Here is a 72,089-nt window from a genome sequence, read left to right as displayed (position 1 = left end):
GTTACAGCGTTCTCAATATCCAAAGCTCCCTGTGGTAAGCCATGGAACTGAATCCACAAAGGGCACTTCTCAAATTAACCTCGCTAATTACCATATCCTCTTCCCAAGGCTGAACATTAAGCAAATCACTTTTATCAACCATGGCCTTCCATTCAGAATACGCAGATAATCTGATCGATGTTTGAATTCAAATATGAACACGTGCTTATCAACATCCAGTATCTCTATATCCTCATTCTTGATCAGATTCCAGCCCTTTCTGATCATATGAATCGTTGTGATTCTATTCAAACTCTTCTCAGTCGCCAATTTCCCTACCAATGCACCTCCATTAATCTTCCTTTGCTCTTTTATGTCCATATCAATTTCACCTCCATCTCACCATCCTTCTGACACAAACCACTCGTACTTCCTTCCACTATTGCAAAAACTCACACATCCACTAAAAACTCCTTAAGCCTGCACCAGGCCCTCAAAAATTTACGTCACAACAATGCGCCATAACATAGTCATTCTTCGAAACTCCGTCGGAGTGGGTGGTGGAGCAAAATTCCCTCAGAAATACAAGATCAATGATAAACAGCCGTAATTAACTCTCACAGAGGAGAGAGAAAAAGCTCTTACGTGGGACAGGGAATTTTGTCCTTTTTAAACCAAATTTAAACTCAAACTTTTTTGAGCTGAAAATTTAAACTCAAACTAAAAAACGAAAACACAAGATGTTTTTAATAGTCAGTCAAGTAATTGAATCTAATAGTTTGAATTTAGTTGGATTTAAAGAGAAACTGTTCCACGGTCAATTATTTGTGAAATTAAGTAAAGCTTTGACAATAAAATTTTTCCATATAATAAGTTTTGAATAATTATTAAATATGAAATTAGAAAAATACGCAAAATCAACCGAATGGAGAAAGTATGCAACCTGCATATGTGTGTGTGCATGGGTGCGCCCAAAATCACCATGTGCACTTGTTCTCTCTTTTTATTCCAGAGTAAATTCTTTATCTCTTTAACTTCTATTTATATTTTTTATTTTTAAGTTCATTAATTCCAAATTAAATATTTATTGAACAATTACAGTATAAAAATTTTTATTTCTTAAAAAATTATAGAAGTCATTTTCACAGTAATTTTAATTATGATTTTCTTAATTTTTCTTATTTCAAAATTTTCACAAAGTTTTAAATAAATAAAAAAAATTTATTTCCGTATTTTATGCTTTTGGGTTGAAATGAATATTTCTTGAAATATTTTAATATATTTAATGTAAGTTTGAGAATTATTCTTAAACATACCATCGTTAATAATATTTGACAGTTTTTGTATAATATGGTAAAATTAATGTTAAAGTAAACACAAATTTGGAGCCTGTGTGTGAGCACGTGCACGCATATGCATAACAATCTATCATTTAATTAGAATTAAAATTATATTGATACTTTTTAAAAAAATCACAGCATGAGAATTAAAAATTTTCATTAAAAAATATTTAAATAAGTATAAAAATCAATTAAAATTATAATATAAAAATTAAATAAAAATTTAAATATAACTCAAACTGATGAACAATGATGCGAGATATTATTTTCAATTGTTCAACAAGTAAATCTCTTCATTTAAATTCATTTATGTTTAATTGGGCAAAAAATTCGTTTTTGTTTAAAGAAGAATTATTCTACACGTTGTGAAATTAAATAAATATTTTCAAATTAGCTCTGTTGAGTAAATTATAAACAATTTTTTTTAATTTAACTGCACCAACACAAATTCTTAGGGAGATAAATTAGTGAAAAAGCAGATTAAAATGATATTGTTATGCCTTACTTTTACTTTTTTAATCATTTTCTTGAATAGAATAAATTTAAAATGACATTTGTTTGTTGACAAAATATAATATTTAAGTATTCTGTTCCATATGATTTATACTCTGTTCATTGAAAAGCTAAATACCATATATATGAGCCGCACATGTTACGCACACGCACTAGCATGTTCTACTGCTCCCCTCCTGCACCGTAATTAGAGAATACATCCGTTTACTGTTTAATTTTCTTTTGCAAGTTTTTTTGAACTGTTTCTTTTCTATTTCGTAAATTCATTAATGTCCTATCAAATCATTATTGAATTATATGGAAGTCATGATTTCCACCAATTTTTTACGACCAGATTTTGTACATAAAAGCACAGGCTAACTCGATAAACCTAATGTGTCAAGCTGGACTCTATATCATTCGAAAGGACCACTCCTTTTAATATATTCAACATTTCAACATTCACCTATATCATTCAACATATTTTACCATGTTATCCGCAAACACTATTACCTGTTTCGGTTTCTTTTTACAGATCTTTTTTTTTGGGCAGGTTTTATACCCAAGGACATAGGCGGTCTTGTTAAACTTGAAATCATAGATTTGGGATCAAATTATTTGAGTGGACCTATTCCTTTCAGTATATTCACCATTTCAACATTGAAATACTTAAGGCTTGGCAATAATTCCCTCTCTAGCCTTCTCCCATCATATTTAGGGATTGGCCTTCCCAACTTGGAGAATTTACTACTAGATGATAATGAGATAATTGGACAAATTCCAAACAGCATATCAAATGCTTCTAAGCTCATTAAGTTAAATTTGTCATTGAATAAATTAAATGGATCTATACCCAATGTCATTGGAAATTTAAAAAACTTGTTCGACTTAGCTTTGGATGGGAATGATTTGACTGGGTTGATTCCAGACAGAGTTAGCAACTTACATAAACTTCAACGTTTAAGTCTCAGCAACAACAGATTGCAGGGTTCCATCATAAATGAACTTTGCCAACTCAAAAGTCTAAGTGAGTTGTATCTTGCCAACAACATGTTTTCGGGAGCATTACCAGGATGTCTCGGGAATACTTCTTTGCGGAAGTTGAATTTTAGCTCCAACAAATTGATGTTTCATATACCTTTTTCTTTCTGGAGTCTCAAAGATATCTTAATTTTAGACATATCGTCCAATGCATTGAGTGGATCAATATCGCCAGAGTTATCAAACTTTAGAGCAATTATATTGTTGAACTTGTCAAGAAACCAGATTTCAGGAAGCATCCCTACAACTATGGGTGGCTTGCAAACCTTGATAACTCTATCTTTGGCTAACAACAAATTACAAGGGTCTATTCCTCAATCATTTAGTAGCATGATAAGCATAGAGTCCATGGACCTTTCCCATAATTATTTATCTGGTGTGATTCCAAAGTCCTTAGAGTCATTACTCAATCTTAAATACATTAATCTTTCTTACAATTTGTTGGATGGAGAAATTCCAAATGGTGGTCCTTTTCAAAATTTTACCGCTCAATCTTTTATGATGAATAAAAATCTTTGTGGGAAATCCCAACTACAAGTCCAACCATGTAGGAGAGGAAACAAACACAAATCAAACAAAGTGATGCTGGTGATAAAATGCTCAGTGCCTATCATGGTTGTCATTTTGGTCGTTACAAGCATTATCTTTCTAAAGCATAACAGAGACGATTCTAACTATGCAACCAAAAGGGATTTAACAAATTTGGATGCACCAACTAGGATATCCTATTATGAGCTTTTACAGGGAACAAATAGATTTGATGAAAGTAATCTTCTTGGCTCTGGAAGTTTTGGATCAGTATATAAAGCAATTCTTCCAAATGAAAAGATAGTTGCTGTCAAAGTATTTAACATAGACATGGAAGAAGCATTGAGAAGTTTTGATATTGAATGTGCAGCTATGTGCAATTTACGCCACCGTAATCTCATTAAGATCATTAGTTGTTGCTCGAATGATGATTTCAAGTCTCTAATAATGGAATTCATGTCAACTGGAAGCCTTGATAGATGGTTGTACTCTCATAACTACTGTTTAGATATCCTACAAAGGTTGAATATAATGGTTGATGTGGCAACTGCATTAGAGTATCTTCATCATGGTATTTCTACTCCAATTGTTCATTGTGACATAAAACCAAGTAATGTTTTGTTGGATGAAGATATGGTGGCTCATCTTAGTGATTTTGGCATGGCTAAACTATTAGGTGAAGGACAGTTGGAAACTCGTACAAAAACATTAGCTACAGTTGGCTATATGGCACCAGGTAATAATTTAATAATAATATCTTAGTTCAATTATGTCTGTTTTTTATTATTCTATGTGAAATTTTATATTATACAATGATTGACATAAATTTTCCATTCCTATATGCAAAAATTTGTATTAGCTATACAAAAGTAAAGTTTAACAAAAAACCATATATTCTCTTTTGACATATAGAGTATGGATCAAAAGGAGTGGTTTCTTTCAAAGGAGATGTGTATAGCTATGGTATCATGCTAATGGAGATATTTACAAGGAAGAAGCCAACCGATGAAATGTTTGAGGAAGATCTTGGTTTGAAAGATTGGGTTAGCAAATCAACACCACATTCAATCATCAATATTCTAGATGTCAATTTGCTACCTAAAGGGAATTCAAATATAAACAATATATTAGCACATATATCATCAATTTTTGAGTTGGCATTAAGTTGTTGCACTGAATTACCTGAAGCACGAATTATGATGACTGATGTTGTCGTCTCATTGAAAAAGATAAGGTCATATTTATGTAAGATGTTAGAGATGCAGCACTAGTTAAATAATCTTTATATGGAAGTTTTAGTCATTGTTTCTTTGTAAGATAAATTACATAGTTTATAAGGTTTTATGTTTTCTGTAGGGGAGTGAGCAAATGTGAACATTATATTTTGAATGTTTTTGGATTTCAGGGAGTCTAGATTATTGGAATAACAACTTTTTGAAGAAGGGTTCCCTCTTCTTCCATAGAAATGGTTATTGGGCTTCTCTTTTATTTTTATTTTTCATTCATGCAAGCATTCAAAACTTGAGAAATGAAGAAAGCATTAACATCAATTAAACATGGAGATATTAAATGAAGAAAAGATGTTGAAATGAAAATACCGATGGGAATGAGTCTCAATTTGCTGCTCTAATTAGCATCACTTACACATAGATAGCTTAGGGAGCTTTTGAGGGATGTTTTACCCCTCCCCCCCAAAACAATCTTCTCTTATCCGTCAAGCTTAAGAATGGAGCAAGAGTTTGTGTGTGGAATATTAATTTGTATATCATACCTATTCTATCTAAAAATTTTATTAGTATTTATTCTAGTTAGATGTATGATAGTCATACTTGTAGCGTTTAAAGGATTAATCACGACTATGTAAGCATCTAGTGAGTCTATCTCAGTCATTTAATTTAGCTATTTTTGGCGTAAGGAACAAGTCTAATAATTTGCAGCACAATTTATTTCAACAGTTTCTTGGTAGATATATGTCACAGATAGGGCTACTCCCAAAGATTTTATTATCATCAAAATAAGGCAGTCAGGTTTATTTGGAAGGGCCCTTGAGCCCCTCCCGCATAGTACTCCATCATTCTTAATTTAGCTAAAGATTAATAATCATTCTTTTCGGTAACATCCATATTAATTATGTTATTTTGTCTTGTTAAATTCGTTTCGTATATCTAATACTAATGCATGTTCTTTTTCATTCTGACATTCTTATACCCCTCACAAAAAATTGAAACTTACAATTTTACATTTAAAAAGGTTTCGAAGCAGGTGTTTAGTACCACGAGACCCAACTCTTTGCGTTTTATTTTATGATAAGAAAATAAAAGATCACAAGCATAATTCTTTTTCTTTGACAACCACCAACAATACAACTGAAAATTGAACATGGTCAATGACCTAAAATCAACCAATCATGTACTTACAACTGAAAATTGTTCAATTTTTCCCGAAAATTGGGAAATCGTTACCGTTTATAGGGATGTGTTTTCCTTTAACCCATTAATTTTGATATGTTGATGCTTATAGAGTAAGTCGATGATTATATTATCTAAGAAATGAAAAGTAAGCCTGAGTCTAAGCAAAAATGAAATAGGTTAAAAAATCACGAATTTTAGAAAATCATCAAAAATTTTAAAAAGTATACTCACTTAAACGTTTAATTATAAATTACATAACGAGAGATAAGATAACATTGGTTGAAGATTTAACCTTTTAATAGGACGTGTTCTAATTTCAAAGTAGTATTATAAGCAGCACTTTTAATATTCCTTGTTCCTTCCTAGTTACACAACAAGAGGTAAGATATCACTGGCATGAATATGTTATAGTATGACATCTTGACATTCAAAAAATACTTTATTCCCTGTAGTTTCATCGTTTTAAATGTCAGGAATTAAATTTAAACGATTTAAAAATTTAGGGACTTAATTTTAGCTGAATCAAAATTATAAGGACTAATTTATATTGAATTAAGATTACAATGACATGGGCATGTCCATATGAATGAAACACTATTCAATTCCTTATTATGATGATAACTCAATCGAAGTACAATCCTAATTTTTGTGTGCGTGTATATCTTATTTGGTGATAGTTGTATGTTAAATTTGCCAGTTTTTTTTTTTCCTTTTATGTGATCCGTTATAAGATATTATTTGTCCCCACACACACACACACACACACACACGTATATATATTATTCCTTTTACTATGTAATTTTTCAAGTAATGGCTTTATGTTTTCTAAGAGTAACATTTATAAGATTATATTTATTTTAAATGTCTAACAGGTAGTCATACCAACCGTTGGTGAATAAATCAATAATTAAAAATATAAAAATTAACTTATAAATCTAAGAGTATGTGTTAAAGTATTAATACTGTAAGAAAGTGATTTGTAAATGTAAGAAGATTAATTCGAAAATCTGAAAGACTTACTAATCACTAGCAAATCACTAATGTTTAACATGTAAATATTAATACCTAAGTGAATATTTTTTAAAAAATTATTGGAAAAAAATAGTTATTTAATATTTTATGACTCAGCTTCTAAAGTTTATCTCATCAATCGTGACTGAGTTACTAAAATTTTGTCTCTTTTATAGTCTTGTCCTTATCGAGTTTAGGTCATTAAATATTTGCCTACATGGCAGCATTGTCAGCATATATCTAGCATTATGTGTTAAAATGAATGGAATTTTTTTTTTCCGGAGAAAAAGAGTCATTACACATTTAGGAAAAAGATAAAGAAAGAAATCTGAAAAGTGAAAAGGTAAAAAAACAAAGGAACAAACCATCTCTGGATTGGGACTGAGAAGAATTACGCTTTTAACCAATCTGTAAGCAATATTCAATGGATTAAACTCAACAAAAAAGAAATTGTTAGACCGACCAAATTTTAGAAACTAAGTCGTCACAAGTTAAACTTGAGGAATTGAATTACAATATTCAAGTTAAAAGTTAAAAAATTAAGAAATTAATTTTTCTAACGGGGTGTTTGAGTGATAACGCAAACCATGGTTTGGAAAAAAATCACCCAAATATCATCCAAACACCCTTAAAAAAACCAAAACCATGGTTTTGGGAAAAGCAAAAATTTTTTGCTTTTGGAAAAAAAAAAGAGGGAGAGTGTGAAAGCTTATAGGATATGTTTCTTGTTGTTTTTCTTTTATAAAAATATTTTTTTATAAATACATTTAATCTTATATCTTATAAATATATATACATATTAATTATTTATTAATTATATTATGTTATGTATTATTAATTACGTTAATAAAAAATATATTATTAACAATTTTATTCCTTCAAATTAAAATATATCATAAAATATATTTTTTCTGTAATTATCATATTAACTTATGCCATTGTTAGTAATTTGTACATGTAAAAAGTGTTTCTGGTAACAACTATCCAAACACTCTCACTTCTCAGAATCACTTTTTCACAAAATCTATTCTTCAAAAAATCTATTCTCCCCAGAATCTATTCTCTAGAAACTTTTCTCCAAACCATGGTTTGGTTATATCCAAACACCTCCTAAAATTGACTTTTTTATCAGGAAAAACAGAAAGCACTAAGTGCCTAAATCACGACAAAGTAAATGAACAAGAAAATCTGGTACATAAGTTAAAATTGATTTTTTTAACTGGTCAGACCGGTGATCCATTGGTTGGCTAATGATAGTCGGTCTAAGAGCATTTTTGGCATTTTACATGAGAATATAATTACAATTTGAAATGGAGCGTCAAAGCATATAAGAGTAGCATTTGATATTTTCATAAATTGATAAGACCTTTTTTTTATATAAATAAGTCTCATTTGACATCAGGAAAAATTACATATTAAAAATTAAAATAAAAGGGTAGAAAGCGATACTCTCTGCGTTTGAAGAATTTGGCTGCTTTTTCTTCGCGCACTATCTTTCCAATTAATTACAGCCGCAACTCTTAAAATTAATATGTATATCCACAAATGCATGTATAGATTAGCTTTAAAAAATGTTTTTAACTACATGAAATAAACACTCCCTCCAGTCATATGTGTAATATTTTAATTTTTGAATTGGTTTGATCCTTTTTAAAATTACCCGGTTTATGATTGTTTGAACAGTAAGTGCATTTTTACCAATTTTATCTCTTTTCTCTTTCACATTTTTCTTACTATTTCTCTTTCTCATTCATTCTCTTATAAATAAGGGTATATTTGAAAAAAAATGCATTCTTGACATATTTATTACTTTTAACTTATTTTAACAAAAGTTTTAAACCACAAGTCGGTTATTATAATTTTATGGTAAAAACAGAAGAGAGTATTTAATAATTGAATTGCGTGGTTTAAAAAATTAATTAAAAATAATAGATGTGTAAGGCGTCTGGTATACCTCATGACAGACATCGTAATTGATTGATTACAACGTTTGTTGATGTGCATACCAGACGCCGTATTTAACTAATTATAGTGTCTATTATAACTGACAAGAAATGTTGTAGTTGAGATTTCTTTTTTGGAAATTTTTTTTTAATAAAATATTAAACCCCTCATTTGATAACCACTGTCGTACACAATCAGTACAACATATGTACACCAGCCAATACAGAATTTCAGCTAGAAGGTTAGCTTTAGATGCTCCAGAAGTGCCAACACTCTTATCCCTTTATGAACCGTAATACACCAGCTCATGTGAATTTAATAGAAATCCTTTATTATTCTTACATATACCAAATCTTGTAAAATTGATCCAATGGGTCATAATTTTTTAGGAAATGGATTCATCATGGTTCACCAAGCAAAATAATATTGATATCCCAAACACAAACAAAAGCGAAAGAAAGAATCAAAGCTTTCTATGAAATCCTACGAAATCATTTTGAAAAGAGTACGGCTGATTCAAGAAAAGAGTAATTAATGTTAAATTAAACCACTGATATTAAGGAATGGACTCACTCCCAATAGCAGGGGTGAAGAGAATAGATAGAGGCACCTCCTATTTATAGGGCCAGGGTAGCTCTTATTTTAGGAAGGTGCAATCTTCCTCATTTATTATGAGATAATATTTTGACGCCACAATCAGCAATAAATGTCTGATTGATTTCTCCCTAATCAATCAAGTACATAATGCTTGATTGAATATTTCCTCATCAGTCATTAACTGCTTTTGATTTATGATTGATTCTCTTCTCTTGGATCAAGTAGTTTGGCCCATCAATGGCAGACTCGGGCCTAATGTGTAATAGGAAATTTTATTTCTTTTACTGTGAATCCCTTGCTCTAGCTCTAATGATTTAAGTATTAAGGGTTGCATGAACAATTAAAATAAGATGATTACCTTCCTCTAATACTTGCTCTAATGACTCAAGCTTGGGTTGTGGTTCATCAATCTAATTAATTTCAATCTAACACAATCTGCGAATCCAACACAATTGAAATTTATTAGAAATAGAAAAATATATATATTTATGAATAAGAATTGCAAGCAATAAAAGCAATAAACTTGCTTCAAACATTAGAGCAAGGGACCCACAATAAAAGAAATAAAATTGTCTAAGTTGTGTTGTAAATCATCTTATTTGGATTGCTGATGCAACTTTCAACATTTGATTTTTCCCCCCTATAGAACCTCAAATGGAGTTGTGAATTCTCATATACATTTTGAAAATTTCTTAATTTTGTAAATTGTCTAACTTTAGTTGTTTATTCTCTTCATAGTACATCAAATGGAGTTGTGAATTCCTGTATGCCTCTTATGAATTGTTTAATATGTGTTATGAATTGCCATGTTTCAGTTGTTTATTTATATTTGACCATTTGCATTTGTTTTGTTATATATATATATATATATTGCATCATATAATTAGATAGATTGTATGGCTTGGTGGTTATAGTGCCAAGGGGTCATAGGTTCAAACCTCATTGGCCACTTTATTTTTAACAAAAATTATCCAACCCCCAAAGCTCCAGCCACGAAGGCCAAAGCTCCAACGAGGTTTTTTTTTTTTTACCAAAAAAAAAGAAGCAAAAGCATAATTGTATTCTTACCCATAACATTTAATTTCACATTGGTCAAATAGATTGAAATGAAATTTTAGAATCTTATGGGGGCTATTAGATATTAAATTGCTTTAAAGGGGCTAACTAAAATTCTCCTAATTTTATGTGGGTTTTACAATTAGTTATACACAAAAAATTTGGAATAAGTAAATTTTTTACTATTTAAAAGATTAAAGAAATAAGAGATTTAAAGAGAATCAAATTGAATGAAATAATCACAAATATTTATGTTATGTGTATCTAGTAAAATATATATAAAAAATTAGGAAAAATTCTTTAAAAAGACATTTAAATAAGCCAAATTTTATTTAAGTCATTAAATTTACCAAGCTCCTAATCAGGTCATATGACTCAAAGAGGAGTTTTAAAATTTTATGAAATGACTCCAATGCCCTTTTTATTAGAAACTGAGAAAGAATTCTAAATTAGCATGCTTCATTTCACAGTTACCATGTTTTAATTCTTTTTGTTTTTTGATAGCAGAGAGTCCTCATAAAGGTTCTACATGCATATTTGAATTGACAGTAGTGCAATCCAAATTCAAAATAGAAGCCAGTTCACTGGGAACATTAGTAACAAAATGGAAGCCTTGCATAGCTTCAAGTCCTCTTTTAGCCAAAAAATCGGCAGCTTTGTTGCATTCCCTATTCACATAACCTAAACGCACATTCCAGTTTCTGCTTAGTAGGGTCCTAACTTCTTGGAGAACATTATAATCAGCATGACAGACCTTAGGTTCCACATTCAGAAGCTCAATGACATTTGTCGCACCCGATTCAAGAATAACATTTCGATGTCCGTCGTCCCACGCAATTTTTAGGCCATGCAAGCATGTCCACAGTTTGGCAGACAGAGCATCTCCTTCATCAAGTTTATAAATAAAGCCTCGTAGAAAGTTACCAGCAGAGTTCCTCATAGCTCCTCTACAGGCAACGGAATCTGTGATAGCCGAGAAGGCTCCATCGACATTCAATTTGATCCATCCTTCTTCAAGTGGTTGCCATCTGTTGGGAGCTTCAACACGTCGGACACCTTGTAAAGGCACCGTGCTGAGGTGCTTCTGGACCTCACTAAGATTTGTGATCAAGGCGTTGGCATTAGCGATGACAGCTTCATTGGTAATCCATTTCCCTTTGAAGATAGTGAGGTTTCGACATCTCCATAGCCACCAACAAACCATGGCAAACAGGTCTTTCTAGTCTTCTCCCTTTATTGTCTTTGTGGTAATATTCCATCTAAACCATTCATCAAGACTTAGGGAGCAGAATTTTCTCTATATGTCGAGTGGGACTAGTTTCTTCCATAAGCATTTAGTTTCATAGCAATCTCAGAAGACATGGCTTGCATCTTCAACTGAACGTTTGCAACCCTGGTAGGACTCATCATCACTCATACCCCATTGATGTCTAGTAGCATTCATGAGGAGACTTTTGTGAGTTGCAAGCCACATTAAAGTTCTACATCTCTGTGGCACTTTCAGTTTCCAAATCTTATCCCACGCGAAAACAGTTCTGCTGTCAGCTTGTAAGAGCAGATTATATGCTGATTTAACCGAGAAGTTTCTACTCCTATCATGTTTCCACTTGACATTGGCTCATCAGCGAGACGTTCTATCCCTGTCTCTACGTTTTTCCAAGTAGCTTTGATTCATGCCCAGACATTGGATCTGCTTCTGTTAGTCTCAATTTTTGGGAGGAGATCATCCCCACATCGATATTTATCTCAAATGACATGCACCCAGAAGTCATGTCGGCATTTAACAAGCTTCCATCCTATCCTCATTAAGTAAGCATGGTCTTGAAGCTTAGCATGCTGCAGACTAAGGCCCAGACCTCATCCCATGCCACTAGAGAGATCTTGTGAGCATCGCCAGTACCAACCCACAAAAAGCATCTATTTAGTTTATCCAACGTCTCACACGAGCTGGCAGGAAGAAGCGACGTTTGCATACTGTAACTGGGAATGGCAGAGGTTATGAATGATATAAGTGTTGACCGGCCAGCAAGGGAAAGGGCGTTCGTTTTCCAATTAGCTAGGCGGGTTTTTACTTTGTCAATGATGCCTTTAAAGGAGTCTTGGCTCACTCTCTTATGATGTAAAGGGACACCAAGATATTTATGCAAGTCTGTCGCTTGTAAAAGGCCTAGATGGTTGCTAATCTCTATGCTTCTGTTGTGATTCATATTACTAGAAAAGAACACATGGGTCTTGGAAAAATTTACCTTTAGACCAGAGCAACAACAAAAGGTATCTAAATAATTTTTAATCAGCTTCGCTTGATGCAAGGAGGCCTCCGCGAACGAAATGATATTGTTCGCAAAAAACAGATGGGAGATGGGAGGGCCACTCTTAGTTAGGCAAATTGGTCTCCAATCATTATTTTGCAATTGTTCTTGAATAAGATGAGCCATCTTTTCCATGCAGATAACAAAGAGATAAGGAGAGATGGGGTCCCCTTGTCTCACTCCCCTTGTGGATTTAAAAGAATCTGCTAAGCTGTCGTTCCAAAGGAGTTGAAGGTTGGTCGTACTAATATAGTAAGAGGTGAGCTCAATAAAGAGCGAAGGGATGTTCAATTCTTTCAAGCACTGGATTAAGAAGTTCCAATTGACCCTATCATAGGCTTTTTCAAGGTCTATTTTGATTGCCACAAAACCTTTCTTCCCTCTCTTATTGCGTATTGAGTGGATAACTTCCTGTGCAACTATGATATTATCAGAACTATGATGGCTGGGACCAAAACCACACTGGTTTGGAGAGATGATTTGCAGCCTGAAGTTTTTCATTATGTTGGCCACGATCTTAGTAACCACTTTGTAAATGATATTGCATAAGCTAATAGGTCTCAAATCTTTGAAGGTTTTTGGGTGATCTTTCTTTTGGTATCAACACAATCAAAGTGCCGTTGACCTCCTTGATTTTATAGGGGTTAGCAAAGATGTGTTTGACATAGCTAACAAGGGAGGATGCCATTGTATTCCACTGGTTTTGATAGAACAATGCATTAAAACCATCTGGTCCTGGTGACTTCAAGGGGCACATATTGAAAACAGCTTCTCTTATCTCGGCATCCTCAATAGCGCGACTGCAAATTCATAGGTATATCTCGTCTAAAGGGGGAAAGGTGATATTACACCTCAAGGCTTCGTGGATAGGGGCATCCTCCGAGAATAGATGTGCAAAGAATGAGGTGCACCCACTTTTAAACTGATGGCATCAATTCTGTTAGCCTTCCTACGGCCGTTTGCATGGGAGTAAAAGAGTTTTGTATTTTTATCTCCATATACACTCCAATTCAATCGTGCCTTCTATGCCCATAGTAGAGCTTCTTAGGTGATAACCTTTTCTAGTTCCCTCCAAAGTTCATTTTGAATGTCTTCGTAATGCTTCACATTCCACCCCCTTTCAATAGCTCTGTTTACGCCATCAAGACGTCTTATGAGCTTCCTTTTTCTACCTTCAATGTGCCCAAAGACCTGTTTATTCCAAAGGGAACAAGATTCGGTAAATAGGCATAGGATTCCTTTCCAGTTCCTCGTTCAATTTTTCCTGTATGAAGTCATTGAAATTATCATGAAGAACCCATGAAGCAATAAATTGAAAAGGTCATCGCGGTTTCTCATAGCCACATTCCAGTGAGAGTAACACAGGACGGTGGTCTGATTTGTAGAAAGGGAGATGAGAGACTATTGTGTTTGGGAAGTTCTAACTCCAACTTTCATTGGCAAAAAACCAGTCCAATAATGCTTCAGTTCTGCCCCTCTTCCACATGAATTTTGGTCCCACAAAACCAAGCCCCACGATGTTTGACTCCTCAAACCAGATGTAAAAGTCACAGTCGGATGAAATGCTATGGGGTGTAGTAGAGTATCTCTCGAACTCAAAGAGTGTTGCATTGAAGTCTCCATTAAGGACCCATGGTTCTCGTAAATCTCTACCCAGCCGTGAGAGCTCCTGCCATAATGTTCGTCGAGTTACCAGGTGGGGGCTGGCATAGATAATAGTCATGTACCATTGATCAAGTTTGCTATTTTTAATCTTCATATGGATATATTGTAAGTGTTTCTCTAAGACCACTAACTCTCTTACTCTCGCATTCTAGAGATACCAAATTCCACCACTGAATCCTTTAGCTTTGATGTAGGTGTAATCTTGAAAGCCAAGAGTTCCTATCCTTTTTTTAGTCTTTTGTTTGTTAGAACGTGTTTCTACTAAGGCAAGAACATCCAGGTGGTAATGTTTTCTAATTTCCTATATCAGGCTAGGAAATGACTTTGAGCCTGTACCTCTTGAGTTCCATATCATGTAATTCATGGAGAAACAACGAAGTGTGTTTGTGAAGATTTCATGTTCTCCACTAAAGCAATATCCATTCCCAAAACCTGATGTGAACCTTGGTTAGACATGGCCTGAGGAGCATCTGTAATGTTAATTACATTGCGTGTGAAGCCGTCCCCACTACCCACATGCACGTGGGCCTTACAGTAGCATGCAGGTCTATCTTTAAGAGGGTGGGTGATATCCATCCCCACAATTTCGGGTCTAGTAGCAAAGCTGTCTGCTCCTGTTGGGCTTTTTTATGATCTGCATCACTAGGCCCACTTTGAAGAGATGAGAAAGGATTGAAGTCAGTGATAGACCCATCATCCATCAGTACCCCCTCTCTGACTTTTACCTTCCTTTTTTCGGCTCTGTTCTCCTTTCCTCTTAGTTTCACCTTATCAACTATTTTCCTTTCTGATCCTACAGTGGTCCACATGTTATTATTTGAAATTTCAACTCCAAATTTGCGTTCATTCATATCTGATCCCGACACCTTCGCACTCTTATCCATTTGGGATCCTATTGGCTAATGTACCATCTTGATTAGGTCCTTCTCCTTTATTTGTGACTGATTGTTCGCATTAAAACTCGTCCCTGATTCCCTTTTTCCTGCTCTAGAACTACCATTATTTAATCCCTTCTTCTCTGCCACACTATTACTGCGATGTGATCCCCTTTTATCCACACTTGGATTACTCTTGCGAAAATCACGGCTAACCAATATTTGGGGACCCAGATGAACGTTGAGCACCGTTAGGGTATTACTCGTCGTCAAAATTTGATCAATTGTTTCATCACTTATTTTTGTAGTGTGAACAATATGGTCTTTGGAAGAATAGTCCCTCATAGATGTGGCGGCTAGTAGTGGGTAGTCAGGTCTCTTATGTCTATACCTACCACAGAGAAAGCATACCTGATGGAGACCTTCATAAACAATTTGTTAGTTCTCACTGAAAGCAGTGAACGCTGAGAGTAAGGGTTGTTGAAGATCGATCTCAACACATATACATGCAAATCCTCCTTTGTCGTAAATTGAAGTCAACCGATCTACTTTGATTGTCTTGCCCACCATATCCCCAATAATTCCCAAAGACTCCACATTGTAGAACTCCATTGGTAAATCTGGAATGCGAATCCAGGCGGCGATCTTTCTTTGATTATCTGCTTTCCATGGGTTGAACTTCGGCCTCCATCTTTGAACTAGCAAGTAATGGTCATCTATCATCCATGGGCCCTCCTGGAATGCATATTCTCTGTCTTCCCTACTCGAGAATGAGATAATATAGTAGTCATTACTTAGCAGAGTCACTTTCATCAAATCCTTTGGTTTCCACATTCTTCGAATCCTATCAATAAAGACATGCCGTGGTACTTGGAGTCCCATCAGTTTGATTATCAAGGAGTTCATCCATGGTTGGCACCAAGCTGTGTATTGTTCTGCCGTGACCTTTAAGGTGGGATACTTCGGTTTGGCAGTAGTCCCCTCTGTATCTACACCATCAATTTCATCTTTATTAGTGTTGTCTTCTTCGTTCCCTTTCTTCTTCGCAAAAAAGGACTTCCACCTGTTCACTATGTCTTCAGTTTCATCATGCCTCACCAAAAAACCTCCACATCCTAAGGATAAAAGTTTCTCCTTATATGATGAAGGGATCATCCTCTAGTTGACTATTGAATGAACCTTCTCCTTTGACACTCCTGCATTCTTCTCCTCTTCACCTCCTTTACCAAAGGCAAAGTCCATTGGGGTATCGTCTAGGTTCAAGAGTTTGTCTCGTTCCTATCTCCCAATCTGCTCACCACTACCCTAACCTCCTCTGTCGTCCCCATCACCCGTCTCTCTCTCGCCCTCATTCATCGCTTTTTTTCTCTGTTTTGTTTTAATTCTAAATTAAGAGCTTCCTGTCTCCATAACACACTTGTAGTGAGTTTTTAAAGAAAACTTTATCACAATACAATCTTGAAAATGAATAAGCTCAATTATGTAGTTAGCAAATTTCAATTTTTAATTCTAAATTAAGAGCATCACGTCTCTAAAACACACTTGCAATAAGTCTTTGAATAAAACTTGATATCAATACTACTTTAAAAATTAACATGTTCTATTTCACAATTAACATTTTTTAATTATAAATTCACAATTTGAAAATGAATAAGCTCAATTATGTAGTTAACAAATTTCAATTTTTAATTCTAAATTAAGAGCATCACGTCTCTAAAACACACTTGCAATAAGTCTTTGAATAAAACTTGATATCAATACTACTTTAAAAATTAACATGTTCTATTTCACAATTAACATTTTTTAATTATAAATTCACAATTTTTTGTCTCCATAACACTTGTAATAAGTCTTTGAATAAAATTCGGTTACAATACAACTTTAAAAATTAATACATCTCATTTCACGGTTAATACGTTTCAATTCTAAATTCACAACTTTATATCTTTATAACATTTGCAATAAGCTTTTGAATAAAATTTTTGATCACAATACAACCTCAAAAGTTAACATGTTCCATTTCTTAATTAACATGTTTCAATTTGAAGTTAACAACTTTTTGCCTCTCTAACACACTTTCAATAAGTCTTTGAATAAAATTTTGTCACAATACAACCTTGAAAATTAACATGTTCTATCTCGGGTTAAAGTATACATTTGGTCCTTTAACTTTATATAAGATTTCAATTTGGTCTGTTAACTCTAAAAAGTGTACTTTTAGTCCTTTAATCCTTAAATTGTTAGTCATGAATGATGATTTTTTGTAATGATCATGGTCATTTTGAAAATTAAACTTAACATTACAGTATTTAGTAATATTTTATCAACATTCAAAAGCTCAATATCATTATTTTTTGTTAATGGTTCCAGGGTTAGAGGACTAAAAGTTTACTTTTTAAAGTTAAGAGACCAAAATGAAACCTTATGTAAAGTTAAAGGACTAAAAGTATACTTTAGCCTTCCATTTCGTAGTTAACATGTCTTAATTCTAAATTAACAACTTTCTATTTCTATATAACACTTGTAAAGTTAAGGAAGGAAGACTTAATATAAAAACTCACTCACTGTTAGCTCCTTGATCGATTTTTGGATTTTGAATGGTAAACACCAAGTTTTTCTCATTAAGAACTCTTGCACAACGTGAGAATGATGATAGAAAATTCTCATGTCTCTAAGTTTCTAATGATGGGGTATTAGAGTCATTTCATAGAATTTTAAATTTGCCCTTTAGGTCATGTGACCTGATTAAGACTTTAACAAATTCAATGACCCAAATGAGGATATGAATTATTTTAGTGTCTTTTTAAGAGATTTTTTCAAGAAATTTAAAAAAATAGAAATAGTAAGGGAAAATTGAAGTTGAAACGGTTTAAGATTCAAAATGTTTCAATTGTGTTATTATCTTGAAGTTAGTTTTAATAGGAATATAAATAGAAGAAAACAAATGATAATCTAATAAATAATAATAACATAAATAAAAAGATCGGGTTAAATCTTTAAGATATTTCAAATTACCTTGAAGTTAGCTTAAAATCTTTTATTAAAAAAAAACTGAAAGAGTGAGTTAAACCCTACATTTTTTGCTTTTAAATTCCCTTCCTTTATTTGGAAACATCCAAAAAAAACTTTGAAAAAGTACTCTCACATATGTTGAGATAAAAAATTTTCACATATTTATTTTGTATACTGTAAATTTTTTTGAAAAATCCCAATTAAATCTCAGCTAAAATATCAAAATCCAAAATAAGACCCTCATTTTTAATAAATCTCTAATTAAGCCAAGAGGCCTTATTAGGGATTTTTTTCATGTTACTAAAAGACTAAAATGCCTTTTTAAATTAGCAAATTGGCAATTGCTCCAATTAATTTATGACTTAGCTTCTTTATTTTTAAGATGCTGATAGATAATCTATCGACTTCATACATTCTTACTCATTATGTTGTTAAAAGACTAGAATGTATTTTTTTTAATATAAATTTCTATTAAAAAATTCATATTATTTCATCCGTTCCATCATTGGAAAAATTATTTAAATTTCTAACACAAGTTCATATTAATTTTAGTATGAATTTTAGTAACGAGATTATAAGATATAACATGATGAGAACGTATATATGGCAAATATAACAAAGCATTTAAGAAAGAAATGACAAATTTGATGTTGAAATCCACTAATAATTAAGATTCTGATTTTTTAATTATAAGAAAAAAATTTCCTTCAAAAATTTATTAATTTAATGGTGTTGAAATCAGGTAAGTAAAAGGTCTCTATTCACGTTACTAGAAAAAAGTCCACGTTCCCATAAATTTCTTAGCAATATATTAGAGTTAATATAAAATACTTTATTGTGCATTTGTCAATTTTTTGATCTTAGTATTTCCAAATCTTCTCACGCGAAATTTTTTTTATAAATAAATACTATATAATGTCAAATTTTCATAATTTAATTTTGTGTTTTTAAAATAATATTATGAAAGTGCATTTTGGTCTTTTAACAACATTAAGAAATCCCTAATAAGGTTTTTTTGGCCTAATTAAGAATTTATTAAAAGTGTAAACCTTAATTTAAATTTTGATATTTCATGCAGATTTAATTAGGATTCTCTCAATTATTTTTAAAATTATGATTTAATTTTTACCTAAACATTCTTGATCATAAGGACAAATAACATACTTCATAGACACCCCTTTTCCTTCTTTTTCCATTTTTTTTCTTCGTTTTCCTTTTTCCTTTTTCCTTTTTCTATCCCTTCCTTCTCCTTACTTTTGTGTTTTACGCATGGTCCTCTCTCTCCCGCAGCGAATCTTGACCACTCACTTTTCACCTGGCCCAATAAATATTCATAGGATTCTGTTAAAGGTATATCCTTTTCTTGTCTTATTTATAAATTACTTCCTACATCTTTTAGACATATCAAAAAAAATTTTAAATTTTATTAATTCTTATTTAAAATTTGATAACTTTTTAATTTTATCCCTATTTAATATATATTATACCTAATATAAATAGAGTCAATACAATAATAAATGAAGGATAAAATTATATATTCATGTAAAATTTTTTCCCAGTATCCTATAAATAGAAGCAAAAAAATATTTTTTTCTCTACCGAATCAGAATACATGAATGTATAGATGGTTTTCTCCCTCTCTTTTCTTTCTTTTTCTTTCCTTTCGTCCTTTTCTTCATTCGTTCCCTACCTACTGTGCTTTCTACTGACAGGTTTATAAGCCACATAACTCATCGTGCCTTATTTCTATTATTAGCTTATATTATCCTTAAATCCTTAATATAAAAATTAGTTGACTAATTTAAATAAATTAAAAAAACTAGTTAAGTTAGTTATTTATAATAAATAGGTGTTGTTTTTTTTTCTAAAATATCTTTACTAATTAAGTGTATTGACTAGAATTATCATTATTACAAAGACTACTTTAGGAAAAAAATAGATAAATATGAGAGACATAGTGGATTGAGGTTTTATATTTAATACCAAAATAAAAATCAAACAAGCTCTTATATTAAATTATATATATAACTGGTGCTTCCTTCTGTTGAGATGTAAACAATGAATATAAAATGCACATAACCTTGTTTGTGGACGCATAACTGACAAGCACTTTTCTAGAATTAAATCTCCCCAACTATTATAAAATTTTAAACCTTAATTAGCCGCCTGCCGCCATCCGATGATGCTGTTTTTATTTTGCCTAACGCTTCATGTTCCTTTTAATAAAATCTCTTCTCTTAACGCGCACACACCGGCATATGTAATTTACAAATAGATTTAAAAAAAATTGAACAATCTTGCATTAGTATACCAACATTTACAAACATCTAATTATAAGAATTTAATAATACGTAGTTTGAATTGTCTAGCATATCTTTAAGCCATAAGGTAGCTTTTTGGCGGTTCGTGATCTAAAGGAAACGAGGTGATCACTCCGCTAGTGTGCAGAATCAATGTAGTAATAAATCCCAAAATATTTTGAGGTCGTACCCACAAGGAGGTTGTGTATTTACTAATCTCAATAATTAATAATTAAAGAAAAAGCAATAAAACAAATTATTTAAAGAGGATGAATTGAGAATAAAAGAGAAAAGCAAAAGATAATTAGTTATGAGAACAAACACATCACTTAAAACATTGAGATTCAGAACTCATCCTATAGGTAGCTAGTTTCTATCCTTTGAGTTGATTCTTTATTCAATTATAGAGACAACTATTCCTAAAGTGTCATAATATTTTTCCCAATTATTAATCTCTTTTTGGTTAGTGCTGAATTCATTCCCACAATATACACAAACAACTAATTAAACCATGAAGTTATAGTCTAAGTCACCACAAATATCTAGAATTATTTTTAGCATAAATATTTATGTTTATTTCTCTAGATCTAGGTTCTCTCTTCATCTCTCAATCTATCAAGATTACCCACAAATTTGATGTAATGGTGGCCAATCATAAAATCAAGATGAAAAACAAGAGAAATAGATATAATTGAAAAAACTAAAATATGTTCATAAATATAAATTTCATAAAAGAGTCAAAACAAAATAATAGAAAGTAGGTTGCCGGCGGGCTGCATCCCTGTCCCAATTGGAAATTTAGAAACTCATAAATAAAATCATAAATATCACCATTCTAAGATCTCCAACTATAATAAACAAAATAACAAGAAATTAAAGAGAAGATAAACTCCCTGTTGATCTTACTCCTGATAGCTTTGGGTTGTGATTAGACGCCTCTAGAGTGACCCCTAAGACCTCTATTTATAACTGAAGTTTTCCTGCTCTTCTAGAACTCTTAAAAGATAAACAATATACTCCATTTGTTTCTTTTTATAAGCAATAACTACTATCTTCCTCTTGTCCCTAAATATAAGCAATATTTATAAATTGTCTTAATTTTTGTACCAAATTTTCTTTTTGCCTCCATTAATTACTTATTTTAATATTCAATATATTTATTTTCTTATTTTTCAAACAATCATCTCTTTCCATTATACATTTTCTCTCTTTCATAATTCTTTTTATTATAATAATTTTCTTATTTTCTTTCTTATACTTTCTATCACCCATAAATAAATGTATTTTGGAGAAAAAACTTCTAATATTTACCTATTTATTACCTTTAACTAATTTTTTTATCTATATAATAGAGTCCTATGTTGTTTATAATAACAGACGGGGGTGTATCTTACAGCCAAGTCACCTTCAAAACACGTTGCTGTTGATTTTCTCACATTTTAGCGGAAATTAGGCTTAAATACGCTTCTCCTTCAGCAAATATTGTGATCAAGCCCCAAATCTCATCTCCAGCAGCAAGATTGCGCCACGTGCCACCACTTAGATGCGGAGAAATCACAGCTAATGACCCCAAATCCTCATCTCCACTTCGCCAGTCTCTTCCTTTCCTATTATCTTTGGAGAATTCTTTAAAATCTCTTATTTCATTTTACTTTTTCTGCAAAATAGAAAAACTATGAGGAAGTTTTGTGAAAAAATAGCTTTTTATCTTTATAATTAGATTCAGAGGGGAAATATATAAAATAAATTAAATAGATATAGAATGTCCATAAATTCAATATAATATCAACAAAAATTTATATCTTTTTAATTATAAAATCTGCACTTATCAAATTCTTCCACACTTAAACTTTTGCACTCTTGGGTAAAAATGAAACTCGAAAATGAATAGACAAATTGAATTGACCAAGAAATTGCAAAAACTCAAATAAATACAACTCAGGAACCAAGTGTAACCTAGGTCATCAATCACATATAAAGAAATTCATATTAAAATGTAAAGCTTAGCAAGAGTGAATCCAAGAGAGATAGCTACACGTGGATATAAAGTGCCCCACTCAACATAGACTCGAAGTAGTTCTAATTCTCTGCCACCAATTACTTGTACATTCAAAAATCAAGAAGTCTTTGAGGCTTGTAAGTGTGGAATAAAACTCTCAAGAATGCATAAAATGGATGGGTAGGATTAATGTAAACTAAATTGGAGCGTAGAAGTATGAGCAATATCTAATGTCGAGTGAGCTCCTTAAGTGAACTTGGTGCAAGGGCCCTTTTTTCTCTTTTCTCTTTTCTCTTTTCTTAGTCTGTTATGCAAATTCCGGTTACTATATATGGGTGATGACAGAACGGCTTCTGGTTAGTCTAATCGCCATCTGGGAGTTACACTGCCGACCCTTTCCACGCTTTCATTCTCACCGAATGCTCTGTTGGCAGTCATCAAGTCAAAAAGCTGGCTTTGACTATAATTGTGGGGAACACCCCACAATTATGTCTATAAATTATATGAACTAACCATTTATAAGGAGCTATTCAACAATCTCGAAAATTGGTCTTTTCTTGTGTGGATATAGATGTTATATATCTACTTTTGGAATGTAAGCGGGGTCGATTCCTTCGTTTATGTAACCATTTCAAATATGAAAAATGAAGAGTTAATGCTATGTTCTTCTGATGTTACGCTCTAAAATTTTATATTTAACTCAAAAGACTCATTATAAAATGAAAATGAGGTGTTCATTTAAGACCAATACAGTCTATTGAAATCCCAGTGTCCAAATTTTATTTTATGCAAGTAAAATATAAGATAAAGATTATCTTTAGACAATAAAATTGCGTTTTTAACAATCTAATATATGGATGGTTCAAAATTCAATTTTAAGGATAACACTACAAAAAAACAGATTTTAGGCGACGACTTTCAGCGGTAACAAAAAAAGTCACCGCTGAAGGTCCACTTTCAGTGGCAACACCAAAAAGTCGCCGCTGAAACTAAGACTTTCAGCGGTGACGAAAATGTCGCCGCTGAACGTGGACCTTCAGCGGTGACTTTTTTTGTCGCCGCTGAAAGTTCGCTGCTGAAACTAAGACTTTCAGCGGTGACTTTTTTTGTCGCCGCTGAAAGTGTAATATAATAATACATATTTTATTTTACAATATTAATAAACAAATTCAATCTGACTCAGCGGCAAAAAGATTGGACACGAAAGGAGGCGGTCACGAGTTCGAACCTTGAAGAAGACACATTTAAGGTAAAAATATTTGGACGATGACGTGGCGAGGAGGAGTGATGTGGCAATGACGTGGAGGTGGCTAGTGATGATGTGGCGGTCAGCGGTGATGATATGGCCGCTGATGACGATGACGTGGCGGCCGGCAACGATGACATGGTGCCGGCGGTGATGACGTGGTGTTGGTAAAGCCAATTCTTCTTAGGTATTACTTTCAGCGACGACAACAAAGTCACAGCTGAAAACACTTTCGACGACGACATTCTTGTCGCCGCTAAAAGACTTTTTCAGCGGCAACCTTTTTAGTCGCCACTGAAAGTTTTCAGCCACAGCTGTTACGGCAACGACTTTTTAAGTCGTCGCTGAAAACTTTCAGCGGCGACTTTTATACTTTCAGCGGTGACTTTTGTCGCCATTGAAAGTCAATTTTTTTGTAGTGTAAATATTCAATCTAAATCCTTAGATTTTCATTTTGCCCATACAATCGTTAAGATTCGAAAAGATAACACTTGCTTGAATTCTATATTTTTTTTTCCGTCTTCCTATGTAAAAAGTAATTCACAGAGCTTTGCATGAATTAATCTGGAATAGTCACATAAAGCTAAACACAAATATATATGACACCCTTTTCATCCATGCAATCTGGTTAGTTGGAGAGGGAGATGTCAGATATTTACAATAGTAAGCCTATCAATGTATTTGGAAAATGAAAATTAACCCCATAAATTATAGTAAAAATATGAAATATAAAAATTACAGTAATAATTGTATAATCAAATTGACCCCAAAATCTAGAAATATAAACATATAATGTATTTTACATAATTATCCTATCAATATAAGATGATAAATCAATAAAAAATGGGAAAAAATCATCAAGCATAAAATCAAGTTCCTAGAGTAAAATAAGGATATGCTTAAGTTAAGTACAAAACTAACCTCATGGGTTGGCAAGTTAGCCAGTCGCATGTATAAGTCATGGCAGGTTGGGTTGGCAAAATGCCGACCCAAACTTCCCTGATTTTTGATAGGTTGGGCTCGCATATTCAGCTGATATTACTGCCCTCATCCGTCTAACAAAGGATTATGTATTTTTAGCACTCAAGGATTGATGAAGTGTGTCATGTGAAGTTTGATAAATGAACAACGTTGTTTATAACTAGTTTATCAAATAGCATGACTGATTAAGGCTATACTTTTAAATTATACATACATGTGAGGGTGAGGGCAAAAATTTGTGAAATTTCTTTTCAAGCCCATCACAGCGGGTGCTTAGCTCATGACAGAACTATCTGGGCTCACAGCCCAATTATAAAGTTATGTTCACTCACCTCATCCTACAAATACAACTACAAACATTACCAAAAAAAAATACAACTACAAACTTCCAATGGGGTTGAGTTTAGAAAAATGGGCCAATCTCTTATAACGTAATGAGCTAAGGGTTGAAGTCCGGTTAGGAGAAGTACTCATATTAATACTTAACAGTTCCTCGAATAAAATTGTCTTAATAAGGAGGATATCTATCCTTAGTTGGGGAAAGAAAAAAACTACAAGCTTGTGATGTGCCTCAAATAGGATTGTCTCAAATAGAAAGATTCCAGTGCCTAAGAAAAAATGCTTGTGACGTGTGAACATAACTTTTTTTGGGGTATATTAGTATATGAAAAAAAATATATCGTGTCAATCTTAAAAATAATGTTGCTTTGTACCAATAATTTGAAAGATGGGAATAAAATTGGTCAAATTACTTGTGGATTTATCGAACTTTATAAAACTTTTCTGGTTTAACGGATCAATAGATTAATTAATAACAATGATAAGCCTGGTCAGAAGTGATATTAGAGGCCTGTTCCTAAAATAATAGGTTTTAGAGACGTTTTGATTGTTTTTTTTTTTAAGTGAAAGGAGAATATATTAAACAATTATGTACAGAGAATTGCAAAAGCCACCATCTAACCCGCCGGTTCAATAGCTCTAAGAAGGGCCCCAGCGTTTATGGTGTGAGTTGCGATAGTACAGAGTACAGACAGTAAAAATAATGTTCTCAGAGGTGAGAGAGTCATTAAGAAAAATGCACTTGTTTATATTATCCCAGAGTTTCCAACAGAGTGTTCCAAAAGAGGTTTTGATTGATTCAAGCACCAATTTGTCTTTTTTAATTAATATTAAAAATACAGAGAGAAGTCTTTTTTTTTTAAAATTAAACCAAGCGATTCTAACATTGGTCGTTAAATTATTAATATTATTGACTTTAATAATAAAATTTCCAGTATACTATTTATTTTTTGGAACTAAGAAATTTATTAGGGAAAATCACAATAAAATGATACTTAAATTTTGAAAACCTCAAATAGTCACCTCAATAAGAGAAATTCCATTTGAGTCACACATGACCAAATAAGCATTTTGAAATTGGCTAAAATGACTACATTGCTATTATATGATTTATACTTATTTTATGAAAATATTTTGAATATAGGTTGTTAATTGTGTTAGCAAACTTGTTACTGTCGTTACCTGAATTGTCAACCATATTAAAGAAGTTGAAAAATTCTCAATTTATTTGAAACTCATAAATCTCTCAAAGTTCAAATATCTCTCAGATCCGGTGCTGAATGGTGTTATTAGAATTGTTAATATTATTACAAGAGTTGTTAATTGTGTTACTAAAGTTGAAAAAAATCTCACTTTCATACTTTCCTTAAAAAACAGGTAATTAATTGCATTATCAAATTTGTTAGTATTATTATATGACTCGCCAATGACATTATAAAAGTTAAAAAGTTCCCAATTTATTAGATATTAAAAAAAATTTCAAAATCAAAATACCTCTGAGATCCCATGGTAAATGACACAGTGGAGTTGTTAATATCAATACAAAAGTTGTTAACCATGTTATTGAAGTTGAAAAAACAAATCTCACTTTCACAATTTCTTGCAAAAAACATGTTTTTAATTATGTTACCAAACTTATTAATATTGTTACATGACTTGTCAATCATGTTATAAAAGTTAAAAATTTTCTAATTTGTTACACACTCACTAACTCTCGAAAACAATGAGTGGTTGAGTTGTGTTAATTTAAGAAAGGGGAGGGGGTATTTATAGCTGTTGTCTAACCAAGCGATGCTCGGCTAACGCTAGTCATCAGCATCAATCAAAGGGGTTCGGTCTATTAGGCCAAAAAAGGGGGTGGGTCTAAGAGCAATTTTGTCATTTTATAGGCCAAAAAAAGGGGTGGATCCAAAGTAATAGTAGTATTACTTTGGATCCATATAATTCCTTAGCTCATTTGTCTTTTAACAGTTTGTTAGGTATTTTTAGAGAAATTCTGGCTTGAATCAATTTCTCACTTAATAATTTCTCACTGAAACTGCACAAAACAAATTCCTTCATCAGAGATAAATTGCTGAAAAAGTAGTCTAATGTTTTATACCGTACATGATTAATTGGCAATGCATAAAAGTTATATAGTTAAACTTAATGTACTCATTTGCAATATTAAAAGGTAAGAACTTTGATGGTTAGAGGAAATTTGCCTGTTTCCTTTTTAATACTTATGCATGGATTAATCAGTATAGCACAAATGTTCAAGTTTTTGAAATTAATGCGTAAGACATGTGAAGTTTCTTTTTTATTTATGTATATTATATGCAAACAATATTACAATGCCAAAATAAAGAAAAGGTAAGATCATGAGCTGATGGGACCACTTGATATATTTAAAATGTGAAAAACTTTTTTTTTTTTAATTTTAGCCTTAATCTACCACATCATTAATATACTTTGATCAATAAAATGACTTTACCATATATAATTTATCCAGGAATCATTTCAAGTGAGATTGGAAATTTGACAAACCTCCAACTCCTTGATCTTCGCTACAACAATTTGCAGGGTAAGAATTTTAATTATATAATTGTCTTAGACCATATTGTGTATTTTTGTTTTTGTTTTCATCTCTCGAATGAAAAATAATTTTAAAGTGAGATTTTGCTTTTCATTTCTTTCATCCATGTTAAAAAATCATGAGAAGCTTACTAAAAAGTTTGCAGTCATAATAGAAATCCTTGAAAAGAGAAATAAAATATAATTTTGGATCATTAAAAAAATTAGGGAAGCCCTGTAAAAATCCTAGCAAAAATGTCTTTAAAAAGAGAAATAAAATATAATTTTTGATCATTAGAATAAATGTGTTCGCTATCAATATAATGTTTGTTTATATTTGATGAAAGGATTTGTATTTGAAAAGATTTTTAATACTTCCAATTCTCTCGTCAACATATACATAACTTGTATCTTGTCCACTTTTATATTGAAACATGTGAAATTTCATCCTTAATTTTATGCTTTATCTCCAAAATGTGTAACTAAAAGCGCTTTTAATTCCTTAAAGAAAAACTAAAATTTCAGCCTTTTTTTTTTGTTGCCTATGATGGATTCATCATCAGATTTTAAAGTTAGAAACTTTTTAAATACTTCAATAACTATAATACAAAATATAAATAATTTGGATGTTCAATTTAGATTAGGTGAGATTAATTCCATAGTCTCTAATCTTCAGCAATTCTTCTTTGAAAGAAATTTAACATCTAATTGGTCATTAATATGGGAAGAGTCCCTTTAAACTACTCCCTCCGTTTCTTATTATAAGAGACAAATAACCGAAATACGTTGATAAAAAAAACAGTTAAAATTAGTTAAGAATAATTAATGTGTAAAAAGTATAATTTTTTTTCCAAAAATGCCCTCATTAATAAGGAGAGAGAGCATGAAAGAGAACAATTAAATTATTAAAAGAAAGAGAAATGGGAGGGAGAGAGAGTGTGAGTTGGAGATAATAAATATGGGTAAAATAGTAAATCAACAAAAAGGTAGAGACAACTTGTAAGTGTCTCTTATATATAGGAACATGCCATAAGTATCAAATGTCTCTTATAATAAGGAACGGAGGGAGTATAGTCCAACAAAAAATAAATTATTTTCTATTAATTTTAAGCATCTAATTACCAAAATTCCTTGTATTATTTATATGCTTGTGTACGGACGAATTTATTAGGAACATGCTTGCCATTCTCCCAAGCAATTAACAAATATTTTATATTTATTTATAGGTGGAATTCTTTGATTTCTTTGGAACATGCCTTCTTTGACATATGTGGCCTTTGGCATGAATCATTTAAAGGGTAATATGCCTGAAGAAATGTGTCATCATCTCCCTTTACTTGAGGCCTTTGATGTTTATGGTCATCAATTAGAGGGAGGTATTCCACAATCAATAAGCAATTGCACATCTTTGAAAGAATTATATTTGGATGGTAACTCATTTACAAGTATGCACTTACTTGAGTGTTTTTTTTTTTCTTTTTAATATGTTTCTCCAAAATGAGATTTTGTTTTTCTCAAAAATCCTAATCATGAACAGATGGATGCTGTGAAATTTGTAACAAAAAAAATGAAATTCTCACATATACTCTTTGACAACAAAACTCCAAACCATACAATTCTTTTTTATCAAGATTTTTTTGTGTCTCTTAATTACTTTAATTTTATTTTTTTCTCTCATCTTAATATTTAAATAATATTAAAATACAGATGAGTTTGGAGTCGGTTTTACTTATTTATTATATATACAAATTGTAACAATTCAACATTGTTTAACTGAAATTAAAATTATATTATTTTAAAAACATTACAACGTAGCAATTAAAAAATGTCCAATAAAAAAAATTATTTAGATATGTACAAAAGGTCAGTTACAAATCATACAATAAATGCAACTCATAAAATGCTTGTTCAACCAAATTTAAATGCAACATACATACTTATTATATGCCGCTACTTTTTTTTTCTTTAAAGGTTTTATCTGCTTCCAGGCAACTTTAATTTTATATTTTTTCCTCTCTATTGTAGCGTACATTTTTTCATCTGTTATGCTTCTTTTTCAATTTTTTATTTTTCAAATTCGTTCATTTCAAATTAAATACTTATTCAATAATTACAGTACAAAAACTTTTATTTTTCAAAAGAAATACTAGTCATTTCACCACGTTTTACTCTTTCGGTTGAATTCTTTTTAACATATTTAACGTAAGTTTTAGGATTATTCTTAAACATACATTTTTAACAATATTTGATAATTTCTGCATCATATATGATAATTTCTTCTTTTCTACACGCGCAAACACACGGTAACAGCTCTATCGTTTAATTAAAATTAAATTTATATTCATATTTTTCTAAAAAAATCACAGCATATGAATTAAAAATTTGAAATAAACAAAATATTTTTTAAATAGATATAAAAATCAATTACAAATTATAACAATAGAAATTGAATAAAAATTTAAATGTAACTCAAACTGATGAACAATAACATGAGATATGTTAATTGTTCAACAAATAGAAGAACTGTTCTGCACGTTGTGAAACTAAATAAAGCTTTTCAAGTTAAAGCTTTTCACACAATAATTTCCTAGAGGGATAAAATGCCGAATAAGTAATTTAATGCCATAGGCAATCAATAAACAAAGGCATAGCTTTGAAAGAATTATATTTGGGTGGTAACTCATTTACAAGTATGCATTTACTTGTGTGTTTTTTTTCTTTTTAATATTTTTTCTGAAATAAAATTTTTTTTCTTTCATTTCATTCATATAGCAGATGGAACTCATGAAAAAGAGAAATTATATCCTCTAATATATTATTTGATGAAAAAACTTCAAACCATACAGAATGGCCCCCATGTGTCATGCCAATACATTTTTTTTGAAAGATTTCATCTGTCTCTCAATTAACTTAATTTTATATTTTTTTCCTCTCCTCTTAATATTAAAATAATATTAAAATTCCTACGAGGTTAAAGTTGTTTTTTCTTATTTATTATATAAATAAATTGCAAAAACTATATATTTTTTAAATGAAATTAAAATTATATTTAATATTATTTTTCGAAAATTATAACGTAGGAATTAAAACAATGTACAATAAAAAAAACATTTCAATATGTATAAAAAATTAAAATATATAAAATTAAAAAAAGTTTAAATGCATCTGTAAAAATGACTTCTCTAACGAAATTTAAGCTCAAACTGAAGAATGAGAATACAGGATGTTTTTAATAGTTTGTCAAATAATTAAATCACATCAATTAAATTTAAATTCATTTGGGTGTAAAGAGAAAGTGTTCTATATGCTCGATTCTTTTTCTTTTTTTTTGATTGCATCTATATGCTCAATTCTATGTAAAATCAATAAAGCTTTTACAGTAAATTTTTTTTTCCATATAATAACTTTTGAGTAATTATTAAATATGAAAATAAAATAAGTAAACAACGTTAACAAGAGGGAGACATGTATGCAATGTATGATGTGGGACCTATTTTTTAATCCGTTGAGAAAAGTATACTTCGTAATTTCTCAGCTCCACTGTACCAAAAATATTTTGCTAAAAAAAATGTACCAAAAATATTAGAAAGTATGCCACACATGATTAATTGGCAATGCACAAAAAATTTATACAGTAGTCAAACTTAACAGACTCAATAGAAGGTATGCAATTTGATGTTATAAGAAATTCGGTTTTTCGCTTTCTAATATTGTAGTTTTTGGAATTAATAAGACGTGAAGTTTTTTTTTTTTTTTGGTTATAGCTTGATCAATGAAAAAGCTCCATATCGCATATAATGCGCCCACATGTTTCATTCATCCTCCATGCCGCATATAATATGCCCACATGTTTCATTCATCCATTAATTTTTTTGTCCAGGTTTTCTACCCAAAGGGATAGGCAGTCTTGATAAACTTGATAGATTAGACTTATCTTCTAATCATTTCAAAGGACCTATTCCTTTCAACATATTCAACATTTCAACACTGACACTGTTAAACCTTGGGAGCAACTTCCTCTCTGGCCTTCTCCCATCATATTTAGGAATTGGCCTCCCTAACTTGAAGAATTTAGTGCTGGAAGGAAATGAACTAACTGGACAAATTCCAAACAGCATATCAAATGCTTCTCAGCTTATTAGGTTGCGTTTACCATTGAATACATTTACCAAAGCTATACCCAATGTAATTGGAAATTTAACAAACTTGCTTGACTTAGCTTTGGATGGGAATGAATTGACTGGGTTGATTCCGTATACATTTGGCAAATTACATAGCCTTCAAGGCTTAAGTCTTAGCAACAACAAATTACAAGGGTCCATTGTAAATGACCTTTGCCAACTCAAAAGGCTAAGTGAGTTGAATCTTGCCAACGACATGTTTTCGGGAACAATTCTAGGATGCCTTGGGAATACTTCTCTGCAAAAGTTGAATTTTAGCTCTAACAAATTTGTTTCTCATATACCATCTTCTCTTTGGAGTCTCAAAGATATATTGATTTTAGATATATCCTCAAATGCATTGAGTGGTATAATTTCACCAGAGATATCAAACTTAAGAGTAATTACACTACTGGATTTGTCAAGAAACCAAATTTTAGGAAGCATCCCTACAACTATGGGTGGGTTGCAGACTTTACAAAACCTATCTTTGGCTCACAACAAATTACAAGGGCCTATACCTGAATCACTAAGCAGCATGATAAGTATTGAGTCAATAGATCTTTCCCATAATTATTTGTCTGGTGTGATTCCAAAGTCTTTAGAGTCACTACTCTATCTTAAATCTATTGATCTTTCCTATAATTTACTGGATGGAGAAATTCCAAATGGTGGTCCTTTTCAAAATTTTACTGCTCAATCTTTTATAATGAATAAAGATCTTTGTGGAAAATTCCAACTACAAGTCCAACCATGTAGGAGAGGAAACAAGCACATGTCAAATAAAGTGATACTAGTAATAAAATGCTTAGTGCCAATCGTGTTTTTCATTTTGGTTGTTACAGGCATTATCTTTCTAAAGCAAAATAGAGATGATGCTAACTATACAACCAAAAGGGATTTAACAAATTTGGATGGACCAACTAGGATATCCCATTGTGAGATTCTACAGGGTACAAATGGATTTGATGAGAGCAATCTTCTTGGCTCTGGAAGTTTTGGATCAGTGTACAAAGCAATTCTTCCAAATGAAAAGGTAGTTGCTATCAAAGTATTTAACACAGACATGGAAAAAGCATTGAGAAGTTTTGATATTGAATGTGATGCCATGTGCAATTTACGCCATCGCAATCTCATTAAGATTATTAGTTGTTGCTCAAATAATGATTTCAAGTGTCTAATAATGGAATTCATGTCAAATGGAAGTCTTGATAGATGGTTGTACTCTCATAACTACTGTTTGGATATCCTACAAAGGTTGAATATAATGGTTGATGTAGCAATTGCATTAGAGTATCTTCATCACGGTACTTCTACTCCAATTGTTTATTGTGACATAAAACCAAGCAATGTTTTGTTTAATGAAGATATGGTGGCTCATCTTAGTGATTTTGGTATAGCTAAACTATTAGGTGAAAGACAGTTGGAAACTTACACAACAACATTGGCTACAGTTGGTTACATGGCACCAGGTAATAGTCACTACAAAAAAACAGACAATAAAATGTTTTGCGAGGGAAATTAGCGACGAAATTAGCGACGGAAATAATTTCGTCACTAAAACTTCTGTCGCTAATTAATTTGCGACGGATTATGAGATTCCGTCGTTGATTTGCGATGAAAAATTCCGTCGCAAAAATATGATATTTCATCACAAATATCGGGATAGTGCATTCCAACTCTAAGACGAAGTAGCGACGGAAATTCCGTCACAAACTTTGCAACGGATTTGTGACGGAAATTCCGTCACAAAAATTGCGACGGATTTGCGACGGAATATTCCGTTGCTACTTTGCGTCAGAAATTTTATAGATTTGCGACGAAATTTTCCGTCGCAAATCTGTCATGTACGACGGATTTGCGATGGAATTTTCGTCACAAATCCGTCAGAAATTTAATTTTTTTTTGCCAACGTTTTCTTTTCGTCAAAAATTTGTTTTTGGCAGCTTTTTCTATAAATAATTTATAGGGACAGGAATAAATTTTTAAAATGTTAATCAAATCAAATTTTTTTATAAAAACCAACATGAATTAAAGATAATATGAAGTACAATAAACTGTCTAAAATTTAAAAACATAACAACTGAATAAAAAAGAAATATCAGAAGTCTATTCTATAAATATAAATAGACACAACTAATGTCTCAACAGTCATTTCCTGCACTATCTTGGTCAGATGGCCAGGATATTTTGTTCTCAAGTTCCTTGAGCCTGGACAAGATTGTATCTTTAAGATTTTGATTCTCCTGGCAAATCTCTTGATTCTCTTGGCGAATCTCCCGATTCTGTTGCATAATCTCTTGATTCTGTTGCCTAAGCTCTTGTACCCTATTTTGCAATTCGGACTCAAATTCTGGATGGAGTCCTGTGTTGTTGATAGAAGAAGAAGACACATGAGAGGAAGAGCCAATGTCTTTACCCTCAGATCCTAACCCATACAAGCGGCCCTTCTTATTTTTACCACCAGTAACCTCAAACCATATATTAATGTCTTCAAGATCATTTGATTGCACACTTTGAGAAGTTGCATCAGAATTCATGGATGCCTTCCGCCTCATATAATCATCCTATAATAAAGCAGTGTTATTTGACAAAGTTTGAATAATGCATAAAAGTATATAAACCAAATAATTATAGAATAATTAGATAGCAAAACCAATTATCGCAATTTTAAGGAAATCTATCATCTCATGCTGAGAAAAAATAATTATTTTATTTTATTAGCCATTTTACACTTAATGAAAATTAATTGATTAAATCTTAAAAATTTATTATTAAATCTTCATTTAATATTTTTACACGTGGCTATTGATTATTATCTTATCTTGTGCATGTTTTGGGGCATAAATTGAAGATTGATGATGGAGACTATAGATTTATAACTTGAACTAGTAGACTTTTGAAATTTCAGATTTGACAGTTTCAACAATTCCTCTCTGTTAAGATTTAATTTGTGCAAGTTTATATTTTTCAGATTTGGAATATGTTTACTTTGCTACTTTTCTTGAAATATTGAGAGGTCATAAGCCTTTATTCGATTGATTGGAAGTTTGAGAGGAAAATTAAAGGAGGAAATTGATTGATTTTCTCTGTTTGTTAAAATTCCAGGATTAATTGTAGCTTAAGTTTAATTTGGAGTTTAAGTGAGATGTCATTGAACTTTGATTTAAACAAGAGCATAAAACTTGAATGACAATTCGGGGATGTTAGTTTGCAATTTTCTTAAGGAATCTCAATTAAACGAGTTGAATTTTTTATGTCAATTAAGAATTATCTAATTTCTCAGGTTATTTCATAAATATTCGTTCCTTGATCTAGTTTTAAAAGTGGGATGGATTATAAGCAGCATAAACATTCACTATAGGGCAAACATTGGTGAAATAATTGCAGCAGATTATATGAGAGTCAACTTTCTATCATTCAGGTTGGTTGTTCGATCAGGACATTGGAGGAAAGAAAAAAGGAATCAAGCAGCAATAATTACCATAACAGTCCAATACTATTTTGAGTTCAATAATCATCACAACGTTCAAGCACCAACTACATTCATAATTCCTTTGACAAATGCCTTTACATACCAACGTACTAATCAAAAAACTTTATGACTTAAGCTTTTGAGCAGCCATTATGAGAAAAAATATCCAACGGAGCCAAGAACAATCCTTAAGCTCATTAATTGCTAAACATACCAAAAATCCTACATTAAGGCGATAGAACCTTGCTATGCAAATGAATGAGGATCAAGATGCAATAAAAACAAGACTGATATGCACAGAAAAGTAACCAAAAATGCAAATCCCATGAGAGAAAACATAAAAGCAACGCACTGTCCATGAACTATATAGTAGTCTAAAAATCCGAAAAAAATTGCACAGACCGGCATAAGGCAAAATGACAAGGCAAACTTTCTTCTCAATCCATGTACAAGTACAGAAGCGAAAGAGTAGGAAAAAAAAATTGATGCTGCTACTGAACATATGTGAATTCTACTAGTAAAATGTGTATTTTGTACCTGTGGGACAAATTAACGAATCCAAAGCCTGTCAGCAAAACCCAAATGAATAATTTTGCAATCTAAACCTATTCACTTCAAGAGAAAGAGAGGGATTAGGATAAGGAAGAAAAGAGAGTCTGAGAAAGAAAAGGATCGGGACGAAAAAGAGAGGAGAGGCCAAGAGCATAATCAACTAACCGAAATTGAGGGCAGATAGCGTGGATCATTGAGGTGGGTCTATGATGGGAATAGTGCCGAGAGCCACCACCGATGATGCAAGACCGAGAACCAGAGCAAACTGAGTGCAGTTGACGGTGAACAACAGAGGCAGAGGGTGCAATGCGGAGAAAGTGAGAGTGAGTTGATTTTGGGGCTAGGGCTTCAAGTTGAAAGCGCCGTGGAGAATGAGGGAAAAATGAAAAATTTTATTTCGCTCCTTTTTTTGGCAAAAAGCTTCCCTCCTTTTTTTTCAATCACCAATTTCTTCCTCTGAGTATATAATAGTTAGAAAAAAAATACATAACCAAGTATCTAAATAGTAATAATACTATATCAAATAATAATAATACCATGAGAAAAGGAAAATGTTATAAATAATATAAACATATATTAGTTATTTAATTTAAACCTAGCTTTTACGAGAACTTAACAGAAATTCAATATATTTTAATATCTAATCGGATTTTTCTAATTATTATCTTAGATATATTTTATCATCTCTAATTAATTTTCTAAATATTTTCTAATTTCAGGATGACAAATTCAAAGTATTTCTAATTATTGTCTTGGAAATTTAAGATATTGATTCTCCTTTTTATACTTTACCATCCCTTTATTTATCTTAAATATGTATAAAATATTCCTAATTATTGTCTTAGAAATTCAAGATTTATACACAAATATGCATAATTTTCACATTTAATCAGATTTTTCTAATTATTGTATACTTTGTCATCCCTAATCAATTTTTGTAGTAGTTTCTAATTTCAAGATAACTATAAAGAATTTCAAAATATTTCTAATTATTGTCTTAGAAATTTAAGATATTAATTTTCTTTTTTATACTTTACCATCCTTTTATTTATCTTAAACATACATAAAATATTTCTAATTATTGTATTAAAAATTCAAGACATATACACAAATATACGCATAATTTTTACATTTAATCAGATTTTTCTAATTATTATATACTTCGTTGTCCGTAATCAATTTTCCAACTAGTTTCTAATTTCAAGATAACTATAAAGAATTTCAAAATATTTCTATTTATTATGTCATAAATTCAAAATAATGATTCTCTTTTTATACTTTACCGTCCTTTTATATTACTTATTTTAAATATACATATTTATAATATACTATTACTCCAAGACACAAATGAGAATAGGGATATATGTATATATAGATATGTTAGTGATTATATATAATACTCTAGGTCAGTTTGAGTACTTATGTTAAACAAGCTAACCCAACCTACTGGATATATACATCAAGCATGTAGGCAAATTGGACTAGGTTGACTTAGTTATTGTGTTTATTGTTTAGTCCTAAAGTACATGGCACCATTATTGATTCAATGAAAACAAGCTAATAATTAAATATGTTGTTAAATAAGTTATCAATTAGATAAAAGTTCAACATATCTTTACATTTTCCACATATCTCTATTGTATCTAACTAACTAAAACTTACTCCATGATGATGTAGGAAGAGAAAGAGAAGCAACCCAACAAAAAAGATATTCATATCTTAACAAGACAATATAATCATATCAAATTCTTAGGAACTATATTCATATCTTTTAATTTAACTTCATAAGTTCAAAAAATATTTCACGTCAAAAACTTGCTCCAACAATGAGATTGATTAACCTTTATTTTCTTATGAAAAATATGTATCAATCATCATATTTTTATATATTACATAAATTATTCAAATATTATAAGAAAATTAAAAATTACATAAATTTTGCTAGCAAAAAAAAAATCATAAATTTTGCGTTAGCAACACAATTAGCAACGGATTTCTGACGAAATTTAGCCACAGATATTTTTTCCGTCAGAAATTCTGTCGCAAAGTTGGAATAGGCTAACCCCACCTCTTCTACAAATTACCCACGGATTTGCGATGGATTTGCGACGGAATTGCGATGGAATTGCGACGGAAATTCCGTCGCTAATTTTTCCGATGGACTTGCCACGGAATTTAGCGACGGAAACATTCCGTCCCAAATTCCTTCAGTATTCGTCATTTAGCGACAGAATTCTGACGGAATTTAGCCACGGAAATTTTTTCCGTCAGAAATTCCGTCGCAAAGTTGGAATAGGCTAACCCCACCTCTTTTGCAAATTACCCACAGATTTGCGACGGAAATTCCGTCGCTAATTTTTCTAAAGGAATTGCGACGGACTTGCCACGGAATTTAGCAACGGAAACATTCCGTCTCAAATTCCGTCAGTATTCGTCATTTAGCGATGGAATTTGCGACGGAATTATTCCATCGCTAAATTCCGTGGCAAGTCCGTCGCAATTCCGTCAGAAATTAGCGACGGAATTTCATTCCGTTGCTAATTCCGTCGCTAATCCGCTGTTTTTTTGTAGTGAGTTTAGTAATGATATTTTAGTTTAATTATGTCGTTTTTTATTCTATGTAAAATTTTTTACTATTTGATCATTGATATATGTATATATATATTCTATTCATATACGCGAAGATTTTTATTAGCTATGTGAAAAAAATATTTAATTGCAAACCTTATATTCTCTTTTGATATACAGAGTATGCATCAAAAGGAGTGGTTTCTTTCAAAGGAGATGTATATAGCTATGGTATCATGCTAATAGAGATGTTTACAAGGAAGAAACCAACTGATGAAATGTTTATTGAAGATTTTGATTTGAAAGATTGGGTTAGCAAATCAACACCACACTCAATTATCAATATTCTTGATGTCAATTTGCTACATGAAGGAAATCCAAATGTCAGCAATATATTACCACATATATCATCAATTTTTGAGTTAGCATTAAGTTGTTGCACTGAATTACCTGAAGGACGAATTATGATGACTGATGTTGTGGTCTCATTGAAAAAGACAAGGTCATATTTATGTAAAATGTTAGAGATGCACCCCTGGTTAAATAATCTTTCTATGAAAGTTTTAGTTACTGTTTCTTTTATCCTTTGGTTTATTTTGTTATGAAACATGTTGTTTCTTAAACGGCAATAATTTATATGTCTGTTATATTAATATATGAAGTCTCCATGTTTTTATGTCTTGATTTATTTTCCCTTTTCTCACATTTTATTCCTTACAATTGTATTTTTCTATTTAAATTTTATTTCATTCATTTTTTTCCATTTAAGAAAAAGAATTATAATTCGAAACGTTGAATAAATTTACGAGATAAATTATACAGTTTAAAACGATTTTCTATTTTTTGTAAGGAACGAGCAAATGTGAGCATTATATTTTGTAATTTTTTGGGTTTCAGAGAGTATAGATCATTCGAATTATAAAGTTTTTGAAGAATGGAATCCCTCTCCTTCCATGACAACGGTTACTGGGCTTATTTTTTATGTCTTATTTTTTTCTCATTCATGCAAGCATTCAAAACTTGAGAAATGAAAAAAAAAAACATTAACATCAATTCAATTAAACATGAGGAGTCTCAGTTTGCTGCTCTAACTAGCATCAGTTACTGATACAACAACGAAGAGTTTGTGGAGCATAGATAGCTAGAGCTTGGGGGGATGTTTTATTGTTTTCCTCATTAATCTTTTCTTGTCCGTCAAGCTTAAGAATAGAGCAAGAGTTTTGTATGGGGAATTTTAGCTTGTCTATTAGGGTTAAAGTGCAATTCTATCCCTGGGAGTTTTCATTTAGGAGCTGTGGATATCTAGAAATTCTTCTAGGAGCAATGCCGCGCCGGAAAAAATGTAGCAATGTTGCTCCACTCTTTAAAAGGGTTAATTTTGACCATTGAATTTGACTTACATCCCATGTGGCACTGCCACGTCAACACTCTATTTCCACGTAGCCCTTCCTTCCCCCCCCCCTCTCTCTCTCTCTCGATGAACCACCAATTACCTCTCATTCTTGATTCTTCTCACACCCATGCCACGCTTCCCTCCTCGGGCTTCCCTATCAATCTCTCTCGCCTTTTTGTTGATTCCCACCTCCCCACAGCAAACTCGGCTTCTTCTTAAATGAAATCGACATGCTGATGCCACACGAAAGGAAAGACGTGGATGATGATGAAAGAGGAGTTATCTATCAAAAGAGAAGAATTATTCTCTGAAGATAAACTTCTCGCCATGTTCAAGCTTCAACAAACTCCTCAGCCTGCTGCTGTTTACTCGCTGTTCTACCACTTTGATATGCCCAAAGAAAAGGACCATTTTCCTATTGACATCTCAGGCCTGTCAATATTTGCTGTGCCCAATATTTGTATATATAACGCACGCATTGAATGAATACTCTGCCTTCAGGCTTGGGTGTTATTTTCCAGATTCATAATTATGTTTCAAAATGAATCAAGAGTGAGCCAATCAAGTTACAGTAGGCGGGAGTCAGACGTGGAGGGGCGAGAAAGAAGGACAGGGGAGCCTAAGGAGGAAAGCAAGGTGGGGACGTGAGCAATGAATCAAGACTGAGAGGCAATCGAGCGGTGCTTCATCAGAAGAGAGAGATAGGAGGGGGGTAAAAGGAAGGGACTATGCGGAAATAGAGTACTGATGGTGTCACATATGGGAAATAATTCAAATTTAACAGCTAAAATTTATCTTTTCAAATGGTGGGCAGCATTGTTACATTTTTTACCCTTCTGAAATGACATTGCTCTTAAAAAACTTCCAAATATCCATAGCTCAGAAGAGAAAGAAACAATAGGGCGGTGGTTCATCAGAAGAGAGAAAGGGGAGAGAGGGAAAAAAGGAAGGGACTATGCGGAAATAGAGTGCTGATGTGGCAGTGCTACGTGGGACATAAGTCAAATTTAATAGTCAAAATTAAGAAAAAATTATAATATATATAAGGTCCCATATAAGAGAATTAAATAGAAAAAATGTCCCTTAAAATCATTGAATTATTCTGAAGTCCTAAAGAACCTCATTGTAAAAAAATTTATTTGTTTAATTATTAAATTACCCTTATGTTTTTTTTAAATATATATCGACAATTAAAAGAGCGGTCGTTAATAACTTATGGTGTAATGATTAACAATTATCACAGTAAGTATTAACAACAAATTTTCTTAGCTCATCATAAATGGTAATGCATAAGTTGTCAATATTTGCTGCAATAGTTGTTAATCCTTATATTTTAAATTGTTGATGACTACTCTTTCAGTTATCAATGCATACTTTAAAGAAAAGATAAGGGCAATTTGATAATAAACAAATGGATTCTCTTGTAATAAGGTCCTTTGGAATTTCAGAATAATTTGATGATTTCAAGAGACATTTTTGTATTTAATTCTCTTAGATGGGACTTGTTGCAATTTTCCCTCAAAATTATTCCTTTTAAATGATGGCACAACATTACTACATTTTTACCCTTCCAAGACGACATTGCTGCTAAAAAAAACTTTCAAATACTCACAGCTTCTGAGCAAAAATTATCAAGGTAAAATTGCACCTTAATCCTTGTATATTATACCAATTTAGTACAATACATATTGTACCTAAAAATTTTAGTATTTATTTTAGTTGATGTATAATAGCCATCCGAGTGTTTAAAGGATTCATCATTACTATATAAACATGTAATGGGTCTATCTAAAGTAATTTAATTAAGCTATTTTTAATGTAAGCAACAAGTCTAATAATTTGCAACACAATCTATTTCAACAGCCTCTTGATAGATACCACACATAGGACTACTCAGATATTATTATCATCAAAATAAGGTTGTTGGGCGTATTCGGAAGGGCCCTGGAGCGCCTCCGGTGTAGTACTCAGTCATTTCTTATTGAGCCAAGACTAAGGGCCTGTTGGGCAAATACCTGACACCATGGTTTCAGGACCTAAACCACGATTTGGGTAAAAAATTTGCCAAATAAGGGAAAAAATCAGTAAATCATGGTTTTTGGATTTAAAATAATGGTTTGAAAAAAAATGAATCTATTCTACTTCTGGCTCAAATTGAAGAGTATGCTTGTACCTATCAGAGTAGATCCTAACGGTAATATGATTTTAACATCCCTCAATTATTTTTCTATAAACATATTTAATTTTATATTTTACAAATATATATACACATATTAATTATTTATTAATTACATTATCTTATATATTATTAATTATGTTGGTAAAAATTATATTATTAACAATTTTATTCCTTCAAATTAAAATATATTATAAAATCTATTTTTTATGTAATTATCATATTAACTTATATCCTTTTTAGTAATTTGCACATATAAAAAGTATATCTGATAACAATTATTCCAATACTCTCACTTTATGAGAATTACTTTTTCACAAAATCTATTTTTTACAAAATCTATTATCCCAAAATATATTCTCTAGAAACTATTCTCCAAACTATGATTTGGTTTCATCCAAACAAATTTTTAATAAAAAAGCATTTTTAGACCCCAAACCACCAAAACTATCCAAACAGGCTAATTTTTTGAAAAACTTAAACCTTGATTTTGAGAAAAGCGAAAAAATTTCGCTTCTCAGATAACAACCAGTACCGGGATAATTATTATGATTGTCAGGAGGCTTGAAACTTCAGAATGGCCAAACGGTCAAACCTCAAGATGGATGGGGTCGCTAACATGTAGACAAATAATGAGGGAGTATGGAAGAATATTTCCAACTTTCAAAACTAGATAATCTATCAGCATTTTATGTTTATAATAATATTTTTTATTGGAAAAAATATTCATTTTTCTAAAACTGCATTTATTTTGATATTTTATAAGTATATATACACACTAGCAATTAATTAATTATACTTTTTATATATCACTTATTTTGTTGGTAAAAGAAATTACTAGAAAATTTATTATTTCAACTGAAAATGTAAATTATAATATATCTTTTATGTAATTATGAATTAACTTATGTACTTTTTGATAATTTGTATCTAAAAAAAATATTTTTGATAATAACTATCCAAACACTTTCATTTTATTAAGATCACTTTTTTCTTAGAAGCTATCTTTCCAAACAATCATGGTTTGGAGAATAACTTTTACTAAAAAAATTGATTTTGAAAATAGATTTTGAAAGAAGTTTGAATTTATCCAAACACCCCCTAATAATTATTCTTTTTGGTTCCACCCATCCTACTTCCTCTGCTTACTATTATAAAGCACTGCTAACTAATTCACACATAAAACATAAAATAATTAAAAGTATTAAGTTTTTCATAAAATTTAAATGATTTTCCATACTACCCTTATAATCATCATATTAATTTTTGGGGTAAAATATGCTAACCACTCTTCTGCTTTACCTAGATTACAGAAATATCCCCTCTATTTTGAAAACAGATATAGACCTCCTTTAAAATTAAAGTATATATTACACAAACCTTCCGTATATATTTGGGATTCCATTTCCAAGTTTGACTGCTGAGCTTTTATTTTGGCTAAAATACCCCTATTCACATTAGAATTATTCAAATATTTATATTTATTTTTATGCCAAACATTTATATTTGTTAAAAACTATTTTTTATACAACAAAAAATTATTTTAATACATCTGTTTTCAAACCTCTAATATGTTATAGGATTTATTAATTTCGATTATATTGTAAAATTTTATAATTTTAGTTTTTCATCACATCCATTCAAATCTATTTATTTAGTTTTTTTTAGATCGCTAAAGAATATTTTAAATGCAATTTTCATCATACAATATAAATGACGTAAGTTTGAGAGATTATATAAATACCGTAATTTAATATTTACAATTTTCAAACAAAATTCTCATTACAAACATTTATAAACATATTTGCTTACTTATAAATTTATTTAAAAAAATTAATCAAATCTATAAGGTCTAAATTAATTAATTTATTTAAGTTTTTGTCCAAAAAAATTTAAAAAATAAATATTTGATTAAATAAAAACGAGAAGAAAAAATTTGCAAAACTCATCCAAAAAAATTTTAGTCAAAATTAAAGATTTAGTATAATCAAGAGTAAATCAACAATATACTTTTTAATTAAAAGATTATTTTCTCAGAATATTCTTAACGGAATTAATGGTTTGAACTCAACTATGTGTTTTCAAAATAGAGGAAAGATTTATGTAATTAAGCTAATATATAGGGAAGGTTAGAGTATTTTACTCTAATTTTTATTCTTTAACTACCCTTATTAAATATGAGCATATAAATAAAAATTTAATACTCATTAAAATTGTCATATGATCTTATAAAAATATCAAAATTTTCTTCTAAAAGGGAGTGATAACGGTGTAGTTGTTTTCATTAAATTAGTTCTGCATATCTAATATTAAGGGGGAAAAAACAGAAAAATGACACCTGAATATGAAGCCCTATTTGATCACTTAAATAATAAAAATTTCTCTTTGAACACATATGACCAAAGTAGGATTTTAAAGTTTGCTAAAAAAACCAAATTACCCTTTAATTTTTTTTCAAAGAAAACCATTAGGTACCCTCACCTATCGGCTGGTCACCGAAGCTCCAATAACGGCAATGGCCACTAGAGTATAGGTGGACACCAGTCGTTGGAGCTTCAACAGCTGCAGCTATTTTTTTGGAAATTTTTTTAAGTCTAGTAATGTCATTAACAAGTTTTTTTAAGTTATTAACAAGTTTGATAACAATTTTCAAGGAAATTCAAAAAGTAACATTTTTATGACTTTAGTAATATGATTAACAAGTCATGTAATAATATTAACAATTCTTATAACGTCACAAACAACTCTCATAACAAGTCATGTAATGATATTAATAACTCTCATAACTATAATGATTGCTTAATAAACGGGAAAAATTTGTTGTATGATCTTTATAGGGAGCTAATATTAAAAACATCAATCTTGAGTAGAAAATTTTGTTAATAGCATTATTAGAGTTATTAACATCGTTACATAACTTGTTAATCATATTACTAAAATTGTAAAAATAACACTTTTAGAATTTTCTGGAAAACTTATTATTAATTGTTATACCGAACTTGTTAATAACACTAAAAAATTTATTAACCTCCTTAAAAGACTTGAAAAATTCCCTATTTATGATACCATGAATAATCTTTTTAAGTGCAAAAAGCTCTCAAATCACATGGTTATTGTTGTTATGAGAGTTGTTAATATAGTTACATGACTTGTTAATCGCGTTAGTGAAATTATAAAAATACTACTTTTTGAATTTCTTGAAAAACCTGTTATTAACTGCTATATTTAACTTATTAATAGCTTTAAAGAACTTGTTAATCACATTACTCGACTTAAAACAAATCCTCAAAAAAATGTTGCTGGCCTTCAGAACTTCGACGACCGGTTATTGGCCAGTTAGCAATCACTTAAACTTCGGCAGCCGCCACTGTTATCAGGGCTTCGATGATCGCCTGGCTAGTAAGGGTGCTTGATATTTTTCTTTTAAATAAAGGACAATTAGGTCTTTTCAGCAAATTTCAAAATCTCAATTTAATCATGTGCCCAAAAAATTTTTTTCATGATTTAGGTGATTAAATAAGGATTTCAATATTCAAGTGTCATTATAACACCTGACTTTCTATATGTTAATAGGGTGATTTTAATGTCTGTGAATTACTAAACGCTAGGTTTCTGACGTGGAAAAATGGGATAAGTTTTTTTTATCGTTTCAAAACATAAATCATTTGAAAATAAAATTCCAATCTAGGAATTGAACTTGTAAATACATTGGAATTCATTAATTAAATAACTCGAACTTTCAGATTATCTGACAAGTGATTCATAGCAGATTTTGCCTCCAACTTATATTAATAACACCTACAAGGATTTCAAATTGTGAAATTTCATAATATTATGTTAAAATATAGTAACCATCTCGGTCAACGACATTTACCTATGCCCAGCAGTGCTCTCCTCTTTATAGAGGATACAAAATAATATTTACATAAAGCAAGTACTAGTTACTTGCCCACATAACATATATAAATATTAACTTATCAAAATATTTTATTATATATATACAAAATATAGTAGGTATCCCTGCCCTTTAACTAGACCAACCTTTTCTTATACAATTTTCTTTCTCATCGAGCTATTTGCCTTTGCTCCATGTCATGAAAATGAGGGTGAGATTCTAAAGAATATCCATAGTAGTAATTTCCATCAAACCAATGTGCAGAGTATATAAAACACGCAAAACAAGCCAATGTGAAATAAAACCTTACAAACTAATACAATTAAACATTTATACACAATGACATATAGACAAGTTAAATAAATAATGCATAAATAATTGGTAGATACTGCACTATGTCTATCAACTACATGTGACCATAGCTAAATAATTCATGCAAAGAATTAAGGTTGCATGTTCTCATGCTTTAAAATAGCAATATGGTACAAACAGACATACAATAATCATATACAAGTGTAAGATAGGAAAAAACTACTACTTGGGTCTCCCTGCTCCCAAATCAAACCTGATTTCCTTCTTTTTATGCTGTGTCCTTGGTGGGTTTATGCAAATGTTCAAACCTATCACATATGTAAGGGTAGGTTACCATTTGATCCAACTACAGTCCATGAAATTGAACACCTTTCTTTAATTCCCAATTTCTTTATTCTCTAGCCTTACTTAATGATTGATCATCTCTAGTAAAAAATATTAACTTAACTATTACATTTAAGGATAATTGTTGTGTCCCATTCATTATGCCGATTTCACTTTTATGAAGTGATTGGTCGTCATGGAAAATAAAAAGTAAATATATATATTTATATATCAATGTCCACAAATCACTTTACAATACTTAACCACTCGCACTCAATACATGCATACATGTATATGTTTACAAGCCCAATTACTTGATTTTTAATCAAGTAAGTTTAATCTTAATGACCCTTGGACATTTATTCTCAAGCATTTGAATCCAAACTAATCAAACTCCAACTATTGATTAATAAGTTTTGCCATTACTAGCAAGCTTTGGCCGACAGACATATGTGTATTTAACTCTAATTATTTAGACTTAGTTCAATGAAATTTAATTTTACCTTTTGATTTAAATTAATCAATTCAACTATTACTTGACAAGCTTGCCCGATTCACACATGTATGTTCAACTTGAATTAATCATTCTTCAATTATCCTCAACATTCTGGGCAACTCGATCTTTTGGTTCTAGAATTATTCTCAGATTTGAGAATTGTGGTCAAATAATCATTCTAGTATCCTCAAGTTAGATAGCACCATAGAAAGACCTTTAGTCACTCACCATTAACCTCAGGCTTATTCTCCAGAAAAAGAGATTAAAACAATGTCTTAACAGTGCATATTCCAACAGTTTTAAATACTTGCTTAAGATTCCAAGTTTTGACGAATGAGTTCCTCATCAAGAATCAATTAATCTTCATTTAAAAGCCTCTATCTGAGTCTACGTAAATTTTCAGCAATACTACAACCAGTTGACACTTTCCTAAATATTTGATATTGCTTTGAGCTATCACATACTTAATCTGGAAATATTTTCCTGATTTATAATTATGTGTTCCCAAATTTAAATTTAGCATCCTTAATATTCCTTCCTTATGCCAATTCTACATTATTACTAGTCATACACTTCTAGATGTCCTTATACCCTCAAATTTGGACGGCTCTCGATAAGCTTCTCTTCTTCTTCTTCTTTTCTTTTCTTTTCTTTTTTTTTTTTTAAATTTCCTAGCTTCGATAATAATACACAGATTATCAGTTTAGTATCTCCAAGTATGACTTAATCATTTATCCTAGATATTCAGCATTTGAGAACACAAAACAATAGACTCCAATCAGATTTTTGGTTCCCACCAAATTCAACAATTTCTTGTCTTATTAAAATCCCAGATTTTGGCATCACTTTTCCATTTTCAGACCCAAAAAATTCTGTCCATCTTAATATAGAATAAGGCACTGAAACTGAAAACATAATCAGCCCGCACACCAACAAATATACATCCACTTGGTTCAACCGTTTTTTTTCCTCCTTGAATTCAACGGACTACCTCCCCTATGCAATAATCCTAGATTCAATAGTACACACTCATGACATGTATATATTTATATACAATACTTCATTCTTCTCTTTCTAATTCCATAAAACCCAAAGCCATTATCAAGAACAAAATGGAACACAGATCAACAACAAACTCATTATTTGAATACTTCATAAACCAAGTCATCTTCCTTTGACAGATAGATTTTAATCACCTCCGTTTCGAAGGCCCCAAACCAGAGAAAATCAAGCAAAACAAACACCCAACTAACCAAACACTTCCCCAAGTGTGTGTGTCTATATATATCAATTTAAATCCCCAGCACTGCACACCCAAACTTTCTCTTCATTTTCTCATTAAACCAGAGCCATTTCCCTAAGCCATTAACCCCTGTTTCGGACACTAAGAACCAGAGAAGAAGAGCAACATCCAACAACAAAATCAACATGCAACTCCACATTTCATCTACACAAACTTTAATCTACCCTCTTCTAGGATTATTTCACTTGTTCCATGACTTTCTCTCACTAGAGCCAAATTTATTATCATCATCAATTCCTCGTACGGCCACCAATCGAAGAAAATGAAGGTGGAAGAAGGTGCGAGGGAGTCACCTCAGTCAGAATCAAGTGTTGCATGTAAGAGATTCTCCTCCGATAAGCTTCCTCCGGTCACCCTCTTCCTCTTGGTCTCTCATGTTTTCTCTCGATTCTCTCTCTGTTTTTCAGAGTTTCAGATGGGAAAATGAAGAGGAAGAAGGCGTGATGGCAGGATATTAAGGTCTGCATGTGGTCGCTACTGCATACCGTTCATGACCCCACACTTAATGGTTCTTATTTATTACTCAGGGCTAAGGATAACTTGAAGATGTTAACTTTTATCCTCTCTTTTCTCAGCGGTGTTCTATTTTTTTTAGGTTGCCCGCCCAGTTCACCGGAGTTTTGTTCCTACTACATCTGGATCCGACTCGGGTCGTGCACTTGGCTATGGTGGGTGAGTCTTCCAACAAGAATTTCTACATACGCTGAGACTCGAACTTGAAATCTCGTTTAAGCAATACCAAGCCGCTTACCACTTGGACCAACCCTTGTTGGTAGCGGTCTTCTATTTTGATACTTCTACTTTGTATTTAGATTGATTTGCAATAATATTCCCCCTTTCATTCAGAAAAAAAATTAAGGTATGCGTGTGGAAAGTACCAATTTGCCCTTCTATGTTTTACTTGTTTTCACTTTCATCCTTTCTCAAAATTTCTGAAATCCCGGAATAAATCCAGAAATTTCTATAATTTTTCGTGTGGATTTTTCTTCTCCATTAACTTCTTTGACCTATAAAATAATTTTTATAAAAATTTTGAGTCAAAAATCAACTCCTAACTATTTTTCCTAAATTTTTCAATAAAATAGACCTTAATTTTTCTATAATTTTTCGTGTGGATTTTTCTTCTCCATTAACTCTTTGACCTATAAAATAATTTTTATAAAAATTTTGAGTCAAAAATCAACTCCTAACTATTTTTCCTAAATTTTTCAATAAAATAGACCTTAATTTTAGAAATTAATAGTTAGCTCATTTTAAAGATTTTATGTCTCAAATAACTTCTTTACCTCGTAAAATAATTATCCTAAAATGTGTAGCTTAAATATAAATCTCTAACTATTTTTTCTTAAATTTTCTAGGGAAATAGGCCATTTTTCTCCAAAAATTAACTTTAAAATTATTTCTAAGTTTTTATTTTCTTATCATAAAATAAAATGCAAATACTCCAATTTATGCACATGCATCCAATTTGTTTTGCCGATCACAACCCAACTGAAAATTGACCACGTCATTGACCTAATATCAACCAATCATATACTTACACGTTAACACAGTCTGAATGGTTCTGGAACTCTTTTTTGGGCCCTAAAATCTCGACTCCGCAACTCATAATTTTATTGTGGGGCTGGCTATAAATTTTCCGTTCCAAGCGTTTGTTGGTGTGTATTTCTGCAGCAGCATATTCCGTGATTCCTCCTCAGATTTCTTTGTCTGTCAATCTGCTCTTCCGCCGCCTCAACCGCATACTCTAACCATGCCTCGCCGCAGCTCCAGTGGTAACTGGCTGCCCTCTAATCGATTTATATTTCGTGTTCATCTTCTGGACATTCGTCTATTGGGAATCTATAGGATTAGCTCTTCGATGATATCTAGGGCTTTTTCAATTTTCCTGTTTCGTTGTCGAAGAAATTTGAGATTTTTAGGGTTCGACGTTTTTCGCTTGAAAGGTTTTGTTGTTGATGAACTCTAGACGTTTATGCTTTTGCTGAAGCGTTAGTTCCGTCTTTTCCAAAAAATGGGAAATCGTTTACTGTTTCCAGGGAGGTATTTTTCTTTAACCCATTAATTTTAATACAGTGATGCATATGCTCTCTCATTTCTGGTGATGCGTGTTGCGTAAGTCGATGATTATTTAAGCAAGATTTTTATGGGGTGTTGGCAAAAGCTTAGGTTGCCCCTTTATTGAGAATACTTTGACCCTAATCGGATTTTTATCCTGACTTTGTCTTTTGTGTTTATTATGGTTTCAACTCTGCGGTCTGTGATGTTGCAAACGGCAGTGTTTTCTTGGAACATTTCTTTTAGTGTCATTTGTGGTTATTATGGTTTCAACTCTGCTTTCTGTGATGTTGCAAGCGGCTATGTTTTCGTAGAACATTTCTTTTAAGGAAACATTTGAAATGTAAGCTAGGTCCTCTGTCATCCAAGCGTTTGCTGCTATTATATTATGATTATTTATTTATTTTGCCTTGGTTAAAAGCTTCTGAATGACTGAACTAACTAATCAATAATTTGTGTATATTGCGCTGAGAGGTCATAGTTTAGCTGTGTGATCCTTTATGATATGATTATCGTTGCAGGAAGATCTTCTCGCTCAGCACCTCGTCCAGCAGCGGCTCGTAATCCCCCACCTCAGCCAGGTAAATAAGAATATGATGCAATAAATGGTTAAAATGTCAAATTTTTTTCGGTTTCAGTTCACAAAGTTAAGCTGTGAACCATGCTTCTAATGTACGTTCCGAAAAGATTAACTGTTTTGACAACAAAGTTAAGCTGTTCTTAAATCTAAATAATGATGAAGGTCTAATGTGCCTTCTAAAGAGTTTCGTTGTGACATGGTATTAATATTACTCAGCCAGAAACTTATGTGGTTTAATTTTTGTCTAACCTTGGTTATGTCTTACTGCAGCTCACCATGCTCCTCCCCCAGCTCCCGCTCAGAGTGGCAGTGGTGGCTCTCTGCTTGGTGGCATTGGTTCAACCATTGCTCAGGGTACTTTAGTGAATATGATTATTTCATTTTAACGTATGGGATGAGACCTGTGAAAACATATTTCTTTGTGCTTAATGGATGGGAAAAATTGTTGTAGGCATGGCTTTTGGAACTGGCAGTGCAGTAGCGCACAGGGCTGTGGATGCCGTGATGGGTCCCCGAACTATTCAACATGAAACAGTTGTCTCTGAGGGTGCCGCTGCAGCCCCTGCACCAACAGCAAACAGTCTTGGTAGCGATGCCTGTGGTGTTCACACAAAGGCCTTCCAAGATGTATGCATTTCTTTCCTGTTCTGGCTATCTGAGTTATGACCCTTAAATCAAACCTTAACTTGCGCAAGTGAACAACTCTTTACAGGATGGATTTCTCTCAAATTCACCCATTCTTTTAATGTTTCGAATGCTATATGCTTTGATATGTCCATTAGTATTGAAATATCTTAAGCAACAGAAAATAATAACTATCTGATTAACATTCTACGAGACATGCGAGATCTTTGTGAAAGGTTCTTAGTCTTTAGCAGTTCCTCATGTCAGATGCGTTTCAAATGTTTGTTGCATGATTGTGCTTTCCATGCTTTGCATGAATTTCATGTGACTGCACCAGTATGGCGTCATCACGTATATCATATATCTTTCACGTTTCAGTTTGTTTTACTGAATAACTGGACTAGTGTGATTATTTCATTGGCTTCACAATCTATTTTTAAGCCAAACATGTTTGAATCTTATTGTTCCTGCTGTTGATTAATTATTTCATCTCTAATATTTGCTGACATTAGAGATGTGTGATTATTTTCTTGCAGTGCCTGAACAGCTACGGGAATGACATTAGCAAGTGCCAATTCTACATGGACATGCTAGCAGAGTGCAGGAAGAACTCTGGAGCCTCATTGAGTGCTTGAGTTATTTTCCCTCTGCTCTTACCCTTCTGCAATGAGTCATCTCCGCCATGAGTCAGCATCAGTGTCACTGTCCTAGACTGTCTCTGATGGTTAAGACTATTCCATATGTGGTTGTCGGCTTTACTTAAATAAAGCCTTTTATGGAGGAAGATGGAAAGAAGACTTTTTGCATGAACCATCAGTATTCATTCATTGCTATTATGATCTTTGGATATCGTAATTGGTCTATTTGGTCTGCTTTATATGTGGATCTGTTTGATGGTTGTCATGTTGAACTTGAGCGAAACAAGTTTCTCTGTTTAACGATATTAATCGTGGGAAACTGACATTGAAACAATTCTGATTTCCCTATCTATACAGTGCTGAAAAGGATTGACGATAGATGGAGCTGTCATGGGCTCTTTCGTTTGAATAGTGTTTTCTGAGCTCATTTTGATTGCCCCTCTAATTCTGCCAACTAAATAAGCTTCATTCGTGTAACAGGATGGTTTAGCAAATCACACTGACACCCTTGGAGCTCAATTCCTTTCTAATATTCCAGTTTAGTCCAACTAGGACAGTTTTACCTTTGAAGAGATTCAAACAGCCGCTGTTTGAGTGTAAAAAACATGTCATCCTTTTTATGAAGGGAGTGTGATGCTCACGCAGCTTCCTGAGGAAATGTTTTGATTATGTTGTCAGCTTTATGTTTGGAAAGAATACTACTAATTTTTTTTTTTTTTACGACTTTTGGATGCTTTATCTGGTCTCTATTTTCCTCCCACTTTTTCCTCCATAGACATTCAAGCTTCACTTGCACGTTGCACAGGTCTTGGGAAGTGTATCAGGCTGAGCTAGCTTACGTTCTGTTTCCTTCTGCTGCAGCCACTGTAGCCCAAGTGAGCCGCCATCTCCATTCTTAGTTGCCATACATGCAGGGTCAATATCTCCAGGGAATTTTGTGCCTTTCCCCCTAATTAGGAGCAAACATGAGAACTTGGTAATACGCTGAGAGAGCACGGAATGTTTCTAACCACCATCCTTAACAACGGCCTAAATATTGCCCTTCATATTCTGCATGTCTGCTAGTTGCCGTTCACCCACAAACACACTTGTACATCTTCTGCGAGATTTTTTTAACATTAAGAGGCAGGTCTCATCGAAGTTTATTCATCAGCATCGTCTTCATAATTTCACACTTCCTCCTGTTAGCTCTTAACAAAAACTTGGGCATTTTCTATGCATTTGCCTCTGCATTGCTGCAGCCACTAACGGCTTGACGGTCATAAGTGTGATTGGGTCCACAATCTCTTATTTATTAAGAGAGTTTTTAGGACATTAGAGTACAATTTTTTTTTTTTTGCTAGGGCATAGGTATCCTCTTATGGGAAGCAATTCTATTTGAGGCACTGTCAGGCACTAAATGTAGGCATTTCTCCCAATAGGGATTCAAATCTTGATTCGCTACTTTGTGAGGGACTAGTCTCTTCCGTTAGATCCAACCCCGTTAGTATTACAATGTCATTTTAGTTATAACATAAATGTTCCTTAATATGTTGGCGCATACCTTTGAGTAAGCTTTTAGGCCTTACCATTTCAGGGGAATCAATCTTCAAAACAAGAACTAACGGACCTGACCTGCAACAGACATCACTTGTTGCAGCATCCATAAAGTCTCTCACTAATGTCATAGCCACTGCTACCCAACTTCAGGCATCCACTTCAATTTTCTCATAAACATATCTACATCTTGCTTTCCATATCCCCCAGCCAATACTGCTTTCTATTAATAAAGAAGATATATAAAATTAAGAAAATGAGAAAAATGTTCAAGTAATTGCACACCCGAGAAAAGACAAATGCCAAAATAGATTAAAGAGATCAAATGACAACATCAAGAGAGGTTAATAACATTCAACTTGTTTGGTAGAAGTAGGATTAAAGGCCAACCTATTAATCTACATTACTTGTTTCGTTTTTACCCATGAAAAATATTCAGTAATTTTTAAAACCTAAATATAATACATACAAATCATATAACCCACTTTAAACCTATATAAATATAAATATATATATATATATATATATTACATTAGTAGGAGAACTTGAAGTTCCAAGTAAAGAACATAATTATTAAGAAGTCTTTGGACAATAAAAAAGCCAGCAATAACAAGTTCTTAGATAGTAAATAATAACTACTCACTTGTCTTGTTGGTATTTTTTTTTGGGACCTCATTGTAATTCTCCCTGCATAACTTTGCATTATTTTATCATAAGGTTTAAGTTCAATTTAACTCCAAAAGTTTTCGTGTAGGAAATATAAGTATCTGGAAGATTTTTTGGATTAATATTATTTTGAAAGTATTAAGAAAAGAGTAAAGTCACCTTAACCGTTAAAAAAGTTAAAATTGATTGGTTAAAAATTAATTTTTAATATCCAGAAGCGATATTACTCATCTTTTATTATTTTTGAAGTAATATTGATCCAAAAAATTTTTGAACACTCACAACTCCTACATAAAAAATTTTGATGGCAAAATTACACCTTAACATTTTATCATAAGCAACATTCGACAAAGATAACATGTTCATGTTCATCCATACCACATGTGGATATTATAAATCAAATTTTCACAAATATGATAACAATCATAATCATGTCATTTGAATCTATCATTCATCAATCATTTAAAAATAGTAATATTTAAATCAAATATGGAATTAGAAATGAGATTAATCCTTGATTTTTTCTTATCATCTTCATCATTTGCATTCTGCAACAAAAAATAAAATGAATACATTATTGAATATAATTATAGACATAAATCTTTTATCATGCATAATACAAAGTGAAACGTAATCACAAGAGCAAGTCTTTGAACTGTATAGATATGAGAAATCATCTTCGGATGTTATCCCTGATTTTAAAATGCTTGAATCCAACCAAATATTACTTGATTTAAAAAATATCAAGTATATGAAGTTCTTTAGGTACCAAACTTTGAATTACAAATCAAAAGGCAAGGAAAACTTGCCTTCCTCCTACATCTTATTGGAAATTAAGCAATGACAAGAATTATGCCGTGGTTGAAGCCTTTTTTCCCCAACTACATAATTATAAAAATAAAAATATTATTTTCTTTTTCTATAATATAAATATGAATTTAAATTAATATATATTATATTTTAGTAAAAAGAATTAATTTTAACAACTTTTTTATTTCAGATATTGATATATGTTTAAAATAAGAAAGTATCCACGTAATTTTAACACAGTTTAACAAAATAATATATTTTATTTTAATATGGAAGGTGTGATTCCTTGGCCTCAAGTCCTCAAGTAGCTAATTTATTTTATAATAAAAATCATAGTAAACACTAAAATCAATATGACTTTTGTTTTCTTTATATTTACATAATTTGTTACCCTTTATTTCCTTTTTCCCCTGACTAATTTCTCTTGTTGGCCTCTATAGTACTCAACCGGTCAAAGAGTTCACACAAGAATTTTTTTTTTTTTTAAAGAAGGCGTGTTTCCCAGTGCTCCTTTAATGGAGATTTAAGCATCTACCTAATTGAAAATTTTTCTTTTCCTTGTAATTATTTTTGCATATTTCTAAAATTAGTGCATTCTATCGCCATCTGAAAAAAAAAAAAATCAATAGACTAGGCATACTTTTCTCCTATAAGTGGAATTTAACTGATTAATGAGAAGGAAAATGGAGTAAACCCTTACACATAACCCTCTTCTATCCCCATTGCTTTCTTATTCCTCCACTCTCTTTTCTTCCTAAACCCAACTTCTTTCAATACAAAACCTCTCTCTCTCTCACTGCATTGTCATAATCTACCCTTGAGAAAGTTGATGCAGAGTCTTCTCCATGCCTCCTTATCCGGCTCCCTCAAAGCCAGACTCGCCGCCGCCTCAGCCGCATAAGCTTCCTGTGACCATCACAAATCAAACACCGATAATGGGTGAGAGTTATTATTAGTGCACATAACACAAGTTTCTACCTGAAATACCAGAAGATTACAGATAGAGAGAACAGGACGAAGAGGTTCATAGGTACGCACACCCACACACATATAACGATAATAAGCCCTGTTCACTGTTCACTAAGTGAGCTCGGCTACATGGACACCATTTTGGGATGTCATAAGCTACTCCATCTGTCCCGCTTAATTTTCTACCACTTCTCAAATGTTTTTTTTTTCCCTTGTTTCTTTTGTTTTTCTTTTTTGGTGATGTTTTTTCTTGTCTTTTTTAATCATCAGATTCTATATAAAATGAAATGAATGACATTTTAATAACTTACGAGCAAAAAAATAATAATACAGTTTTAAATTTTATTTTTTTCTTTGAGAAATCATTAAAAAAAATACAAAACTGCATTTTTTTTTTGCTTAAAAGATATCAAAATATCACTTTTTCCATTTTATATATAACCTAATGGTTAAAGGAAACCAAAAAAAAATTTAGAAAGTGAAGAAAAATTAAGCGATAGTTGAGAAGGAACACTGGACGCCCCAAATCCCACCATTTCATGCTATCAGCAACTAATAAATCTTTAGATATACACATACCATGATGAAATTGCGTTGGATGAGTCGATCGATGAGGTGAAGAAGAATGTCTTTGGTGTACTCAGGGTGGCCTTGAATTCCCATGATGTGATCTCCATACCTAAACATCTCAATTCCTGTTTTCTCCGACCACGCAATCACCTCCGCCTTTGCTGGCAGCTCTCTCATCTAACTTTTTAAATGGCATAAGCTAAATCATTAAGTAATTAAGCACGTAGGCTTTCTCACTGACAACTAAATATATATATCTATATAATACTCCTCTGGTCCTATTTAAAAGGCAAAAAGATAAGATATTTTTTAGTCCTATTTACAGAGTACTGAGAAAATTTTTTTATATAGATGTACAATTTTACCCTTCATTTATTATTGTGTTGGCTTTGTTTACATGAGGTATAATGTATATTAAATAGGAATAAAGTTAGAAAGTTATTAAATTTTAAATGAGAATTAATAAAGTCTAAGGTTTTTTTTAATCTTTGTGAAATGTATTAGAAATGAATTATAAATAAGACCAGAAGAAAAGTATATATATTCTGTGTGTGTTTCTCCATGGTTGATTAGCAAATAGGCATTTAAGTGGGATTATGAGGAGGTAGATAAGTGGGTCAAAAGTGACGTACGAGAATATGTGTTTAATGATTTTAGATAATTCAACCTATTAGAGTCGTCGCTTTTAGGAAAGGGACACACCTCGTCACGATGGCATTCTATTATGGAGAGCCTTGAAGGCAGCTTGAGAGAAGACAGGGCCAGTGATGAAGATGATGACAACGTCACCGTTCTGACACCGATGTCCCAACCTGTGGGAGATCGAGTCACCTTCCCTCCTAGTGCTCGGCCAAGTATCTGATCAAAACCCAACCCCAATTTTCATCAGAATCCTTTTTCAACAAAGTCATATTCGGCTCTTTAATTAAAGAAAAAGGATCTGTATGCTATCCCTCTTCTGCATCATATACATACAAATGTATACACATTCTACATCAGTCCTTGATCTAAGATCCAGTTGATTACTTTAGGAAAATTAAGAAAATTATCAAATTACTTAATTATAGCATATATTACCTGATCTCTCTAAAATACTTATGCGGATCATTAGATTATATATTAATTTATAAGTAAGGCAAATTAGTTTCCATAAAAAATATTAATAATTTAAAGTAATTTAGTAAATTTCTTAATTTTTTCAAATTAATCAATTAGATGTTATATTAAAGACTGGAGTGAATAGTCCCAAAGTACTATATAAGCCACCTGAATATGTATGCGTGTGTGAATGATCAGTGATCTATGACTATCACAATTGGCAAACATTATCTCATGGGTCAGAAAAATGCATAATTTCATCCAACTCAGCAAATTCAACTTTACTAAACACAAAAAGGAAACATGGATTATAGTGGTAAGGTTATATCATTATTGCTATTATTATGCGGTAGGGAATCTATCATAGTGACCAGAGTCCCCCTCAACTAACGGGGAAGACACCTATCCAAAGTTCGAACAATACAAAAAACTTAACTAGTAAACAATCATCCTCATTTACCAAATAAAACCTAGCGGTTCTTGTGGCCATAAAAGAGATAGCTACTGATAAATTATTAGCGGACATAAAATAAGTCCATCAAAATCTATCTATTTGTGTTTTAATTTCTTGGATTGAGTGAAGTCAATTCCCGTCCCCAGATTTGGTAAGAGGTGTTAGATTTGAAGTGTTTCTGCCATATATATTTCTCTGATGAAAGGTTTATTATATTACATGCTTTGAGAAGTCTGCAACTTCACTTGGAGTCGAAAACCATGGGCATAAACAAGCAATAAGAAAAACCAAAGCAAAGAGATAAGCACATCGGAATGAAAAGTCACATAAAAGGTGTTACACACAGTGAGAAAAAAAATGAGTTGAAATGTTTGTGACTCATAAATAATGTAACTTTGTGTTAAAGTTTATAAATTATTTTTAAATATACAATTTATAATGAAACGTACTCCATCTACTCCTAAATGAGTTTGTTTTGATCCTAAATACAAGACCTCAATTTTCTACATCTCTTAAATTTAAATTTTTTTTCCCTAAATTCTATTAATCGAATGGGCATATTAAGAGAATTTTTTTTAATTAAGGGAGTAGTACCTAATGAAAATGATTAAAATGGTACTATATAGTTGAAGAAAACCAATATATATATATTTTTCATAAATAACTAATATAAGCAATTCTCTTAATTTCTTCTTGTATTTATATTTTTTTTTTTGCCAAACTTGTATTTATATTTAAGATCGAACAAATTTTACTTATATTTATAAGCCTGACTCATTCCCCATATCATATATACAACAGATGAGACACCTAGGACAACCATTTCTATGATGAAACTAATCTATTTCATTATTGGGGATGGTCGAGACAGATCAGATCCCACCTTATGCCACTCCACGGGACATGAATAGACATGCAAGGTATAATGTTCTTTTTCGATTTGGTGTCAACCAATGTGTGGCAGTGATACAATCACAAGATATGAACTTAATAATAATTTGTATGAGCAAGGACGGCCACATGCCACGTCATGAATGAAACCAACGGCTAAGATATAACCAATTCCTCACATGCCAAGTGGTTGTCATGTTTGACAACACATCACGTGATTGCACATACCGAATACACGCAATCCTTAGTTGTCTTCACTCGCAAACAACATAAGGTCACACAAAGTCATTGCATTTTCCACACTCCTTTTATGCATTGAGCCCCTCGCTCTATACACTCTTTTTAACTAAATCACAAGAATTAAGGTGTAAAGTTACTCTATTTCCTAAAAAGAAAGAATTCCATCTTAAAATTATTAAATCCTAAATCAATTTTGATAACACTTTAATATATTTTGATAATATTAAACTTGTAAATAACACATTTTTATAAAAATTTCTTATTTAAAATTTAGTAATCCTAAACGTTTTTTTTTTGGATTCTTCCTTCTATAAACACTTGAAAATAAATTAAATTGGAGTATGATTGATAATGCATCATAAATACTAAATTATGATGTGAAATGAACCTTATATTAAGAATAGATGAGACTTGAGAGTATCAAATAGTTGAGATTTAAGATATAAAAATATTTGGTTTAAATTATTTTAAGTAATTTTATGCTACGAAAAGTAAATATCTGAAATGGATTTTTTTCCCTCGCAAGGTGTAAAATGCTGGTTGTTTTAATGACTTCCAAACACCCACTAGTTGTTTTGGACATTTTGGTTGAGATTTTATTAATAGTAATATTATTATTTACATAATGTCATTCATTTTTACTTGTGATATCAAAGTTTTGTAATTGATTCAAAGTATATTCAAACTAAAAAATAAATTTTGAAAAATATGTAACATGCTCTTCTTCAACTTTTGAACCACTTGCAAATGTAAATAAATCAATACTAACTTTTGCATTCTAAGGGGGGAAAACCAGATTATTAGATTACTTTATCTATTTTTCTTTCGATTTTTTTTTGTGCTAAAATATAGGTATCCTTCTATTAGAAGTAATCCTATTCGAGACATTATCGGACACTAAATGTGAGTACCTCTCCTAGCGGAGATTCAAATCTTAGTTCGTCACGTTATGAGACACTGATCCCTTCCGCTAAACCCAACCTCGTTGATATTTTTCTTTTGACTTCATTTCTTCATATCAGTTCAAATTTTATCATCATTAGCATAGAAAACTCCTATCTGCTTCAATGACTCCAAACACTTTCAATTCAAAACATCAAAAGAAAATCAGAAACTCCGAGTGAGAGATAAGAAAAATCTTGGTAAAGAGTGTGAAACTTGAAAGATAAGTTTTTATAATATTCGCAAATGTTAAAACAAAACTTCTGTATTTTGCCTCACTATCAACGTCCCCTCCAAAACATTCTTGTTATTGTTGGGTCCCCTGATGGGGATAGCGACCACAAACATTCCATTATGATTAAAAACTCCGTAAAAAAGTCATTTTGAGAGGGATATTCTAATTAAATTTGCTCAAATTTGATTAGATAATAATTTACCCTTACGTACACTATATTAGATGGATATTTGTATAAAAAAAGGTAATAAAAATAACTATAATTTATATAGTTTATTCATTCTCAATATCATTTTCTTTCTCAGATCTATCAGAAAAAATTGCAATCAACGCTTCAAAGTTAACTGTCCTTCGGAGTAATTTATATAACTAAATATTAATATATGTAAAAATACTTAAATTATTATTTTACTATTTTTTTAAAAAAAAATTGTTCATGAATCTAATCTTATCCATGTTGATTAAAATAAATAATAAACTTTATTTCCTCCATATACTTGTATATTTACCATAAATCCGACAGAAGGCATCGCATGTCTGAATCGCATGTGACATAAATTATTTGCTAAGAGGGAAAGGGGGGGCAAAAAAAAGAATAAAACAAAATTGACACCAGCAAAGAATCTCGAATGGATTCAGGTAGATTCTCTTTTTTTTTTTTGAAGAATTAATTATTTTAATTTTAAAAAACAATAAATATACTTTATGTCAAATATTACCATAACATGTCACAGTATACCATATCATCGAGACTCCATCAATCCAGTTTCAAATCAGAAACATATATCATCACCGTCTAATAGTAGTGAGAAAAGAGTTACCAATTTATTTTTTTTTTAAAAAAAGTCAAAGCCCTTTATCTCAACACCATTACCCAATTGGTTAATATTGTGATCTAATGGTTAATATTTCTCAATTAAAACTCAATTAAAAAACTTAATTGAGGGGATCCAAATCCTAATTGTATTGGGTTTGTTACACACTAGTTGAATGATAATGCGTGGGATTGAATGAACCTATAATTCGTTTATTAATACAAATAATGTTTTGAACTTTTAAGTTATGCACTAGCCCTTTAATCTTTGAAGTTATATGTATAAATCATGTTCGCAAATTCTAAATTATGAACCAAGAGCTTGTCCCCATTTATGTAGGAAAAACTTCACATAAAAGTATAACCCCAAGTTGTTGTGTTCATTAGGGTAAGAATAGAAGCACCATGCACAAAGAATTTAAGTTAAACTACATTATTCAGAGTTTACAAATAGTTTCTTTTGCTTGTATGCTAGGTATTATAACATGTTTACAGTTTACCGGCAAAAAAAAAAAAGTATTATAACGTGTTTAAAATTAAATTAAAATTAACAAATTATTCAATGCACTTCTGAAAAGACACGGTGATTTGTGCATTTTGTTTTATATTTCACCAAAATCATCAATATCAACGAATATAAAATATCAATTTGTTAAAAAAATGTTAATATAATTTTTTTGTTTTTCATTTTAATTTTGAATCCTCAAGTTTTAAATTAAAATGATTAAAACTTACATGATTTTTTAAAATTTTGTTAAATTATAGGGTTAATACAAATTTTAGTTTTTCAGATTTATTCTTATTTTGATTTTGGTCTCTCAAATTTCAAACCATAAGTTTTGGTCTCTTAAATTTTCTTTCATATAAAACATTAGCCCTATAATCCTAAAAAAAAAAATTGGACCATTTTGTCCCTTGAGGTATTAAAATCTATTGTTTAAAACTTGAAGGATCAGAATCAAAATAAGGGTAAATTTAAAGGATTAAAATTTGTATTAATCCTAGATTATGCTAATAAATAAACGGATCATAAAATTCAAAAACAAAAGTGAACATTCAACATATATATAAATTAACTAAACAAGCAGGAAAAAGGAATTAAAAAAGAAAAACGTGTAAAATTTAACGAAACAAAAACGTACTGGCTTCACCAAAAAATAAATTATTAAATAAATAAATAAACATACCTGGTGGCCGAAGCAAACGCCCAGAACTTTCTTCCTCAGAGAATCCAATTTCTTAAGGAATGTCAGTAGCTCTCTCACCCAGGCGTCGTTCCCATGTGCGTCATTGCAACTTCCGGTGATGACAAATCCGTCGTATAGCTCCACCTCCTCATCCGGCGGATATTCCCCACGCGCCACCCTCTACACGTCCCACCTCTCCCCCTCCTCCGCCAGCAGTCTCACAAATACTCCATAATACCCGCCGTACCTCTTCCTCACATACTCTGATTCCTCCGCGCACATCAACACCGCATATCGGCGCTCCGTCATCGGCAATCGATTCCTTTCCGATCTCTCTCTTCCACTCCGATTCGCAGATAGCAGAGCTGACAGCTCAATCGTCCTCTTCCTCCTCTTTCGTCGTCTGCTTCTGAGTGATTCTCCTCCTCTCTCTGAGATTTTAGAGAGAGAAAGTGGAGGACGAGCGAGGGATTTTGGAAGAGAGGGAATGGAGTAAAAATGGAAACGCAATGTTGCTCTGATGGAATGAACCTCTAGAATTTTAGAGCTTTTAAAGGATTTAAGTTACCAAAAGGGACGGGTCTTTTGTTTTTATTACGAAAAAGCCCTTCTGTGTTAGCTGGTCCAGTTCGCCAAAAGTCACCCTCCCATGATTTTTCCTTCTTTTTTGTTTTAAAGCTATAACCAACTCACACTTCAAATTTAATTCTAATGAATAAGTGTCTTTGCCCCTAACAATAAAAATTAGGTTAAAGTGCCATACCCTTTTCAAAATTTTTCAGGTCAAATATTTTTTTGTACTTCTAATTGATAGATATGGTATAGATAAAAAAAAAAATACATGTTCCTTCTTTATTTTCAGAGATGTGATTCATGATTTTTAATAAGAGTAAATTTGAAATTTTTATTTTTTTAACAAATTTAATGATATAATCAGGTAATCACCTCTTATTAATTATGAAAATGATGAATTACTTGCAAATATCTTATAATAAAAATCATATTAATAAAATACAAGAATATCTAGTTGACTTAATAGTTTGGTGGAAATTACTTAGCAAATCAGCATCACAATGTGGGGATATATAGTGGGGCTATGAACGTAACCGGAATTAGAGGCGGAATTAGAATCGTTTATGAACCTAGTCGGAAAAGTGATACAAGTAAATGGTAACTAATTCCATCGTGGTAAATTTAATAGTAGTATTTTGGTCAAAAAGAAAAACAGAAAACTTTCGGTTTAAGTGGGCATTAACTAGGAGGAACAAATTGTTAGCATTTCAAACTTTACGGTTTTAGTTAGCTTTTCAATCATTGTTTGTTATGTCTTGTTGCGTTTTGGTGCAATATTTTTATTAAGTCATATAAACGTACACCGACAAGATGTTCTGTAAGAATACAAGTTTGAATCTTAAGAAGTATATTTCTTAAGAGAGTTTTAATCTTTATGCTACCAACCCAATAAAAATTAGTATCAAATTCAAAATAACTTAAAGAAACTTTGAATTGTATGGGAAAAAAAAGTCATATAAACGTGTAACACAAGATACAATAGTTACACCAAATTTCTCAGATCTATATGTTAGGAAACTTAATATAATAAATATAAAAAACTTGATATAAATATTTTTCCTAATACAAATTACTTTCACATTATTTTTCAACCAACACTATAATTGGAACATGAATCTAACATGGTTAAAGTTTTGTTCCACCCTTCTTGGGAAGGCTATTCCTTAACCGCTTTAGATCTGAAAGATATTAGTCTTAAGTCTAATGTGATTTGAGATACTCTTGTTTCATCTTTAAAAAAAAAAAAGTTTTGTTGTACTCTTTCAATAGCAAAAACTTATCTCCTATAGTAATACATCTCTTTGAATTTTTTTTAATTAATTAAGCTTGAGAAATTAACTCTTTGGTAAAGCAAAAGGATAGAGATCCCATAACACATACATCATCAAGCCAATGCACTGAGCTGCATAATGTGAAGTACAATGAATCGAAAATCGAAATTTTAATAAAAATAGATAGGGATGAAGTGAACACGTATGCATGAGAAGTGTGCAAAGAGCCAATAAACTCATAATCTAATGGTATGAAATCTCCACTATAAGTGAATTAAAGTGTTATAGATTTGGACTATGTTTGGAAAGTATGAAAAGTGTTTTTTAAAAGCACTTTTCTGCAAATCAAGATAAACTCCTTCACATATTTATTTTATATACCGTAAAAGCACTTTTAAAATCATGGTTTTGATTCCATCTAAACACCCCATTAATCATACTCATGGCCTCTGATTATTAATATTAATATAAGTCTTTCTAATTTGAAAAAAAAAAAGAATAGATAGAAAAGAGTGCAAATACAACATATTACAAAGTCATGGAAGTAGCTCGTGTAGCACTCTTTGAGTTGTCCTCTTTGGATCCCAGAAAGATTTAAATTCAGAGTTACATAATTATTGGTCTTTGGGTTTTGCTCTCTCTCTATAGTTTTAAACGTTTTGGTTCCTATAATTTTATAAGGGCTTGATTTAAGTTAAACAAAATTATAGAAATCTCAAGCACATCACTATAAGTGAAATTAAAGGTTATAGATTTAATCGCACTCATAACCTCCGATTATTAATATTAATATAAGTCTTTCTAATTGGGGGAAAAAAAAAGAATAGATAAAAAGGAGTGCAAATACAACATATTACAAAGTCATAGAAGTAGCTAGCATAGCATTCTTTGAGTTGTCTGTTTGGATCCTAGAAAGATAAAAAGTTGTTATATAATTATTGGTCTTTAGGTTTTGCTCTCTCTATAGTTTTAAACGTTTTGGTTCCTATAATTTTACAAGGGCTTGATTTAAGCTAAGCAAAATTATAGAAATCTGCAGCACATCACCAAGTAAATATGCAACAGCTGCATTGTGAAGTATGTATATATTCCTTTGATCCTATTTATAAGACACTTCCAACATGTTTTATACAAACCAAGGAAAACCTTAAACTTCATTAATTCTCATTTAAAATTTAATGACTTTTCAACTTTATCCCTATTTAATATACATTGTACCTCATATAAATAAATTCAACATAATAATAAATTAGGGATAAAATTGTACCTTCATATAAAAAATTTCTCTTAGTGCCCTATAAATGAGACCAAAAAATACATTATCTCTCTGTCCTATAAATAAGACCAGAGGAGTATGTAGTATGTAGAGTGAAGACACTTGTTTATGGACCGAATAGTTTGAAATACATGAATATAATGAAGGTGGTGGGAAACCTTAAATCAAAATACTCCCTAAAAGCTTAAATATAATAAGTAAATAACACTACCTCCAATCTAGTTTTTAATATAAAAGTTAGTTAGAAATTAAATTTAGTCTTAAATATAAGACTTTAATCTACTTTACCTCTTATTTTTCTTTAAAATATCCCTATTGATTGTAATAGTTCTTAGTAGAGAATAATTTCAATCATCCTATACACATGATTGAAGATAATGACTTGGTTTAAGGAGACCAATACATATTTGTGACAAATAATTAACTTAATTAATTAATTAATTAATTTTCTTACTATCTCCAAATTAGTTATCTAGCTTTTATATTAAGAACTAGAGGTTCTATATATTAATACAAATTATACCAAATGCCTTTCTTAGAAATTGAGACCTGGCTACAAATGTTTGAATTTCAAATGATCGGAAATCTAAACTAATGTAATTGAGAAGTCGCCACAAATAAGTTAACACCTAATATTCATCTGAATAAAGCAGGGAGTAAAAGTAGATATTTTTTAAAAAGTTTTCAATCATTAAAATGTATTAATTAGTAATGTTTTTTAAAAAAATGCATTAAATTTTTTAAATAAATAGATAAAATATAATTAAAAATATATATGCAAGTGGCTTATCAAATACACACACCTGCGGCTGTGGCATGCTCCCAAATTATCCCCTTTCATCTTTCAAAAACAAAAACAAAAAACCAAAAAGCTTAGGTTACCTTGGATAGGAAATATAAAAACAAGAAGAATGAAATGGGAACAGAGAATGAAAATAATCAAAACCCATGATATTCAGTAGAGACTTGAAACATGATTTTTATGGATTTTAATATAATATATATTCATCCTGGAAAGATATTTTAAAAAAATATTTCCATAAGGGGGGAAAAAGTTGCAAAGTTGCTGTTTATGTTGGAAAAATAAGTAAAATGCCTAATTTTTCCCTAACAATATTTTGTCATCAAGTTTAGGATCATAATTTTATTAAATTTATTAATTATGATCATTTGGTCATATTTCTCCTGAATAATCTTTATTTATTCCTATTCTTTTTTTCAGAATTATTTATTCCTATTTTACTAAACATTTAATCAAGATATATTTTGATATAACAGAAAGGGTATTTTAATTATTAACATATTTACTCATTTTCTTTTCTTTCTGTTTTCTCTTGTTCATCCAAACATGAGAAGTGATAATATTTTCTCTTCAATTTTTTCTCTCTCCATTTTCTCTCCTCTCATTTTCTTTCCTCTCAACTTTTCTTCCCATCCAAACAGTGTAAAAGAGAATTCCAGTATATTTAAATGAAAATAACTTTCTTACGTCAGAGATTTTAATTTCAACTTATACGACATACATATGGGAAGTTAAGATTAATTAATGGTTAAATTCAGATAAATGTTATTTTTCTTATGAAAAAACATATGTCAATTCATACACCAAGAGGATATTATTCAAGGAAGAAAAATTGTGATGGAAAAATAAACGTCTAACTATATATAGATATTAAGAAAAATGTCCATAAAACCATGAGGTCACGTTTAAATTGTGTGTGTTTGTGTACACTTGGATTGGAAAAAGATAAGGCTGACTTATAGTTATAGCAGGCGATAGGGACAATTTATTTCATCTTTAATTTTTTAAATAAAGTTTATAATTTCAGTTTATAACAAAGGATATGTTTACATTTTCATAAATTTATATGATATTTTCATAATTATATTTTAGGAATTTTATATTCAATGTTCCTAAATTCACATATTTATTTTTTAAATAAAATAATTATTCTTAATCAATTCAAATGTTAAGTTTTATTTATCGCATCAAAGAAAAATTATATATTAATGATTGCTATACTGAAGTTTTTTTTCCCCAAATGGAAAGAGTAGTTCGTAGTTGCGTAGCACTTAATGCATATTTGGTTTTATGCTTAAAATTACCGAAATTATGTTTTGTTAGTTTTGAATATGAAACCAATTACATCCTAAAATTGAATGAGAGAAAACGATGTTAGTGTAAATTGTTGTTTCTTCTATTCAATGCGCTTCCTTTGCTGCTTTCTCCTTTTGAATTTAGAGTAATATATCTTATTACTACTATTTAATAATTCTTCTATAAAGCTTTGATTTTTTTTTTGAAGAAGTTATTTTCTTTTCCGTTAATCACTTGAAGTTGACTAGTTAGATTATTTCAACCATATGTTTTTTTTTCTTCTAGTTTCTTTTAATAATTTTTCCTGGCATCCATATGTTGGTTTAAACTTTAAGTTAGAAAGGATTTGATGCCTTTCAAATAAATTTTGTATTAAATTCTTGGAGACAACAAAATTATATTGAAAGAACTATTCATTTTTGGGACTTGATATCATACTTAAATCTGGATTAGCATATTGATTCGGATGATAATAACATTATTGTGATGATAAAGAATGATAGATTAATCTAGGTTTAACATTTTTAAAGGAAACGAAGGTTTGAATACTTTATCTTGTCTATTTTTACTTAAAAAAATCTTGAAAAACCACCTTTCACATCAAAATAATTGAATTGCTGATAGTAACACCAGGAAAAAAAAAAGAAGGAATTTTTATACTAACATTTTACATGGGTTAAAAATAAATCGGTATAAAAAATGTGATCGATCATAATTTTATCAATAACTTAAAGTTTTATTGGACACTCTTCAGAAATTAATTATAATTTTAACTGACATGAAAATATAATCGATTACATTTTCGTAAACAAGCCAAATTTTTGCAGATTTTTCGTCTTGATTTTAATTTTAATTGGTCTAAAAAATATACTACTTTGGTCTTTATTGTAAGACACTTTCTAGATTGCTCATATTCAAAGCTTGATGTAATCTCCTTTTTTCTCTTCTCAAAATGTAATTTATTTTGCACGGATAGTTTTTACACTAATAATTAATTTCAAAGTTAATTTTTAACGTGGGACAAAATCACCAAAATTTCTTTCTCTCTCTCTCTCTCTCTCTCTCTCTATATATAGATAGATATAGTGGTGTAAATATAAATAATTTAAACCTCAATATATAAACATGCTCAGGGTTGTTTGCATATTCTGGAAAGAAAAAGATTCATTTTTGCTTTCCAATGTGTCCAAAATTCTATTTAATAATTTGGGCAGAAAATAATAGTAATCTCACCGGCGGCCTTATGTCCTTTTGAAAATGTGAGATTGCAAGTTCCGCTCTTTACAGGTGCGCGTGAATTCTGTTTTTTCAAAAGGATGAGAAGAAAAAAAGAAGGGATAATTAATCCACAGCTCCTTATAGTTTCAATTAATTTTGAATCAGGTCCTTATAGTTTTTTTTCTTTTTACCAGGTCCTTATACTTTCACCTGTTTTTAATTAGGTCCTTGTATTTATTTTTCTTTTTATCAAGTCCTTATAAGTTCACCTTATTTTTAATTAAGTCCTGAATTTTTTATTCTTTATTTTATAAATTCTAATAGTACTATCATATAAACATAAAATAGTATATATTATTTAATATTAGTTTATAAACAATAATATTCTAAAGATATTGAATTATTACGATGATTTTAATTTTTTCAGCAAAAAAATTAATTGTTCTAAAAATTTTCCTGAATTAATTAATTCTATTACTTTTTTATTACATAATTATTAATTTAATTTAATTATTAATATTTTATATTTCAGTATTAATCTATTTAATTAATAAATAAAAATTAAAACTACATGGACCTAATTAAAAATTTAGTAAAATTATAAGGACTTAATTGAAAGAAAAATAAATACAAGGACCTAATTAAAAAAAGATAAAAGTATAAGAACCTGATAAAAAGAAAAAAAACTATAGGGACCTGATTCAAAATTCGTTGAAACTATAAGAACTTACGGATTAATTAACCCAAAAAAGAAAACAAGTAAACATATAATTCGATATATTCTGACTCTTAATATAAGAGCTATATAACTAATTTGAATAGATTAAAAACATTAATTAAGCTAATTATTTGCAACAAATATGAATTGATTTTCCTAAAATACCCCATCTAATCATAACTACTCTTAAATAAAAATCCCTTAATATGGGCAATTAATAAGAGATACTTTACAGAATGAATTATAAATTTAAAAGACAAAGTCAATTAAGGTTTTATATTTAAAACTAAATTTAAACCTCAGCTAACTTTTATGTTAAGTATAAAAAATACTATTATCATGAACATTTCGTTTGCAATGCGTGTGCGTGTTGGGAGGGGGGGTTTTGAAAACTTATATAAATAATAAATTAACACAGAAAGGTGTTCCCCCCCCCCCCCAACAACACAGAAAGATTTTCGTGGCATGGATATTGACATCCACAAAAATGCAATCATTTTTTTCTTTCGTCAACGTCGTTTAATTATATCAACTAATCATACGGATAAGTTTTTCCCCCCCGTATATCATAGCGGGTTTAAAAGTTGGTTTCAGTATTCACGTCCATAAATATTCACAGTTTGGCGTAAAATTTCTCCTATGTAATTTTTTCTTAGTTTAATTTTTTTCAATGTTACATGTACTGTTCTTTCTTAACGTTGAAAGCATAATTAAAAGAGGGAGAATAAGAGAGAAGGGCCAATATGGAGTAATATTTGTGGAAAAGGATCATAAAAATTAAAATATTAGGTAGAAATTTTAACATATTTAAAACTAGTTTATTTTACAAACAAATTATTTTTTAGGAATATATTCCCTTATTGTAATTCTTTTAAGTGAATCACAATTCCTTTTATATTTGTTAATTTTTTATATTTTATATTTTATTTATATTAATATATCATATAATTAGGTGACTTTTGCTGAATGATTTTGGGGTGCGGTCTTATAAAATTATAATAGATTATCTAAATTATTTAAATTTCTTATCATTACATGAATTTGTTATTTTTAAATCTGATATAAATTTTTTATAAAATAAAATAAATAAATTATACGAATTTTCTTTAAATTTTTAAAATTGTGTATATGATAAATTATATAATAATCTAAATATTAATAAAGTTATATAAATTTTATTTTCAATTAAAATTTGTGATGGTTTTAAAAATAAAACTTTAATTTTTACATCACTGAACATGTTTTCATTTTTTTTAATTGATTTTTACGCAGGTTGTAAACTTTAAGAAAAATCATCTTTAATTTAGTGAAATTTATTAATTCGTATTAGTTTTAAAAATAAAATATAGAAGAAATATAAGAGAAAATGTAGGAGGTTTGGATAGGGATAAATGGTATTTTTAAATTTATATTTAAATATTTATTGCTTTTAAATAATTTTAATTTTTATGATTCTTTCTCATAAATACCATTTCCTGTTGGTCCTTCTTTCTAATTCTCCTATTAAAATATGTCACAAAAATTAAAGGAATAAAACTCTATATAGAATTAAATGAAAATGGTTCAAATTCATTGTTCTAAATCGTGATCTAACTGACATTAATACAATATAATTAATTAAAACATACAAAATATTTATATATATTTCAAAAAAGGACAACATTTTTAATTTAAAAAAAGGCATTAATGTATAAGTAAACAGAATATTCAAAAGTTTGATTTTCAGGAAGTATACTTATTAGAAGGATTAACTTTTAATACTCTCAATCTAACAGAAATTAGTCTCAAACTTAAAATAACTTAATGATATGATGAGTTATGTGAGAAAAAAAATTACATAATTTAACAGAAACGAACACAAATATGATGGGCAACTATTTTTTAACTCAAAACCATATCGTTTCAAGCTCAATGAGTCCGGGGGAGAAAATGAAATCTAATCCAATCAACCCCTTCAAAACTCTTGACCAAAATAAAAAATTGATATAGTTCTGACCCACGGATTTGGGTTAGATTTTAATATCATTCCCACAAAGGAGAGAGCCAGTTTAGTATGGTCAAAACTACACGTTAAAAATGCATCTAGGTCACAAGAAAGTAGAAGAAGATAACAATATCATCTGCTATTGTTTGCTCGTTTAGTTTATTTAATTTTTTGGCAGAGAACGTGGAAATCGAATTAATGGAGTAATATAAGGCCTGACAGCAGGCATGCTGAAATGATTATGATAGAGATATGATGCGTTCATACTTCATATACACACGTGCATTAAGTTGTGTGGAAGAACAAG

The 72,089-nt window shown here is 31.0% G+C and overlaps 6 protein-coding genes and 1 pseudogene across 6 annotated transcripts; 3 read left to right on the top strand and 4 right to left on the bottom strand.

Moving 5' to 3' along the window:
- Positions 1-493: 493 nt before the first annotated feature.
- Positions 494-4,686, top strand: LOC114737631 (receptor kinase-like protein Xa21). The gene is made up of 3 exons (XM_028925583.1): positions 494-585; positions 2,453-4,116; positions 4,293-4,686. Exons 1-3 carry the CDS (start codon positions 494-496, stop codon positions 4,649-4,651), a joined length of 2,115 nt encoding a protein of 704 aa, XP_028781416.1. The 3' UTR covers positions 4,652-4,686.
- Positions 4,687-10,913: 6,227 nt separating this feature from the next.
- On the bottom strand, positions 10,914-11,603 carry LOC114737630 (uncharacterized). Its single transcript, XM_028925582.1, has one exon. The coding sequence runs from the start codon at positions 11,601-11,603 to the stop codon at positions 10,914-10,916; it is 690 nt and encodes a 229-aa protein (XP_028781415.1).
- A 3,669-nt stretch (positions 11,604-15,272) lies between these two features.
- Positions 15,273-16,403, bottom strand: LOC114737629 (uncharacterized). Its single transcript, XM_028925581.1, has 2 exons — positions 15,755-16,403; positions 15,273-15,670 (listed from the first exon to the last, which is right to left on the bottom strand). Exons 1-2 carry the CDS (start codon positions 16,401-16,403, stop codon positions 15,273-15,275), a joined length of 1,047 nt encoding a protein of 348 aa, XP_028781414.1.
- Positions 16,404-28,930: 12,527 nt separating this feature from the next.
- On the top strand, positions 28,931-33,363 carry LOC114737628 (probable LRR receptor-like serine/threonine-protein kinase At3g47570). The gene is made up of 3 exons (XM_028925580.1): positions 28,931-29,054; positions 31,559-32,032; positions 32,684-33,363. Exons 1-3 carry the CDS (start codon positions 28,931-28,933, stop codon positions 33,361-33,363), a joined length of 1,278 nt encoding a protein of 425 aa, XP_028781413.1.
- Positions 33,364-33,982: 619 nt separating this feature from the next.
- LOC114737627 (uncharacterized) lies at positions 33,983-34,378 on the bottom strand. The gene has a single exon (XM_028925579.1). It carries the CDS (start codon positions 34,376-34,378, stop codon positions 33,983-33,985), a length of 396 nt encoding a protein of 131 aa, XP_028781412.1.
- A 15,570-nt stretch (positions 34,379-49,948) lies between these two features.
- Positions 49,949-52,643, top strand: LOC114737633 (coiled-coil-helix-coiled-coil-helix domain-containing protein 10, mitochondrial-like). Its single transcript, XM_028925584.1, has 5 exons — positions 49,949-50,107; positions 50,912-50,971; positions 51,241-51,324; positions 51,422-51,597; positions 52,131-52,643. Exons 1-5 carry the CDS (start codon positions 50,086-50,088, stop codon positions 52,227-52,229), a joined length of 441 nt encoding a protein of 146 aa, XP_028781417.1. The 5' UTR covers positions 49,949-50,085; the 3' UTR covers positions 52,230-52,643.
- Positions 52,644-55,940: 3,297 nt separating this feature from the next.
- Positions 55,941-63,136, bottom strand: LOC114737634 (gamma-glutamyl peptidase 5-like; annotated as a pseudogene).
- Between the last annotated feature and the right edge of the window lie 8,953 nt (positions 63,137-72,089).

This window comes from Neltuma alba, unplaced genomic scaffold, assembly GCF_004799145.2.
Source record: "Neltuma alba isolate B1F8T4 unplaced genomic scaffold, ASM479914v2 tig00013471_pilon, whole genome shotgun sequence".
Lineage (NCBI taxonomy): Eukaryota > Viridiplantae > Streptophyta > Magnoliopsida > Fabales > Fabaceae > Neltuma > Neltuma alba.
This window is presented reverse-complemented; position numbering and strand designations above follow the sequence as displayed.

Bases quoted from the DNA above. Each gene is read 5' to 3' on its own strand.
- LOC114737629 (XM_028925581.1), bottom strand. From the start codon at position 16,403: ATGATCCCTTCATCATATAAGGAGAAACTTTTATCCTTAGGATGTGGA. The intron at 15,671-15,754 runs GTATATGTGTTG...TTGTTTATGAAG, and splicing joins CGACAAAGGAGGATTTGCAT to GTCTCCATCAGGTATGCTTT.
- LOC114737627 (XM_028925579.1), bottom strand. From the start codon at position 34,378: ATGAATTCTGATGCAACTTCTCAAAGTGTGCAATCAAATGATCTTGAA.
- LOC114737630 (XM_028925582.1), bottom strand. From the start codon at position 11,603: ATGGTTTGTTGGTGGCTATGGAGATGTCGAAACCTCACTATCTTCAAA.
- LOC114737628 (XM_028925580.1), top strand. From the start codon at position 28,931: ATGCCTTCTTTGACATATGTGGCCTTTGGCATGAATCATTTAAAGGGT. The intron at 29,055-31,558 runs GTATTCCACAAT...TTTTTTGTCCAG, and splicing joins TGGTCATCAATTAGAGGGAG to GTTTTCTACCCAAAGGGATA. The intron at 32,033-32,683 runs GTGAGTTGAATC...TGGTTGTTACAG, and splicing joins TTGCCAACTCAAAAGGCTAA to GCATTATCTTTCTAAAGCAA.
- LOC114737633 (XM_028925584.1), top strand. From the start codon at position 50,086: ATGCCTCGCCGCAGCTCCAGTG. The intron at 50,972-51,240 runs GTAAATAAGAAT...GTCTTACTGCAG, and splicing joins TAATCCCCCACCTCAGCCAG to CTCACCATGCTCCTCCCCCA. The intron at 51,325-51,421 runs GTACTTTAGTGA...AAATTGTTGTAG, and splicing joins TGGTTCAACCATTGCTCAGG to GCATGGCTTTTGGAACTGGC.
- LOC114737631 (XM_028925583.1), top strand. From the start codon at position 494: ATGCGCCATAACATAGTCATTCTTCGAAACTCCGTCGGAGTGGGTGGT. The intron at 586-2,452 runs GTAATTAACTCT...TATTCCTTTCAG, and splicing joins AAGATCAATGATAAACAGCC to TATATTCACCATTTCAACAT. The intron at 4,117-4,292 runs GTAATAATTTAA...TTTGACATATAG, and splicing joins AGTTGGCTATATGGCACCAG to AGTATGGATCAAAAGGAGTG.